The sequence below is a fragment of the Apium graveolens genome, chromosome 3 (genome assembly GCF_009905375.1).
Source record: "Apium graveolens cultivar Ventura chromosome 3, ASM990537v1, whole genome shotgun sequence".
Lineage (NCBI taxonomy): Eukaryota > Viridiplantae > Streptophyta > Magnoliopsida > Apiales > Apiaceae > Apium > Apium graveolens.
The window spans coordinates 107,027,728-107,099,816 of record NC_133649.1 but is presented as its reverse complement, the minus strand read 5'-3'; the positions used below and the strand labels follow the sequence as shown (position 1 = coordinate 107,099,816).

The following is a 72,089-nucleotide window of genomic DNA, read 5'->3' as shown; positions in this document are numbered from 1 at the left end:
AACAAACAAACAAATGCTTATTTGACCGTGCAATGAGTGAGGTTCATAAAAGACTTATGCAATGGCATCCATGTAGCAAGCGTGTAGGTTAGCGATCCCAGACTATAAAAGCCTTAGGTCACTAGGCACAAAGTCCCCTAAGAACTTAATAACTCGAATACCAAATAGCCCACTCGTGATCAATTATGCATTAACTCTCTATTTTTTTCTTTTCTTCTCTTTTTTTTATTTTTTTTCTTCTTCTTTTTTCAATCTATATTTTTTTCAAAATTTCTGAGGAAGTGTGTTTAGCTCCATCTTGCTCAACCCTAGACTACTCGCATAAAAATACGAGCCGACTACTAGCCATTTGACGCCTAGCCACAATTAGCAATGAATTCCACTTTTTACTCTAATTTTTCTTTTCATGTCTTTTATCACTAAGAACCTATTATAAATTCTAAGCATAATCAATAGATTAACCTTGAAAACCATCAAACCATGACAACAATCTAGTCCTTAAGCATTCTCTAAGACTTAGTGAAATTACAAGTGTTTCTAGCATGCACGTCAACCTACAGACTCAACATCCTTTAACGCTATCACTACACTCGCATCAACATCACAAATCAATTGGTAAAGCAACGCAAATGGATCATGGTATATGCATGAGCTACTGACATGATAAATAAAGCTATAAAATAAAATTAAAAAAAACTATATGATAAAAATATGCAACTATATGAACTAAACTATCATGAATATGCAACTATATGACACACACAAAATATTCCTTAACTACCACCCCCAAACTTAAAATCTTCACTGTCCCAGTAAAGGTAGTAGAAAGGAACACAGGGTATACCTACTCGGAGAGATCATCATCATCATCACCCTCAGAGGGTGGAGTATCAGGAGGCGGATATGCAGAGTCCTTACCAAAAACGGGTCACTGGATGTCAGCTCCAAGGCCTCTAAAAGCAGTCCCAAGTGAAAGGGTGAGCTCATGAGCAAACCTGCTCTGCGTCTCGTACATAGCATCCATCCTCCTCGACAGCCTCCTATACTGGGCATCAGCCATCCCAGCACCCTCCTGAACTCTAGAAGAACCTGCCTCATCACGCCCTGGTCTCGCCATGGTAGCACCGCGTGCTGGACGCCCTCCTGGAAGATGATAGCCCAGCCCATGCTCCTCGGGCTCTCCACCAGTCCACTGATGCATCGCATTCAGAGTCCCGGAATCAATAGGAGCGGCCGGCAGCTACAACTGCTCGTGAGACGGCCACTGAACTCCCACTGCTCGGCAAAGTTTTGTAACCGTGGATGCATAAGGGATGTTCATGTGCTTAGCTCCCCTTAAAAACTTCAGAATTCCTTGGTAGATGAACTCACCAAGGTTCATATAGTACTCATCATTCAAATACCCCATAACAACTGTGCTCGCTCAACTGTGACCTCATGTGCATGTGAAGTAGGCAGAATATTAGCATAAATAAGGCATTACATGCAGGGCATACCTATCTCATCGCAATCGCCGGAAAATGATGATACTCGTTAGTCCCAGTCTTGAACGTCCAAACCGTGCCCGGACCTACAGAGAATAACACAAATCAAATCCAAGTCAAATCTTCAGCAATCTTCTCGTTCCAATTCTCCTCCGTGGGCTTCCTCTGTCGCTGCCCAATCACACGGATGAATCTCCTCATGGGTGATAATCCACCGTCATCCCCCAGCACAACAGAAAACCCATTCTTTTCAACCTTCGCATTCGCATAGAACTCGCGAACCACGCTCATCGGAACTGCCTCTGGTGACTCACAAAAAGCAATCCAACCCTTCTCAGCAATTATTGGCAACAACTCACCATCCCTTCCCGATGGTAAGAATCCCTCTCCTTCAAAATCGGCTTACCCAGAAGCCTAGTATACTCCTCCTCAGCAGCCCTATCAAACAAACGAGGCCTCGCAGCAGTATCCCTTGAAGAATCAGCAGTAGGAACAGTGCTGCTGCTATCAATAGTCCTGGATCTCTTGGGTGCCATTGAAACTGAGAAAAAGTGCTTAAGGTTTGTGTTTTTGAATATGAGAGAGAGTTTAAGGTTTGAAAGTGTATGGGGAGTATATGGAATAGTGTTATGTATATATAGGGTAGAGAAGTAGGTTTAAAATTTGATTAGGAGTGGGTTTGAGGGTTAAAAATGTGGGTAATGGGAAGATAATTCGTGGGTAGTGGGGCTGTGTTTGTATTTTTATGTTTTCTGTTTTTTGGTTTTTTTTAAGGCTTAAAAAAATTCTGCCAGTCGGGCCCTGAGCGGTCGCTCAGCAAAGCTGAGCGGGCGCTCAGCGCTGAGCGGGCTCAGGGGTCTCGGAAAAATAATTTTCTTGCCCTGTTTTTCTGATTTTTTTGTGGTTTTGGATAGGTTACTAACTTCTAAGGGTTCCTATACAACAAATCATGGTGTTGCCTCCCAAGAAGCGCTTCTTTTTCGTCATTAGCTTGACGTAGCGTACCTTACTCAAGTTGACAATAAAACGGCACTAACCACTTCCCGGTTTGCCGTGTCCCTATAGTAATGCTTCAAACGCTGACCATTAACCTTGAATGCTTGGCCCGAATCATTCTCAAAAATCTCTACCGCTCCATGTGGAAACACAGTTTTGACAATAAAAGGTCCAGACCACCTTGATTTCAACTTTCCAGGAAAAAGTCGGAGACGAGAGTTGAATAAAAGAACTTGCTGCCCCGGCACAAATGACTTAGGATATAGCTTCATGTCGTGCCACCTTTTCACTTTTTCCTTGTACATTTTGTTGTTCTCGTACGCTTGGAGTCGAAATTCATCAAGTTCATTTACTGAAGCATTCGCTTCTTCCAGCTGCATCTAGATCAAGGTTCAACTTCTTCAACGCCAATAGGCCTTTATGCTCAAGCTCCGCAGGTAAATGACATCCCTTACCATAACAAGTTGAAACGGGGACATCCCAAGTGGAGTCTTGTATAAGCCCAAACAGCTTCATCGAGCTTTAAAGACCAATCCTTCCTTGACACAAACAACTTCTCTAAATGCGCTTGATCTCTCTATTAGACACTTGCTTGACCATTGTTTGCGGATGATAGGCAGTAGCAACACGATGATTCACATTGTAGCGCTGCATCATAGAAGTGAACTTACGGTTGCAGAAATGCGACCCTCATCACTTATGATTACTCGTGGCATTCCAAACCTTGTGAAAATCTGCTTATGAAGAAAATTCAACACTACCTTTGCATCATTCGTCGGTAGAGCTTGACTTCTACCCATTTTGAGACATAATCGACTGCCAGCAAGATGTACTGATTATTGCAGGATGAGACAAATGGCCCATGAAATCGATTCCCCAAACATCAAAGACCTCGACTTCAAGCATCACATTTAACGGCATCTCATCCTTCCTCGTAAGATTCCCCACTCTTTGGCAACGATCACACCTTAAAACGAACTGATGAGCATCCTTAAACAAAGTAGGCCAAAAAAACCTGCTTGCAGAATACGAGCTGCCGTCTTCTCACCACCATAATGTCCACCATAAACTGTGGAGTGGCAGTCTCGTAATATCCCCTCCGTCTCACAGAATGGGATACATCTCCTGATGATCTGGTCAGCTCCCTGTCTAAACAAATACGGTTCATCCCACATATACCACTTCATGCAAAACTTCTTCTTTTGAGCTGTATTCATATTAGGAGGCATTATATTGCTGACAAGATAGTTCACAATATCTGCGAACCATGGCTCTTCCTCCTGAACTGCGAACAACTGCTCATCCGGAAAAGATTCGTTGATCAATGTCTTATCATGTAAAGTAGACTCGGGATTCTCCAATCTAGAGAGATGGTCAGCTACTTGATTCTCAGTACCTTTTCGATCCTTGATCTCTAACTCAAATTCTGTAGCAAGAGCACCCAACGAATGAGTCTAGGCTTCGAATCCTTCTTGGAAACCAAATAGCGAATGGCCGCATGATCAGTGAACACTGTCACCTTTGTCCCAAGCAAATAAGATTGAAATTTTTCGAAACCAAAGACTATAGCCAAGAGCTCCTTCTCAGTAGTGGTGTAGTTCATTTGAGCTCCATTTAAAGTCTTACTAGCATAGTAGACCACATGAAAGAGATTATTCTTGCGCTGCCCAAGAACTGCGCCCACCGCATAATCACTCGCATCACACATCATCTCAAAAGGCTCTGTCCAATCAGGTGCGTAATAACTGGTGCAGTTATCAAACTCTTCTTGAGAGTCTCGAATGCCGTCAAGCATTCATCATCAAATTTGAAAGGCACATCCTTCTCAAGCAAGTTGCACAACGGCTTAGATATCTTCGAAAAGTCCTTGATGAAACGCCGATAAAAACCCGCATGACCAAGAAAACTACGGATTCCTTTCACAGAAATAGGTGGTGGAAGATTTTCAATGACTCCCACCTTGGCTTTGTCCACCTCAAGACCCTTGGTAGAGACCTTATGCCCAAGAATAATGCCTTCACGCACCATAAAGTGACATTTTTCCCAATTGAGCACCAAATTAGTTTCCACACCTTTTGAGCACCGCACGAAGATTATTCAAACATTCATCATACGAATGTCCAAAGACGGAGAAGTCGTCCATGAACACCTCGACATTATTTCCAATCATATCAGAGAATATAGCCATCATACATCTCTGAAAAGTGGCGGTGCGCCACATAAGCCAAACGAAACTCTGCGAAAAGCAAACGTGCCAAATGGACAAGTGAAGGTAGTCTTTTCTTGATCCTCTGGTGCAATACATATCTGATTATACCCGAATAGCCATCCAGAAGACAATAATACTCATGACCGGCCAACCTGTCAAGCATCTGATCAATAAATGGAAGAGGGAAGTGATCCTTCCTGTGGCCTTGTTCAACTTTCTGTAGTCCATGCATACCCTCCATCCCGTGACTGTTCGAGTGGGGATGAGCTCGTTCTTCTCATTTGCTACCACAGTAATACCTCCTTTCTTAGGTACACATTGCACGGGGCTCACCCAAGAACTGTCAGAAATAGGGTAAATGATTCCTGCATCCATCCACTTCAGAATTTCTTTCTTCACCACTTTTTTCATGATAGGATTAAGTCTTCGCTGTTGCTCAACAGTCGGCTTACTACCCTCCTCTAGCAGAATTTTATGCATGCAGTACGAAGGGCTGATTCCCTTGATGTTTGCTATAGTCCATCCGATAGCCGATTTGAATTCTCTTAAGATCCTCAAGAGCTTGTCCTCCTCACTACCTGAAAGGTCAGATGCAATAATAACAGGTAAAGTAGATGCATCACCTAAAAAAGCATACCTCAAGTGTTCAGGCAATGGTTTAAGCTCCAAGGTAGGTGCTTCCTCAATAGATGGTTTGAGCTTTCCTTCAGCATTTTGAGGTCAGAAGTACCAAGAGATTCAAATGGCATGTCTAGCTTTCGCCTCCAAGGAGAATCCTTTAGATATTGTAGTTGCTCATTGCCATCCTCATCATCACTGTCAAAGTCCCCCACTAAGGCTTTCTCTAATGCATCAGACATTAGCATATGATTAAGTTCTGAAGTAACCGCAGAATCAATCAAATCCACCTTTAAGCACTCCTCATCTTCTGTAGGGAATTTCATCGCTTTGAATACATTGAATGTCACATCCTGATCCTGCACCCTCATAGTAAGTTCACCTTTCTGCACATCTATCAAGGTACGGCCTGTAGCCAAGAAAGGTCTCCCCAAGATTATGGGAATCTTCTTATCTTCCTCGAAATCCAGAATAACAAAGTCTGCAGGAAATAAGAGCTTATTCACCTTTACTAGCACATCCTCTAATATGCCTCGTGGGTATGTAATAGAACGATCAGCCAATTGTAGAGACATGTAGGTGGGCTTTGGATCAGGCAAATTCAACTTTTTGAAGATAGACAACGGCATCAGATTGATGCTTGCTCCCAAATCACACAGGCACTTGTCAAAAGACAACTTGCCAATGGTGCAAGGAATGGTGAAGCTACCTGGATCTTTAAGCTTTGGAGGTAATTTTTGTTGCAGCACAGCACTGCACTCTTCCGTTAGAGCAACGGTCTCAAGGTCATCCAGTTTCACCTTCCTTGAAAGAATACTCTTCATAAATTTGCATAACTAGGCATTTGCTCCAGAGCCTCAGCGAAAGGTATATTGATGTGAAGTTTCTTGAACACCTCCAGAAACTTACCAAACTGCTTATCCAGCTTTTGTTGTTGCAATCTCTTAGGGAAAGGTGGTGGAGGATAGAGCTGTTTCTCCCCTGTATTACCCTCAGGCAGAGTGTGTTCAACAGTAGTCTTCCTTGGTTCCGCCGCTTTTCCTTTTGCTTAGCTTCTTCATCACCAACTTCAGCTTCTCCGACTTTTGCTTTTTCAGCATCAGCAACTTTTCCAGACCTTAAGGTAATAGCCTTGACTTGCTCTTTAGCTACCTCTCTGCCTGACACTTCAGTATCACTGGGAAGTGTGCCAGGTTGACGATTGAGCACTGCATTGGCTATTTGACCGATTTGATTTTCCAAGGTCTTGATAGAAACAGCCTGACTTTTGCACAACAGCTTAAGTTTCTCAAAATCAGCACTAGAAAGTGGAGCAGCACCTCCTTGTTGAGGATATGATTGCCTTTGAGCATAATGTTGTGGTTGCTGGAATCCAGGTGGATTAAACTGTTTACTTACGCCTTGCTGATATGGTTGCTGAATAGCATTCTGATTATTACTCCAGCTGAAATTTGGATGATTTCTGTTGTTAGGATGATAAGTAGCTGGCACAGGCTGCTGCGGTCGCTAATAATTGTTCACATACTGAACAGATTCATTAACAAGAGAATACTGATCCGTAGCATGAGAACCTGCACAAAGCTCACAGACCATAGCTATCTGATTGACTCCATAGGTGGCTAAGAATCGACCTTCATAGACAGCGCTTGGAGCTGCTGTAGCTGCATCAACTTCCAGAATACCTGCTACCTTCCCAGGCATCATCCTTTGAGTTGGGTTTTGATGCTCATTTGCAGCCATAGTCTCAATAAGATTATAAGCCTCAGTATAGCTTTTGGCCCACAAGGCGCCTCCAAGCTGTTGCATCGAGCATGGGCCGAGATTGGGCCCCCAAACCATTACAGAAACTAGTGATCACCATCCAATCGGGCATACCATGATGTGGGACACTTTCTCAAATCTCCTTGTAGCACTCCCAAGCTTCACACATAGATTCTGTAGGTTTCTACGCAAACTGAGTAAGAGCACTCCTCTAAGCCGGGTCTTCGCCATTGGATAGAACTTCACCAGAAAATTCTCGTGCAAGATCTTGCCAAGTAGTGATGGACCCCAGCTGGTTTAGAATGTAACCAGTCCTTAGCTTTATCCCTCCGAGAGAATGGGAAAAGCCTCAGCTTGATAGCCTCATCAGTCACACCATTATATTTGAAAGTACTACAGATCTCGACAAAATTCATGATGTGCATGTTGGGATCTCAGTAGCAACACCTCCAAAAGAAACAGAATTCTGCACCATCTGAATAGTGCCCGGCTTGATTTCAAAAGTGTTAGCCTGAATAGCCGGGTGAAGGATGCTTGACTGAATGTCATCAATTTTAGGCCGAGAAAAGTCCATAAGAGCTGGATCTGCCGGAACTATACGATCACCCATGATTACTGGTTCTTTTTCTCGCTTTCTGTTCGAATCTTCAAAATCTATCTTCAAAGGAATACTAAGAACTTCGTCTGTCTCCTCGCTGTATCTAAAGTACCTGAAACACAACCGGAATAATAAGTAACACGTCTTAATCAATGAGTCCTAATGACCACTGATGGTAAGTATATAAACTAAACAAATACGCCGAGTCCCCTGGCAGCGGCGCCAAAACTTGTTAGGACGGAAACACGCGCTAATAATACACGCAAGTATACGAGTTCGCAAGTAATATAGAATACTTTTCTAGTTCATTCCCACAGAGGCTTAGACTAATTATGTTCAATTAACACTCACTCACCAATGTATAATACTTCTCAATGTCAAGACAATAACACTTAGATTTGATTAACTAATTTTTAACTACAATTACCTACGAGAATTAAGCACTTAATTGACACTTGAATTACAATATTAAACCACATGAGATCACAACTTCATTACTACTTCCTTCAATAGTTGTGTTATTACCCTTAGCATGTAACGGTGATGATATTAATCGAACAACACGAAACTGATAAAAGCCAACTTTTATTATACTAATACCATTCTACCAAGCATCCACAATTAAGATAGAAGTTGAATAGGCATCAATTATGTTGAGACCCTATATGTCTACAGAATTTGACAACATAACGATTTAAGCACAAGTTATTCCTTATGATTACACAGGGCAAGTAAAACGGTTAGAGTTACCCACTAATCATGCACACACATACATGAACCTATGCTAGCATGGCAAGTTCTAAACCTCAAGATCCACCGTTACTTCACAAGAGATTAACACCCTATCTTATATGTTCGTGACGCACATAAGACGAATAAGCACAACCAATACTAGATATCATACAATCATCACACACTAAGGTATTAAACAACTAACTAAAGAATTCCATAGTAAATCCGTTACGACCCCATGATCACGATTAGCCCATGATTGAATTCATCGTCACCATGGGTTCATATGAAAACATGATAATAACACACGAGAATAATTAAATAAACTACTAATATTAAACCAGAGTACGTCACAAGAGTAAATAGGTTCAAAGCAAAGAAAACTAGCATCCAACGTTATAACGAAATAAAGAATCACAAGAAAATATGCTTCCTCTTCGTTGCGATGTGCTAAAATGGTCTTCTTCCTTATCTCCTTGCTCCTCGGTTAATACTACGATTCAACACACGTGAAACGTCTCTGAAAACTACTTATATAGGAGTCCCACAAAACCCAGCTATCTCAGAAATTGGAAGCTTAACAGAATCAGGAGTCTAAAAATAATAATTCCTGAGTGGGCGCTCAACTTCCTGAGCGGTAGCTCAGCAGAGCTGAGCGGGCGCTCAGACCCCTTCTGGAAAAAACTCTGTTTTTGCTTATCATTGTTGCTGCATTCTGCTCCTATCTTCCCACTTGCAATGCCCAACACATGCCAAGGTTATTCTTGATGAAATATCTCCACAAACGCATGTAATACCCTGAAATGCACAAACACTAGAAAAACGCATCAAATACACAAAATACTTGATTTCAAGACATCAATTCAAGCCATTATAAGACGTTCGAAGTGGTATAAAATGCCACTTATCACCATTCACCCTCCCACACCTCACCCAAGGATACTGAGCCCCTTTCCCTCCGCTGATGAGGACGAGGATGACGAGATGGAGGCACAAACTTATGAGATTCATGACATATCTGTAATATCCGGGATATATCGTGTAATTATTTTTGCTATTATACAATTATTATGTGTGTACAGTATCTATTATGTGACTTAATTGTTAAATGTTATCTGTACTTGGATATTCAAAAATAATATTAATTGAGTATTTTAATTTTTATATGTCCAAAATAAAATATAGATAATTGTCATATCTTCCTAATTATTTTTATGTTGGGTTATGGATTTATAAGAATCATCTGAAATTTCTAAAACTTTTTTTCGAGTATTTAAAATCTATTTTATAAAAACGGGAACCAACCGACGTCATCCGTTGTTACGTTTTTAGAACCCGGAACTTTTCCGAGAACTCCTTCCTAACCTAATTGTAATATTCCGAGCATATTCCATGTTTCGACTTTTTCGATCCAGCGTACGGTTTGTCCTGTGCGGGTCCCGGCGCAACATTTTCGATACAATATTCATTTCGGTAAATCAATAAAACTCGTATTTTCGAGAAACAGGAGCTTTTTATTAAACTATCACAATTATCACCTCGTAATACGTGTAACCAGGTGCTGAGACCAAGACCGCAGTACAAATTGTACTGATTTGGATAATTATCTCGAAAACCGATACCGTTTGGATCAGTTTTTACAAATAAACGTACCATTTTATATCCGGAATGATCCAACGGGATACTAATTTTCCGTAATTATAAATAGTTTTTTACCGTATTTTATTTCATATCAAAATCATATCAAAATCATTTGCAGATAGTTAATTCTATAATTTTCAGAGAAAAACCCTAATTATATAAACTGTTCTAAGAATCAAACAGCAAAACGAAGGCGTTACCGATCTCCGTTTTCAAAGCTTGAGTAACCAAAACGAAGGATTTGAAGTGTTTTATCAGATTCTGAGCTTTGTTTCACTGCAGAACCAAAGGTTTATTTTCTGAAAATTTATTTATTTTCGAATTAAAATTATTAAAAATATGAATTTTTGTTCGGATGATTGTTTGTATGATTTGATGATTGCATGTTGTAGAGCTTGTTTTCCTGATGATTTTCATATGTCATACGTCTGATTTGGAGTTCAATAACATGTTCAAATTTGAGTTTGATTTTCGAATTTTAAAATTAGGGTTTATAACCCGTATGAATGTTCTTAATTGAAATTTGGGGGTTTCTTATTCTGTGATAGATTGATATTGTGTTATAGTGGGTTGTGTTCTCTGTGAAATTTGCAATCTAGTCGTATAAGTTTCATGAATCAACGAGGTCTGTAAAAGAGGGAGTTAGGTTTTAAAGTTTTCGTCGAACTCGCCGGAAACCGGCGAGATTCTTGATCATTTTCCGGCTAATTCCGGGATGATTAGAATGAATTGATGGCATGGTTGTGTTCCTTGTGAAGTATAGGTTAAATCTGGAGTTTGTGGTGGTGGGAGGAGGCCGGAGTTGAGTTCTCCGGCGAACCCGACTGTTTTCCGGCGAAGGGCTGGAAAATTGCAGTTTAGTACCCCAACTTTTGAAAACAATGAAGTTCAGTCCCTGAACTTTCCAGAGTTTGCAAAAGTTGGATTCCTGTTATAAAAATGTTTAAAAATCATATTTCCTATTTATTTTTATTATAAAAATTCATTTTTTAATTTCTGAAAATTCTAAAAATTAGTATTTTAATTCCGAAAATTATTTTTAATTCAAAAATAAATCTGAATTAATTAGTTAATTAATTTCAGTTAATTTTTAATTGATTAATTGGTCAATTAATTCGAAAATTAATTGATTAATTGATTTAATTAATTATTAATTGATTTTAATTACTTATTTAATTAGATTTAATTATTTAGAAATGATTTAAAAATTCCGAAAAATAGTTTCGAGCTTTAAAATATTATTCTAAATTATTTTCAAGGCTCGATAATTATTCTAAAATTATTTCGGAGCCAGAATTGGCCAACTGCACCCTATTTATTACTCCAAAATTGATCCAACAACCCGTTTTAATTTTGAAAAATGTTTTAAAAATCATTTTAAGTAACTGAAAGCCTGTTTATGACCCGAGACTTCTTTATAAATGGGATGGCATTGATTATTTAACGTGTTATGTGTTATATGTGACTTGTTGGTTGACTGTCGGTCTATATGTTCGGTGATTACTTGTTTATAGCGTAACTTTCAATCAGTTAATCGGATTTGAGTAAACGAAGGGTAGATAGAAGTGTATGTCAAATAGAATGGTATGAGTTAAATATTAATAGATACTTATGATGGCCCTAGCAGAGTAAGCAAGGCGTAAGAAAGAGAAGCAGGTGATCAGAAAATAGAATTGACATGTAGAAAATACCGCAAGTGATCAGAGGATAGAAGCGATGCATAAGAGAAACAGACGAGTGATTGTTGAATGGGGTCATTAGACAAGTACAAGTGAAGTTGAAATCGATTATGATAAGGCAAGTATTTCTAAACCTTTCTCAAAATACAATATAAATATTTCTAAATTCTCTTGTGACATATTGTTAATACCCAAAATAGTTCTGTTTTATACTGTACACATTTTGAATCATTCAGCCTTAAACCTGAGCAACAGCATTTGATCTTTGAGCCGTAAGCCTTATTCTTAGTAAACCATTTCTTGTTGATTTACCAGATACTAAACCACACAAATAAGATACTACTCCACAAATATATATCCATCATATATACCAAACACTGGAACAGAATTGTTTACACATACAGAAACTTTTATACTCAACCATACCTTGCGATATCAAAGTACTAAAACCTTGTAAAAATACTATTCATCTAATATCCGATTATCCTACCGGCTGGAGGCCACTTCTTTTATGTATTTTGACATACCCTTTTTGGTAACTATGAATTTTTACCATGCTCTTTTACAAATGTTTTATGGTTATTGATTATGATCTGGTTTTATTGAACTCTATTGTTTATCATATTAAAATGCTTTAGAATTGGATAGTTTTCTTTGTGTGAACTAGATTCGTGGTCGGACCATATCGATGGTCAAGTTAGGCCAATGTGTGCCTTGGATCCAGTAGTTAGAGCAGTGCTGTGTGCTTTGCTCGGGGTTAGTGCGTGACTGATCAGCAGCCTAACCTTGGTTTTAAAAACTTAAAATGAATATCCAATTCTATTGACTGTTTAACAGGAAACTTAATTCTTTTGAATCACCTCGTTTATTATTGTTTAACCTCAGTTTTTGATAATATGACTTGCTGAGCTAGTTAGCTCACTCCTGCGAATCTTTTTATGTATTCTACAATTAAGAAGGATACGGTTGATAGCGAGGTTTCCCAGTTCAATGTTCGAGCTAGGATTCCAGATTATGATTGATCGAGCTAGAAAAACTTATGGCAGTAGTGAGATAGCAAGGTTGAAGAATAACTTTTTTTTACCAGTTGTAAATTAAATTAGTTGGGATATGGTACGTTGTAATAAAAGTTAAGGTGGTGGCTTATTTTCATACTTTAACCTGTTGCGATCCGTGGTTATGTAAAGCAGGGTCATTACAAATAATATTTTATATATACAGGTTTATATATTGATTATGTGTTGTGGACCCCAAACTTCTGACCCGGGTTTGGAGGACGCCACAGGTTGGTATCAGAGCTACAGGTTATAAGTCACTGAAACAAGCCTAGATTGTCGGGATTGGGTAGAGGGTTAGGATTAGGAATAGGAAATAGAAAGATAGGTCATTGTGAGGTTGAGTGCGACTGTATAGTAGGTCTCCGGCATGGTTCGTGTTGCGATTCGGGATTCTTGACTAGCGACGTGATATCCAGGCAACGGCAATGGCAGATCCTGATTTCCCTGCATCAACTGATCTTTTGGAACCTTCCGTTTAAGGATCGTCATCTTCTCTCAGATTCGATTTGCGCCTTGATCTTCCATCGTTATTAGCGGTATTACCTTTTGTTATGATAGTTGCGCCTCTCCAAGTTATTCAACGCTATTCTATCATCTCTCGATATGAGACTACCTATTCAAGAACCTTCATTTGCTTATTCTTGTTCTTTTGAACATTCAACTATGAATGTATCTTTTCTGTCTATTATACACCATATTCTACATCCTTAGTTTAAAAACCTTTCCAACGAAACAACAGCGTTTGCGAGAAGGGACGCGATAGCGGCAGTAAACGGTGAGTATTGAGATATAAATTAAGGTGAGAAGGAGTTTAGAAAGAAGATTCAAGTGTTCTGGAGGATGGCTGTATCCGGTTAAAAGAAGCTATTAGTAATTAGGCCACTCATGACTAGCTTGTGAAATGAAGTAGAAAAGTGTTGAAAAGAGAGAATTAGAGGAGATTAGGGATCTGAAGATTTCTTGAGATTAGAAAATGGTGTTGTAATGATGTGATAAACATTTTAACAAGATGATGTGACATTAGCTGACTTGTTGACTATTGGATAATCTGTTCCACTCAATGATTGCAAAGTGGTTAACGGGAGTACTACCAGTATGGGAGCCTTAATGTGAAGCTACGAATAAGATAACGTGCAACGACAGCGGAAGTTTTCATTGATTACGGAAAGTAATAGACCTAATGAAGGAAAGGAGATAAATGAAAGTGAATGGATCTTTGGGTGATCATTTCTTTAACTTGGTATCTGGTCATAAGAAGGAAAACAACCAACTCATACAGTAAGGACAACCGGAGGTGTGATTTTCAAAATTTTCAAAATTTTTTTTTAAGTTTTCGAAAAAGATTTTTCCTCACAAAATTTCTAAAAGCCTTTTTGAATAAAATAAGTTTTAAACCTTGGTTGTCAAGTTACTACTTGAGTTTCTTATTTGTTAAAAGACCCGGATTTTCTGGAAGGATGTTGTTTCAGACTCAGTATTGTTAATTCGGAGAACGAGGTAACCTGTGATTATGAAGAAGTGAGTGCAAGTATTGTCTGATAGGATTAACAACAGAACCAGCGTACGGAATAACTATTCATCCAATTACTGGGATTATCAGAGTTCGAAAAATTCATTGATTAAACGGAAGCCTGAGCATGACCGAAGAAGATTGGGAAAATTTCCAGACTTTTCTAAAGGAAGAATATTATTAATAAAATGATCGTTATGTTGAATGATTTACGGTTATTCCAAATTAAAAAGAGGAAACTCAAGGTTATCTGATAAGAACGCCATTATGATCAAATTGTTAAGTATTATACGTGTAGGTGCGACGTTATAGACGCGAGACTTAACGAGTAAGAATCTACCATAATGCTTAGTTGCGAAGGCATTTTAGCATACTTCTAAAGTTGTTATGTGATACAATTGGGAAATGATTGAGCAATCTCGAAAGATGATTACAAGTGAAATGTGGATGGTGACCAATGGTACCATCCTCGTCCTCAACATTACAATGTATATTCCTTTTTAATTCCTAAAATGTCTGAACTCCTTTTCTTAATAAATTCTTTCTGATAATATCAAAAAGAAGGATTTTGCATTCCTTTCAAATTTAATTGTTCCCCTCGGGTTTTGTTTTCTGATTGGGACAAACAGTGTTATGATGAGACACTTTGTCGAAATGACGAAAAGTCGGGTGGGACGCCACCTAATCATGTGCCGTATGCCATACGGTATGAAAGACTGGCCATCTTAAGTACCAATGTGGTTGTCTCATTCATATTCAAATCATTACTTCTTCTTTCTTTTCAACTCTAAGTTTATTAAAATTGTGAATCCTTCTAGTTGTTTCGTTGTACCGTTGTTCTTTGCGAGAGCCTTTTAAACAAAAGTCAACATATTATACACCCAGCGGGCAAAGTCTCATCTATCTCTCATGCATGAAAAGGAAATAAGGGCATATGGTGAGAATTGCAAATCACTGGCCTTAGCCAGGGATGCATTACGAGTCAAAGGAATCTACTTCAATAAGGGATACATCTCCAAGAACGAGAATTTGCGATATGTTATTTAGAATATGGATGTGATGACGTGGAAGATTATTGCGGATACCTTATGTGTTAAAGTATTGAAAGATGTGGGAGCAATTGGATCGTATATCTCTTAAGGTTTTATTGATAAAATGAATTATCCTGTCGAATCAATAAGTTTATGACTAAAGGAATAGCAAGTTAAGAACGTGCAGTTATTAAATAAGTAAGTACCAATGGCGGAATCGATATTTCTGGCAATAAGCTGTGAAGAATTGATATCATTTGAGATAAGAGGATTTGACATTATTCTAAGAAGTGGATTAACTATTCAAGTGTGATGCCCAGGTAGACCGTCGTGATGGAAGATAGTTCTGAAGACGCCAAATGAGAACATGAAGAAGTTTAAAGGATAAAGGAAAGTGAAGAACTTGTTAAGAACGATTTAAGATTACAGCGACCAGAATATAAGTGCTATGGCGATTATAAATAAGAGTCAGGAGCAAACCGAACTTGAAGATTTTACAGTCTCAAGATATGTTTCCAGATGAGTTACCAATATTTCTTGTAGATAAAGAAAATGCATTTATGATTGATGTGGCACATGAAATGAAGCCAGTGTCCAAAGCCCCGCACAGAATGGCACCAGATAAAATAAAGAAGTTACTAGAGGAAACGTAGGAGATAAATAGAAGAAAAAGCAACTGGACCTAGCGTACCCCTTAAAGTGCCCTAGCACGATGTGTTAATAAGAAAGATGAAAGTGTGAGAATATATGTTAGCGAAAGCTCAACAAGGTTACTCTCAAGAGCAGATATCTATTATCTCGAACCAATGATTTGTTTAATTAAATGAACGAAGCAAGGTATTTTTATAAGATTGATTTGAGACTGCGTATATTACCAAGTGAAAATTTAACTTATGGACGTATCAAAGATAATTTTCAGAACTCAGTACTGTTGTTATAAAATTCTAGAAATGTTAGTGGGATGAACTGATATACCAGTGATATTTAATTTGATGAGTAGAATTTTGAAGGAAGAATTTGGATAAGATATACTTGTGTTAATTAAGAAGAACCATGCAACCTATACAATGATAGCTGAGGAGTCAAAGAAGAAAGAAGCGGTATAAAAAGAGTTTACCAGGTGAAAACTTTAATGGCAGGAGGTATAATTCTTAGTATAGACAGTCAGTAAGGAGGAGACAAAAGGGGATTCAGCAGAAAATTTAAAGATAGTATGAATAAAGAAAGACCAGACGCACCAACAAAAGTAAGAAGTTTTATCATGGGCCGGTTATTATTGGAAATTTGTGCAAGATTTCTTGAAAGTTGTAATATTCGAGATGAAGTTAACCAGGAAAAGCAAGAAGGTTATATGAAATGGAGAAGGGTGAAGAAAGTTTTGCGGAGTTAAATGAAAGAATGGTTACAACACCTATTTTATCACTTTGAAAGCATCAGGGAGATTTGGTAGTTTATAGTGATACTTCTCGTAAGGGAATAGGATGTTGTTGACGCAAAACAATAAAGTTATTGCATATGCATCCAACAACCGAAACCTTATGAGCAGAAGTACCCTACTCATAACTGGGGATTATAAGCAACAATAATATTCATTTTGAAAGATTGGAAATATTATAAGTATAGAGAAAGATGTGAGATATATACGGACCACAAGAGTTGAAGTATGAACTCTCGAGGAAAAGCAAATAGTAGTGGCAAGAGATGAGCAAGAAGGAGAAAGAATGAACATAGAGACTGTACGAGAAGAATTATCTATGGAATTCTAGAAGTTGGAATTGGAAGTCAGAGTGCATAATCCAAAAAGGAGTAAGAATGTATAAGTATAACTTTTCAATCAGAATTGTTAGAAAAGATAAAGAAGTGTCAGGAAGAGGTAATGAATCAGGATATAAATCATTTAGTATGGGAAGAATAGTGCACGCAAAAAGGACGATCAAGGTATTCTTAGGTTTTCTTCTAGAACTTGGATTCCACCAGTGATGGAATTGAAGGATGAAATTTTATAGGCAGCTCATAATTCGAGGTATTCAATCCATTCAGGGAGTACCAAGATGTATAGAGATTTAAAGGAAATTATAGGTGGTTAGATATGAAGCGGGGAATTACAGAATGAATTAGCAGATGTTATATATGTCAACAGAGTTAAAGTAGAGCATCAGAGATCAAGTGGATTGTTACAGTCATTGGAAGTTCTAGAGTGGAAGTGGGAGCATATCACCATGCATTTCATAGTTGGGGTTACCAAGCACAAAAACTAATCATGATGCCATTTGGCTTTATAGTGGATAGATTTACCAAGCCAGCTCATTTTCTGCTTATAAACGAAAGATTTTCGCTCGATAAGTTGATCCATAGGTGCCTGAAGGAAATTGTAGTTCGTCATAAAATTCTTGTGTCTATCGTATCTGATCGAGATCCAAGATTTAATTCGAGATTTTGGAAGAGTTTTCAAGAATGTTAGGAACAAGATTGAATATGAGTACAGATTATCACCCAGAGACGGATGGCCAAAGTGAAAGAATAATCCAGACAATAGAAGACTTATTACGTATTTGTGCTATTGAATTTCAAAGGAAATTGGGGCGAGCATTTACCTCTGATAGAATTGCTTGCAACAACAGTTATCACGCTAGTATCGGGATGTCACCCTAAGAAGCCCTTTATGGACGCAAATACAGATCTCTAGTGTATTAAGACGGAGCAGTAGAGCGTAAAATACTTGGACCTGAATTAGTACAGCAGACAAAGGAAGTTATTGAAGTTATCCAGAAGAGATTGATAGCCGTACCAGACCGTCAAAGGAAATAAACAGATCAATCAAGGAAAGACATGGAATTCGAAGAAGGAAGCTTAGTACTACTGAAAGTAGCGCCGTGGAAGGGATTAACGAGGTTTGGAAAGAAAGAAAAACCGAGCCTAAGATATGTCGGACCTTTTGAAATCTTAAAGCACGTTGGCAAAATAGCTTTCGAGATAACGTTACCTCCGCACATGGAGCACATTCATAATATTTTTCACATATCAATGCTTAAGAAATATAATCCAGACTCCAGGCATGTAATAGAATATGAGCCAATAGAGCTTCAGGCAGATTTGTCATATGTAGAGAATCCGGTAGAGATTCTAGAGAATAGAGAGAAAATATTGAGGAATAAAGTGGTAAAGTTAGTAAGAGTATTGTAGAGAAACCCAAAGGTTGAAGAGTCAACCTGGGAGTTAAGTGATATGAGAGAAAAGTACCCTCATTTGTTTTCTTAGGAGATTTTGAGGACAGAATCCTTTTAAGGGGGGAAGGATGTAATATCCGGGATATATCGTGTAATTATTTTGCTATTATACAATTATTATGTGTGTACAGTATCTATTCTGTGAGTTAATTGTTAAATGTTATCTGTACTTGGATATTCAAAAATAATATTAATTGAGTATTTTAATTTTTATATGTCCAAAATAAAATATAGATAATTGTCATATCTTCCTAATTATTTTTATGTTGGGTTATGGATTTATAAGAATCATCTGAAATTTCTAAAATCTTTTTTCGAGTATTTAAAATCTATTTTATAAAAACGGGAACCAACCGACGTCATCCGTTGTTACGTTTTTAGAACCCGAAACTTTTCCGAGAACTCCTTCCTAACCTAATTGTAATATTCCGAGCATATTCCATGTTTCGACTTTTTCGATCCAGGCGTACGGTTTGTCCTGCGCGGGTCCCGGCGCAACATTTTCGATACAGTATTCGTTTCGGTAAATCAATAAAACTTGTATTTTCGAGAAACGGGAGCTTTTTATTAAACTATCACAATTATCACCTCGTAATACGTGTAACCAGGCGCTGAGACCAAGACCGCAGTACAAATTGTACTGATTTGGATAATTATCTCGAAAACCGATACCGTTTGGATCAGTATTTACAAATAAACGTACCATTTTATATCCGGAATGATCCAACGGGATACTAATTTTCCGTAATTATAAATAGCCTTTTACCGTATTTTATTTCGTATCAAAATCATTTGCAGATAGTTAATTCTATAATTTTCAGAGAAAAACCCTAATTACATAAACTGTTCTAAGAATCAAACAGCAAAACGAAGGCGTTACCGATCTCTGTTTTCAAAGCTTGAGTAACCAAAACGAAGGATTTGAAGTGTTCTATCAGATTCTGAGCTTTGTTTCACTGCAGAACCAAAGGTTTATTTTCTGAAAATTTATTTATTTTCGAATTAAAATTATTAAAAATATGAATTTTTGTTCGGATGATTGTTTGTATGATTTGATGATTGCATGTTGTAGAGCTTGTTTTCCTGATAATTTTCATATGTCATACGTCTGATTTGGAGTTCAATAACATGTTCAAATTTGAGTTTGATTTTCGAATTTTTAAAATTAGGGTTTATAACCAGTATGAATGTTTTTAATTGAAATTTGGGGGTTTCTTATTCTGTGATAGATTGATGTTGTGTTATAGTGGGTTGTGTTCTCTGTGAAATTTGCAATCTAGTCGTATAAGTTTCATGAATCAACGAGGTCTGTAAAAGAGGGAGTTAGGTTTTAAAGTTTTCGTCGAACTCGCCTGAAACCGGCGAGATTCTTGATCATTTTCCGGCTAATTCCGGGATGATTGGAATGAATTGATGGCATGGTTGTGTTCCTTGTAAGTATAGATTAAATCTGGAGTTTGTGGTGGTGGGAGGAGGCCGGAGTTGAGTTCTCCGGCGAACCCGACTGTTTTCCGGCGAAGGGCTGGAAAATTGCAGTTTAATACCCCAACTTTTGAAAACGATGAAGTTCAGTCCCTGAACTTTCCAGAGTTTGCAAAAGTTGGATTCCTGTTTTAAAAATGTTTAAAAAATCATATTTCCTATTTATTTTTATTATAAAATTCGTTTTTAATTTCTGAAAATTCTAAAAATTAGTATTTTAATTCCGAAAATTATTTTTAATTCAAAAATAAATCTGAATTAATTAGTTAATTAATTTCAATTAATTTTTAATTGATTAATTGGTCAATTAATTCGAAAATTAATTGATTAATTGATTTAATTAATTATTAATTGATTTTAATTACTTATTTAATTAGATTTAATTATTTAGAAATGATTTAAAAATTCCGAAAAATAGTTTCGAGCTTTAAAATATTATTCTAAATTATTTTCAAGGCTCGATAATTATTCTAAAATTATTTCGGAGCTAGAATTGGCCAACCGAACCCTGTTTATTACTCCAAAATTGATCCAACGACCCGTTTTAATTCCGAAAAATGTTTTAAAAATCATTTTAAGTAACCGAAAGCATGTTTATGACCCGAGACTTCTTTATAAATGGGATGACATTGATTATTTAACGTGTTATGTGTTATATGTGACTTGTTGGTTGACTGTCGGTCTATATGTTCGGTGATTACTTGTTTATAGCGTAACTTTCAATCCGTTAATCGGATTTGAGTAAAACGAAGGGTAGATAGAAGTGTATGTCGAATAGAATGGTATGAGTTAAATATTAATAGATACTTATGATGCCTAGCAGAGTAAGCAAGGCGTAAGAAAGAGAAGCAGGTGTCAGAAATAGAATTGACATGTAGAAAATACCGCAAGTGATCAGAGGATAGAAGCGAGGCATAAGAGAAACAAACGAGTGATTGTTGAATGGGGTCATTAGACAAGTACAAGTGAAGTTGAAATCGATTATGATAAGGCAAGTATTTCTAAACCTTTCTCAAAATACAATGCAAATATTTCTAAATTCTCTTGTGACATATTGTTAATACCCAAAATAGTTCTGTTTTATACTGTACACATTTGAATCCTTCAGCCTTGAACCTGAGCCACAACATTTGATCTTTGAGCCGTAAGCCTTATTCTTTGTAAACCATTTCTTGTTGGTTTACCAGATACTAAACCACACAAATAAGATACTACTCCACAAATATATATCCATCATATATACAAAACACTAGAACAGAATTGTTTACACATACAGAAACTTTTATACTCAACCATACCTTGCGATATCAAAGTACTAAAACCTTGTAAAAACACTATTCATCTAATATCCGATTATCCTACCGGCTGTAGGCCACTTCTTTTATGTATTTTGACATACCCTTTTTGGTAACTATGAATTTTTACCATGCTCTTTTACAAATGTTTTATGGTTATTGATTATGATCTGGTTTTATTGAACTCTATTGTTTATCATATTGAAAGCTTTTAGAATTGGATAGTTTTCTTTGTGTGGACCAGATTCGTGGTCAGACCATATCGATGGTTAAGTTAGGCCAATGTGTGCCTTGGATCCAGTAGTTAGAGCAGTGCTGTGTGCTTTGCTCGAGGTTAGTGCGTGACTGATCAGCAGCCTAACCTTGGTTTTAAAAACTTAAAATGAATATCCAATTCTATTGACTGTTTAACAGGAAACTTGATTCTTTTGAATCACCTCGTTTATTATTGTTTAACCTCAGTTATTGATAATATGACTTGCTGAGCTAGTTAGCTCACTCTTGCGAATCTTTTTATGTATTCTACAGTTAAGAAGGATACGGTTGATAGCGAGGTTTCCCAGTTCAATGTTCGAGCTAGGATTCCAGATTATGATTGATCGAGCTAGCAAAAGCTTATGGCAGTAGTGAGATAGCAAGGTTGAAGAATAATTTTTTTTACCAGTTGTAAATTAAATTAGTTGGGATATGGTAAGTTGTAATAAAAGTTAAGGTGGTGGCTTATTGTCATACTTTAACCTGTTGCGATCCGTGGTTATGTAAAGCAGGGTCATTACAAATAATATTTTATATATACAGGTTTATATATTGATTATGTGTTGTGGACCCCAAACTTCTGACCCGGGTTTGGAGGACGCCACAAATTCGGTATGGGATCGAGATATTATGTATTTGGTTGAGTCCCGGAATGAATGTCTTTAATTTAAAATATTTTAAGTTAATAATTTTAATTTAATTAAATATATAATTTTATTATTATTTTAATATATTTTTGGTTTATATATTTATTTTGATATTAAAAAATTACATTTAAATGCTTAAATAAAAATTAAAATAGTAGTTATGAAATTGATTCTCGTACCGCTCTCTCGTAACCACCTCCCCACTTGGGTACCAAAAGGATTTGAGGAATGAGTATTAAACTTCTTTTTAACCACGCAGCACGAATTGACCGACCTGATTTCAGAATTTGGCCTGATTCCAGATTTTGACGAACCAAACAACCCATTACTAATATTTTAGCTTTTTAAGAGAGTTAATTATAGAGTGGTGACTAGTTGTCAATCCTGCTAAATTTCACCATTAACTAATCTATTTATACTAAACTTACTAAACTATAATAGCTAAAACAGGGTTTGGTTATCCTTTTTAAAATTATTATATAATAATTAAATAAGTGTAAATAATTTCTTTTAGAGAATGCACACGCCACGGCACGGACGCCTCTGCAGTTCATTCCCTCAGCAATTCATTCTACACACTCTCTCTGCAGTTCATTCTCTGAGCAACTCATTCTGCACACGGCCTTTTGCACCGCTACCGCTTCATATGCGTCACTCTATACATACAGGTCTTCCACTTTGTTTGGATTTTATCATTACAATTAGTTCAAATTCTCAGGATTCCACATGAACTAAATTCTGCTTTGAATTAGTTTAAATTGATTTCTTTTGTTATCTACTGTTGTTTTCTTGCTTCTTCGAATTAGTTATGATTCTTTAAAATATTTTTATTTCTTTTATATTGTTTGATAAAATGCCAAAGTCAAGTATATTTGAGGGTAAGAGATTAAAAAACGTGGTAAGAGTTGTTGCCCCTCAACCATAATCTTGGTTCCACCCTGGTTGCGTTATTACCTCCGCAATAACCAATAAACATATAAACAGACACAAAATGGGAGACAAAGTACCTAATAATATGATGATGATGATGATATAAATTAAAGAGTATGTACCCACAAACATAATTTCATCAGTACCCCAACCCGTTCTTATAAAAAGAGCAAGGTTTGAAGTCCGAAAAGAAACTTATGTGTTAGTTCAATCTAGCAGGAAAAAAAAACTAATTTCTAAGTTTCCAAGCAAAGATATTGTTGATAGCTTAGATATTGGTTTGTCTTTGATATTGGGTTGTTAGGTTATCAGCTCTTCCGGAATATAAGATGGTGGACATTGAACAAAAAGGAGGTTGTATATGATGATATTAAGTCCTATTACCTTGAATTTGTGATAGAGCCATTAATCTAGCATAAGTAGTATAATATATGATCTAATTAAGTTTTTTTACTATTTTGAGGTCATTAGTTCGTAAACACTTTCACAGTGTCAATTGTGACCACACTAACTGATTATTGATAGAGTATATATTTATATATATTTTAAAGGATTTTATTCTCATATTTAAAATATTACATTATTAATTGGATATTATTAATTAGATTTTATTATTTTATGACAGGAAATAAAGAATTCCCAACTTTATATGGAATTGGGCTTATTTGGACTTAAATCATAAGGAAATTCGGATTTATTGGGCTCCACGCGCATACATCACTATTTGGGCCGTAACTTGAGTTCTAGACATCAGAATTGGGCGATCTTATAGTCCACGCGAAGCTAACATAATTATCTACAGTTTAAAAGAGTCCATCATCAAGAATCCAACTGGAGAAGCCCAGAATCAGGCCTGGAAGACAGCCTACGAATTTTACATCAAAGTCCAATTTATTTTGGGAAAGAAAAAAAAACTCTTTATTATATATTAGATTTTATATATTGTATAGAGAACAAGAACAGAACGTATTAGAGAATAGTTAGATAATTGCAACTCTTGAGAGAAGGGATAGAAGCATCTTGAGAGGGAGATTGGAAGGAGTGAAGGGATTCGTCCGGATTTCAAAGAAACTCTTCAAGTTGTATTCTCTCTATTCAAATTCTTAACTCATGATTTATGGTTTTAATATATAATTGTTTTCTTCATATATCATGAGTAGCTAATCCCTTAATCCAAGAGTTGGGTAGAATTCTTTGGCTTGTTGTGTTTATTTAGTTGTATTGTGATTTTCTTGTGATTTATAATCTGTCATTGAGGGCTTAACACAATTGAGGGAGTCGCGAACCTTTGATTGTATCTATAGGAATTATAACGAATCGGGAGAGGAGTTTTAATTCTAGTACATGATATGATATACACAATTTAAGTATTGGATCGGGAGATTAATATACAAATTATGAAACATGTCATCCTTGGTTTTTAATAGTCTATAATTGTACTTTGTAGGACCATGAGAGTGAATTTCAAGGGATAATTGTAAACACTATTATCTACCTTGGGAGAGGATTTTATAAATATTAGAAGGATTGTTTTTAACAAAACAAGAGACACAAACTAGACATTCATGATAACCATTGAAGAACCCTTATTCTTGGATTGTTTCTCTCATATATCTTATATAACTTTATTTGTTTATTAGGTTAAATTAGTGGATAGTTAAAACACCCATAAAATTATTCTCCACACTTCTGAACTGTAAGAGATAAAAGACTTGAAATTGGTGTTGATATTAGTCCTTCCCTGAGAACGAACTTCTAAAAATACACTTCAACAAATTGAAGGCGTCGTTGTAGTATAGTGGTAAGTATTCCCGCCTGTCACGTGGGTGACCCGGGTTCGATCCCCGGCAGCGGCGCCAATTTGTTGAATTAATTTTCAGTGTTTCGTTCACAGGGAAGGACTAAATTTAATACTAGTTCATGTTGTAATTCTTTTACAGTTCAGAAGTGTGGAGAATAATTTTATGAGTGCTTTAACTATCCACTAATTTAACCTAATAAACAAATAAAGTTATATAAGATATATGAGAGAAACAATCCAAGAATAAGGGTTCTTCAATGACTATCATGAATGTCTAGTTTGTGTCTCTTGTTTTGTTAAAAACAATCCTTGTAATGTTTATAAAATCCTCTCCCAAGGTAGATTATAGTGTCCACAATTATCCCTTGAAAGCCACTCCCATGATCCTACAAAGTACAATTATAGCCTATTAAAAACCAAGGATGACATGTTTCACAATTTGCATATTAATCTCCCGATCCAATACTTAAATTATGTCTATCATATCATGTACTAGAATTAAAACTCCTCTCCCGATTCGTTATAATTCCTATAGATACAATCAAAGGTTCGCGACTCCCTCAATTGTGTTAAGCCCTCAATGAAAGATTACCAATCACAAGAAAATCACAATACAACTAAATAAACACAACAAGCCAAAGAATACTATCCAACTCTTGGATTAAGGGATTAGCTACTCATGATATATGAAGAAAACAATTATATATTAAAACCACAAATCATGAGTTAAGAATTTGAATACAGAGAATACAACTTGAAGAGTTTCTTTGAAATCCGGACGAATCCCTTCACTCCTTCTTCCAATCTCCTTCTCAAGATGCTTCTATCCCTTCTCTCAAGAGTTACAATTATCTAACTATTCTCTAATACATTCTGTTATTGTTCTTTATACAATATATAAAATCTAATATATAATAAAGAGTTTTTTTTTTCTTTTCCCAAAATAAATTGGACTTTGATGTAAAATTCGTAGGCTGTCTTACATGCCTGATTCTGGGCTTCTCTAGTTGGATTCTTGATGATGGACTACTTCTAAACTGTATTTAAACTTTGATAACTGTGTTTCTTCAGAGAGAGATCATCACCAGCGCTTGAGTTTATTAAACGGACAATATGAGCAGGATAATTTCAGCATGAGCGTGCCAAGTTGTAAAAATATCACAGTGGTTAGAGCGTGTTCAGACATGAACATGCAATAAAGTTGCATGGGCATGCTAAAATGATGAATAATGCCAGAAGTCTGAGAGCAGAAGTGTGCTCAAGGAGCCTGATCATGCCTGAAGTTTGCGTGAACATGCCATCTGCTTCACTGTATCCGCATCGACATGTTTGCAGAAACTACTTAAGTAACTATCGATGTCTGGTCTAGCATTCAGAACATCAGACCTTTATTAAAATCTTCCATCAAACTGAGAACATATATTGAGCCTCCTACAGGGTGCTATGTTGGTGCATGAACACGCTGATTAACTGGCATGAACATGCCAAATCCTAGAAAAATAGCAGTCTTCTTGACACCCTGAGAAGCGTGAGCACGCTGGTAGGTGGCATGAGATTATTGCACTGTTGCGTGATCATGCAGATATTCGCATGTACATGCCAAGTCCTTAAAAACTTCCAGTCACTGCAATCGGTCAGGAGCTTGAGCTGTGTGTATTGCATGCGGGTGCTATAGTGGTGCGTGATCATGCAGGGATCGACATGAACATGCCAGATTCTAAAAAAATTAGCAGTCGTTGAGAGCCAGTGTTGTATGAGCATACCAAACTGTCAAATTTCTGCCATGAGTTTTAATGTCCATCTGCATGACTATGCTGATGAAGTGCGTGAGCATGCTAAATCCTTAAAAATCAGCCGTGAATTTCTTTTTCAACCGCGTGACCACGACAAAATGCTGCATGATTGTGCCAAACTCCAAATATTTTTCTGAGGGTGTTGATTCTGTTGCATGATCATGATGGACATCCTCCGTGATCATGCTATTTCTTTATTCTTATCAACATCATTTCAAACACCTGAATCACTTCAAACAAATAAATCAAGGCAACACGTGGGAGTAAAAAAAAATCTAACTAATATTATAATCTTGGGTTGCCTCCCAAGTAGCGCTTCTTTAATGTCATTAGCTTGACGTGTACATACAACTAGCATTATCAATATGGTGAAAAAGCAAACAAACGCACATATCTACGAATCAGTATTAACATTATGACGTGCAAATATATCTTAGATCCATAAAAACATAAGAGACTTTTTATGATCCACACTTTCTCAAGAGACTCATAATAATCAAAGTAGCTAGAAAAGTCATCAGAATAATCATCATAAGTACGACTCATATACTCCACCCAAATTGGATCCCTATATTCCAAAGCAAGACTTTAAATTTCATCAATCTTAAATCCCTCCTCAAATTTAATTGGACACTCATCAATTTTGTCTCGTCTACCAATTTATTAAGCTTAACAACATTCTCTAAATTTGGTAGAATTTCAATTGCATCCAAATTATTGTTATCACACATGGGAATATCATTAACTAAATAAGTAGACTCATCAGACACAAAATTATCATCAATTGCTAAACAAGAATCATGAATCGTTGGAAAATTGACACAAGGAGGAACTTGAAGACAACCATCATGCATCACAAGTTGAACTTCCTTAATAAAACTATTCCTTTTAGCATTCTCCTCGTACCAACCTATTGATTCAACTTCACATGTAATATCATCTTTATTAGCAATCTCAAAATTCGAGTCATCAAAGTGTTTAAGAAGTCCCAAAGAAAGTAAAGAAGGATTAGAATGACTCAAACTCTCATCAACACCATTGCATACATATGAATCTTCACGACATTGATTATCAAAAGAATATAAAAAATCTGTGTTAGGAGGGTATGGAGCATAATATGAGTTATAACAATCGAACGAGTTCACCTGATACGCATTAAAATCCTGAAAAAAATTAAAATCTTGATATCGTTCTTGATTGCTGATGAAATCTTGAGCGTTATCCCAACAAAAATTGTTGTCCATGTCGTCTCCTCAACTCAAATATTTACGTTGTCTACCTCAAAGAAACCTGTAGACAGATAAAAGAAAAACAAAAAGAAGGAAAAAAAACTATACAAAGATAAAATCCAAACTACAAGAAATAATTAACTCAAAATCGATATTGCTGCCTTCCCCGGCAGCGGCGCCAATTTGTTGAAGTGTAATTTTAGAAGTTCGTTCTCAGGGAAGGACTAATATCAATACCAATTTCAAGTCTTTTATCTCTTACAGTTCAGAAGTGTGGAGAATAATTTTATGGGTGTTTTAACTATCCACTAATTTAACCTAATAAACAAATAAAGTTATATAAGATATATGAGAGAAACAATCCAAGAATAAGGGTTCTTCAATGGCTATCATGAATGTCTAGTTTGTGTCTCTTGTTTTGTTAAAAACAATCCTTGTAATGTTTATAAAATCCTCTCCCAAGGTAGATTATAGTGTCTACAATTATCCCTTGAAAGCCACTCCCATGGTCCTACAAAGTACAATTATAGACTATTAAAAACCAAGGATGACATGTTTCACAATTTGCATATTAATCTCCCGATCCAATACTTAAATTGTGTCTATCATATCATGTACTAGAATTAAAACTCCTCTCCCGATTCGTTATAATTCCTATAGATACAATCAATGGTTCGCGACTCCCTCAATTGTGTTAAGCCCTCAATGACAGATTATCAATCACAAGAAAATCACAATATAACTAAATAAACACAACAAGCCAAAGAATACTACCCAACTCTTGGATTAAGGAATTAGCTACTCATGATATATGAAGAAAACAATTATATATTAAAACCATAAATCATGAGTTAAGAATTTGAATACAGAGAATACAACTTGAAGAGTTTCTTTGAAATCCGGACGAATCCCTTCACTCCTTCCAATCTCCCTCTCAAGATGCTTCTATTCCTTCTCTCAAGAGTTACAATTATCTAACTATTCTCTAATACGTTCTGTTATTGTTCTCTATACAATATATATAATCTAATATATAATAAAGAATTTTTTTTTCTTTTCCCAAAATAAATTGGCCTTTGATGTAAAATTCGTAGGCTGTCTTCCAGGCCTGATTCTGGGTTTCTCCAGTTGGATTCTTGATGATGGACCACTTCTAAACTGTAGATAATTCTGTTAGCTTCGTGTGGACTATAAGATCGCCCAATTCTGATGTCTAGAAGTCAAATTACGGCCCAAACAGTGATGTATGCGCGTGCAGCCCAATAAATCCGAATTTCCTTATGATTTAAGTCCAAATAACCCCAATTCCATAAAAAGTTGGGAATTCTTTATTTCCTGTCATAAAATAATAAAATCTAATTAATAATATCCAATTAATAATATAATATTTTAAATATGAGAATAAAATCCTTTAAAATATATATAAATATATACTCTATCAATTATACATAGACCAACACGAGAAATCATTGACAAGTCTAATAAACCTTGCACTAGCTATAAATTGATAACTGATATTGGATTCAGGAATAATACTTTCCTGGAAAATCTGAGGTATTTCATTAATCATTTTCTTATTATTGAAGTAATAAATTACATGTGATTTAGATTAAGAAATGTGATATCATGTTTATTTGTGTGTTTACTCTTGGTTAATTGTTCATTATGTTTACATTGTTTCGTTCTATATCCTGGTCTAATATATATATGTTCTCATATCAAGGTTTTATATAATGCTCAGCTTGATTTACGTAAGGACTACTTTATTGAACTACTTAGTCAAATGATATCTCATATATTATCTGATATAACCAATCAAACCAAACCGAAGACACACATTATATACCAATCATAGAGCAATGTTTGACTACTTGAGGGTAAGATGAAAGCATCCTGAATCTTCCGGGGAAAGAAGAAATAATGAATAAATACATGAAACAGAGGACTTGGCTCCAATAGTGCTGCATCCTGTTCTTTGAAGTAATGAGGTTTGACGCAGACAAATAAAGTAAGTAATATTAATCATCTACATACATCAATAATGTGTAAAATTAGTTCAATTTATATAGAGTAGTGCTACGTGTACAGAATTTTGTACAAAAAAATTGTACAGAATGACATGACACTTGATGTGTGGTGTTTTAATTGGTGTTGTTGATGTAAATGCAGGAGCCATTCTAATTAAAATTCACCACATGTCATTATGTACAAAATTTTGTACACAATTCTGTACACCAAACATTTTCCGTTTTGTTATTGTAATATAATTGCTAGGATCATTTCTCTGTCCGGGGTATGCCCCGTATGATGTATCTCTTTTTCTTTTTAATACACTTAACTTAGCAAAAAGAAAAGGAATTTTAATTTTCCTTTCGGAATTTCGATTAAGTTAATTTATTGATTTTGTCAGTTAAAAGTTGCTCTTTAATAATCAAATCAGATAAGCTTGTTTATAGATTTTTCAGTAACAATCTTTGAACTGAAACTGTAAGGACAATATTTGTCTCACTTGTATGTTTTCTTCCCTGTAAACAAATGCTACAACTTAATTATATAAACAGGCGTATATATCGAAGAAATTTCACAATGCTGAGGACATGACAGCTGTGCTATACTCAACTACACTAGTTTGGAATGTGGATCCTGTAATAAGAATGTATAGAAGGTTGAAGTTATTTTGTATATCTGGAATGTTTACACCAATTAGGGAACCATTGTTTTATGTTAACAAAGTAATGCTTAAGTTTTATATCATTGTTGGTTGCATGTGAATTGCATAGGGAGTAAAATAAGTGCCAAAACTGCAACCAGGACTGTGGAGGAAGACAGCCCAACCGTATGGGATATACCGTCATGATATTGTATAAATAAAGCAGAGGTGGCCTATGAAAGGTGTAACTAGTGCCCTACAAAACTTCGGAAAAACATTTAGCTGACGTTCATTACCAATTTATCAGACTAATGGAGTTCACAATCGGAGTTGCTATGTTGCCAAGAGAATATGGTTTTGTGATTATACTTGTTGCAATCTCCGGCTTTCTTAATTTCTGGATGGCTGCTCAAGTTGGCAAAGCCCGCAAAAAGTAAGTACTGCTGCTGTACTGCAGATTTCTATTTGAGGTTTTGGTTTATATTTTTAGTCGACAATGTATAAATGTGACATTGTGAACAAAATTCAGGTATAAGGTCGCTCTACCCGCTATGTATGCTTTAGAATCTGAAAATGAGAATGCTAATCTCTTCAACTGTGTTCAGGTATATCTTGTATACTTGCTGCTTTTCAACATTAATATTCTACTTCTTGGATTTTCTCATAGGGTCGTTATATTGTGTTAAATGATGCAGAGAGGTCACCAGAACTCCCTGGAGTGGATGCCTATGTTCTTAACATTCATGACTCTGGGAGGGATTAAGCACCCTATTATCTCCTCAGTTCTTGGTGTTGTTTATATTGTTGGTCGTTTTTTCTATTTCAAAGGATACTCCACTGGCGATCCTAAGAAGCGTCTCTCGGTTGGGTATGTCTTAATAACATCTGTCTGTGTAATTAAAAATGTATCCTCTTGTTTCTGATGACTCCATATTTCGATATATGTTGGATGATGGATAGTGTTCCTAATCCTAACAGGCTATTTCTTTTACTTAAGTGAATGCACTGCTTAGCTAGTGTTACACATAGTAATCGATTAGCCTTTGACAATTGTTATAGAGATGAGGACAAACATCTATATGATATGGATGTCCAGCCTGTTTAGTTTAGTGTTGCAATATCAATTCAAAATACGAAAACACCAAAATAAGGGTACCTCGATTAAGTTTTTATTTAAACTGGAAATTATGATGTGGCCCTGAAATATCACAAAGAATGAGGTTTAGCTACTAGCTATTTAGTAACCCGCGCAATATTGGATGAGTTATTAGTTGACTCAAAAACTACTTTGCCTGCCTCGTCAAAACAGAGACCAAGCTTAGTTAAAGTTGATTCTCATTGTCTACCATTAAATAAGTTGTGAAGTTCAGAAAACAGTAGGAATGTGTTTTGCAATTGTAATAAATGGTCTTATATTTTATATTCGATATGTGATTCCTGCATCTCTCCGGGGTAAGAATTTTGCAAGACTTGCGGTGTGTTCTACTTAGACTTCAACTTTGATCACCATCTATGGTATAGTGCAAAAACCTCAACATTATAAGTTCTGTTTCTGATTAGACTTGTTAGTACTCCCTCATATGTGTTCTGAAATCTGAAGTGCCATTTAGGTTGTCCAGAACACGTGTTCTGTTGTTGCTAGAGCTTAGAGGTTCTTAGTTAAATAAATTGATCTGTGCTTAGACTAGTGAGTCTCTGATTGGTTTTGGTAATGGAATTGTTGCTAGAATTTTGTGTATATCTTTTTCCACACTATTCTGTAGAACTATAACTTAATCCGTTGAATGTTGCACTATGCTAATTCTAAACACTGAATGATTATCAGTAATCTTCTGATTTAGTAAATATTTAAGGGAATCTAGTAGGAGTAGGGCTTCTTCGTGTGTAATGCATTTCTATGATAAGCCAAATTTAATCGGATGGGGAATTCTGATGTGCAGGATGTACAGTTTCGGGGCACTGATTGGACTAATCCTGTGTGCATTTTCTTGCGGAATCAAATTTCTCATTGCATGAAACAAACTTATCTCAACATTGACAAATCTGAATTGTGCCATACCACTGGTATCCATGATCAGTGCAACCCACAGTTTATTTCTCAAATTCCTGTGTTATATATACATTTCAGATGTTACTGCTACTTGGATGTGTACTAGTTTTAGCAAGCCTTCAAAAGGATGCTACTTTTGATTAATGAATGTAATCGACAATACTTGACAAGGGTGAAGTTTGTTATGTATTAGTCTTACATATGAGAGCATTTGTTTATTTTTGTTGCATCACTTTACATGGGGAAAAAAGGGGGATCAGTCATCAGTTTCATCCTTAAAATTCCTAAGTAGTATTAGCAACAGTAACCAAACCAGTACAAACACCGATAAAAATTGGTCTAATTGTTTTAAGTGTAATCTGGATCAAGAGATTTCAAATCAGGATAAATTTTTTATACAAGAATGTAAATAGAATCATATTGTGATTCCCCGGATCATATCATGATCAATATTGACACAATGACACAAGTACCACAAAAGAGAGCAGTTGTTTATTCTTAGAATGGAATCCTACCGTTACATGTTTGAGTGCAAGACATCTCATTCTGTCCGAACTCCGAACCATTTCAAACAAATAATGAACAGTGATTAGTAGCTAACCACAAGATTCCAAACAAGCCCAGAAACCACATGGATCTATCTATCTTGTACTCTATTTTCAATTAACGAAGGTCCAGATTCACATCAATCTTCTCCTAATTTCTCACAATAAATTTGGCAAAAAAAAACTTACAATTAAGTACAATTTGTGTGATTTAGCAAAAAAAGTACTAATACAGGATTTTTTTTTTTGCAAAACATCCGAGTTCAAACAAATTTGCAAAAATAAAAAACATTTTTAAATTTTTTCTTGCAAAAAGACGATTTTTTTTATTTTTTTATAAAAAAAAACGGTTTTTCTGCTATAACCGGATATAACCTCGAATGCATCTAAAAAATTCGATGCAACTATTTACATATGTGTTTGATTTTGGTTACACCATAGTTTTATAAATATTTTCATAAAATAGTAAAATCGGTAAAAAAGACTTATAAAAAATCACATTGGTCTATGTGCAGAAATTTTAAAAACTCAAATTCCCCTGCATGTCTTTCTGTCTTCTGTCATATAATAATTAAATTTTCAAATTTATAGAAAAAACACTATCAATCTGGCAATGCCCCACCCCAGTCCCCACCACCCACTCACTGACTTAAACGGCTACATTTACCACCCCCTCCCCTCCCGACAGTTAAAAATTTGAATTTCTACTTTCCCCTTTTTCTCAAACTATCCGTTTTATTTTACTAGTACTAGTAATACTTTAATCTCAAACCCCCCCCCCCCTTTGAGTTTTCTTGGTTCTTGAAACCACAATAACCTACCCTTTTCAAATCTTCATTCTATCTCACACCCCCATTTCAGATCTACAATAAAAATCAAATCTTTCTTGTTTTTCTTTTCAAAAAAATGGGATCTTGTTTTAGCAAGAAGAGTGTTGCTTCTTCTCCACTTCCTTTACCTGACCCCCCAATTCAAATCCAACAAGAACAAAAGAAACCCCAAGATGAGTCGTCGTCTTTTAAGAAAGAAATCTTTATTATTAAACATCGAATCAGCCACGAGATAGATCGAGACACCTCACATTCTGAGGAAGACAAGAATGTTATTGGAACTCCCTCGGTTTCGGAGAACGGGAACAATGTGGTTATGTCTACTCCACTTAGGACTTCTAGTTGTACTAAAGAAGAGGTGGATGCTATTTTGATTCAATGTGGCAGGCTTAGTCGTAGCTCCACTGGAAAGGCTGGGGTTTCGACTGATGGCAGTGGAATTCAAAGGGGGAGAAAGTACTCGGGCTCCAAAAGGAGTTTTGATTTTGATGTTGAAGGTGGGGAGAGGGTTGGAGGGAATGATATTGTTGGTGATGGTGATGGTGAGGAGGAGGCGATTGCTGATCGGATTCATAGGCATAGACAACGACATCGTGATGGTAGTGCGTCTCCTCATGGGAGGAGGAGACGGACTTTGAGTAGAGAAAGAGGTGGGGGTAATGGTGAGAGGAGGGTGAGTAGATCTCCCGGGAGGAGATCTGAGTCACCAATTACTAATGGTAAGACTGTGTCGGGGAATGGCGCTGGTGGTAGTACTAATGGTAGGCCGGGGAAATTGGTTTCTGTGCCTGCTACTGTGTCTAATGATAAGGTTAAGAGTGGTGGTGGTGTGGTGGAGGCGACAAGTTCAGCTGCTGGTGTTAAGAGGGTTCAGGTGAAGAGGACTGTTGCATCGCCTCGTGCAAGATCTCCTGCTAGGACTAATGTTAAGGCTTCTTCGAATGAAGTTCAGGTTTCGCTTAGTAGGAGCAATTCTAGGAAGAATGAGCAGTCGCCTTACAAAAGAAACCCTTTGAGTGAGATTGATAACAATGTCAGTAATCAGGTACTTAATATTTTTTTGTATTCCTCTTCAATATAAAAAGTGTACACATTTGTCTGCAATGTAATCTTATAATGTTACATAAGTTGTGTATAAATTTTCTATGCTACAGAAACCAAGCGCTGTTGTGCAAGGAAATGAAGGCAAAGGTTATACCAATAGAGGTACAAAGGAGCAACAGAAGCAGCAACTTGAAGAGGCTAAAGGAATGAGTGGAAATGTGGCAGTGAATTTGATATCTTCAAGCAATGAAGGCCTTAAGCCCCAAACACTGACAAAAAGCCGATCATCAAGGCTTTCTCGAGACCTTGATATTAATCCTGAAATCCTATTGAATTCGAACCCCTCCTACACCTCAATGTTGCTTGAAGACATCCAAAACTTCCACCAAAAGACTGCCCCCACCCCTGCTCAAGCATTTTCTCTACCAGCTTGTGTCACCAAGGCCCGCTCAATTCTTGATGCAGTTGCTGACCTCAACTCAGGAACTAGCTCTAATACATCCAATGCCTATGTAGAAGAGAGAACAAGAGTTCCAACAGCTGATAAATTTAAAAGGCATGAAAGAAGCTCTTCTCTTGGAGCCAACTTTGTGGAATCGAAGGTAGTTGTCAGCAATGACTTAATGGAACCAAGCCTTCACAAGTATGTGACTATAACACGAGGTGTGCCTAGAGAAGGAGATGATTTGGAAGAACAAGAATCATCTGGTAGCAATAGCTTTGTAGGAAGTCAAAACCACTGGCTCTCGTCATCCACATGGGAACCTAATTCAGCTGACTCAACTGATTGCTATACGTCTTCAAGAACGTATGGCAGAGACGCTGACTTAAGTCCTTTAGGATTACAAAAGCATGAATTTTCAGACGAACCTCGGACAAGGGTGAGCGAGACTAAGAGAACTTTTGATAACCAAAGGACTGGAATAGGTCGCGGAAGACTTGGTGGTTCTGCTAAAGGCCTTCCCTCATTTCCTGCAACTGCAGCTGCCTCAACTTAAGTATTATCAGTAAATTGCTTCATTGTTGTCATTTGTTTTCCTTTGGTTGCAAACTTGCAAACTTTGCTTGTAACTTTCATTCTGATTGCTGATATGATATTTGTCTGGTTGTACTTTCACCAAATGTAATATTTCATTAATTTTTAGCACTTGGACGTCGTTAAGTTAAAAAATTATTTGCTTAATACAGTAGAAGTTCAAAATCTACATTAAACTGAACTTGTATTCTACAAGGTATACAAAGAAAGTATAAAGGTATATATAATCACAAAGGAATAAGACACAAGCATAGAAAGAATCACTATAACCCTCCACTTATTCTACTAAAATGCCAGGGAGGAAAATATATATGTGAACTGTGAAGTAACCAAAAATCTAAACAAATACAGAACAAAAAAGGAGCCCAAGAAGTCGATAAGACATCAAATCTATAACCTAAACCTAAACTTACAGCTCCTCTCTGTAATCCTGATAGAGTTACCAGCACTTAGAGTATCCACCACCAGCCTACACTTGACCAAGAACTTCCATTTCATCAACTTCAACTTCCCAAGCTTAATCCTCACTGGCACTCTAACCCGAACATTGAGAGGAATCCTTCCTGTGGATTGTTCCTGCTGAATTGACCTCAACAGATCAGCCGCGTTCACAGCTCTCCCTGTCAATGGCAAGTTCAACACAGTGGTGTTACGATGACCTTGGTAAAACTTTGGCCATGACCCTTCACATAGTTTTGTCCCGGTATACCACACACTAATAGGACTCCCTCCTTCATAGTATATTCCAATCTTCTTATTAGGATTTCTAGCTGTGACATTCACATTGAATGAAGCTGACAAGCTCAAGTCACTATTGAGATTGAATTGAGTAATTTGAATGCTGTCCACGGAGTAGCTTGGTGCTTTCGGTCGAAACACCAAGAAAATAACTGCAGCCAGTATGCCTAAGATGGTTAGAATCACAAGAAGTACACATAAAGACCAACATAAGCACCTTGTGAAACAACTTCTTCTTTTCTTTCTTGGTACTTTTAAGTTTGGTATAGGGGCTAATGGAGGAGGGTAGTGCACCACCGGATCACCTCGTTCGGATCGCGAAGCGTCTCTGGAGACTAACGGTGCAGTGGGCTGCTGTAACGCGGCCTCAGGGTCTTGAACAGGGTGGATTTTCTGATTTTCTGACATAGTTTCAGCTAAGTGGATTAGTTGCAATTCTTAAACTTGTTGAATACAAGTAAATTTCTTTGTATAAGATTGTAGTATAGCTTGGAACTATATAGAGAATTAAGTAAACATTGTGAAAAAGTAAAGGGTAGATGGAGTCATAAGTCATACAATGCAGACGTTAAATTGAAGCTTCCTATCATTGACTTTAAATGGCGCCTGTGGAGTACAGGTTTTATACTTCTAGTAGTATTTGTATTCACATGCATCTACAAAGGTTACACAAAGCGCTCCGAGTATTAGTTACGATTAAAACTTATGCTTGGTACCGACAGGTGACCAAGTCATGCTACCTACTATATATATTTTTTCAATGTACTTTGAGGACGTCTACATTACGTTTTTCATTTAAATATATTGATCCATTTGGGGATATTTTATCTTTCACAAAACAATAATTTTATCTTCGATCATTTCTGATATTTCTTGTAAATGTGTGAAAAGTCATTTAATGATGGTCATCTATAATGTCATTTTCATGTAAAACTGATTAGGTTAATTTATTGTATTTCTTGGAAGAAAAGTCATTTTAATAATTTGAAATGAAGATAGTATGTTAATTATACATAATTATAAATCATTAATATTATTAGAAAGTTTAAGCAACAATATATAGCTAAGGGGCCATTTGTTAAATCTGAACACTATTTTCTGAACGGTTAAAATTATAAATGAGTAATAAATCTGAATACTGATAAATAATTTCGTTTGTTAAATAAAATGTAAAATAACCCGAACGATATGAAACTTGTTTAATATTTATTATTACGGTTGAACATAGTTTTTTTGACCGGTAGGTGCACATGATTATATATTGACAAATTATATGAGAAATAATTTTTTTAATATATTTGCATGTAAAATTAATTGGATTTTTTTTATGTTTCAAAATAATCCAAACTTACTACTTGAAGACTTTACTCATTTTCATTTTTTTTTATAATTTTTTGTGATTCTAATTTGTTTCATTGTCCAAATTTTAAATTTCTCTATAACAAACCAAACCTTCCCTTTACGGAATATTAATAGTAATTTTGATTTATATTAATTGTATTGTTGTTGACAAAAGATATTGTAAAATATATAATAAAAAATAATAATATAATAACATATTAATTAATAAATTATTTGTCAAAGAATGAAAGAAATGGTGTGATCAAGCTATTGTCACAAGCTGAACCACACATGCTACATATTTTGGAGTGACTGGTTCACGACATTTTGATTTAGTCAAGATGCAAAAATAATCTTAATGATGAAATAATGAGTCGTTCAGTTCATTTTGTTTCATTAACAAACGGGCCCTAAGTTACTAAAAGAAAAGATACTTATGAAGTTATGATGATGTAAAAATTGGAAAAAAAATACAACTCAAAGCATAAACATTTTTAACTATAATAATAATAATAAATATTTTTAATATAACAAACGAGTGAAGAATTAACTTAAAATATTACTCTGATAGCATCTCCAACAACTCCACATTTCAAACTCCTAAATTAAATTTTGAGGACAAGTTTTGAAAAACAAGCTCCAAAAACCTCTCAAGGGCATCTCCGACGTTAACGATGGTCATCTATAATGTCTAGGTGGCAGTCTAATATACCTAATATATTTTGATCACTACAACTGAGCTCCTAACATGTTAGGTATATTTTTAGATCACGGGAAAGAGCACACTATATTTATTGAATCTACTTGTTGGTGCCTGATTTTCGGGTGAGAAGAAGATTATAGACATCAAGATTAAGTCCAATGGAAATCATAAAAATAGGGGTTGTTAACCTAATCACCTATTCTACAGCAATGTGTGGAGGTAGTGGCAGAAAAATAGGATCAGGTGTGGATGATTGAGTAAAATATAACAAGACCTGTAGAATATCATTAACTACACTACACACATTACATACACGTACTTCTACTTTGATTAGGATTCTAATTCATCTTCTATACTCAATCTCTCTATTACACCCATCTTCATTCATCTTTTCAATGATCACGTATATTTATCTACATATACAGAAAACACACACTTCTACTTAGGTTAGATTTCTACTACTTCATCTTCTACATCCACTCTATTCACTAGCCATTGTATTTTCTATATTATTATGCATAACTCATACACTATCCAAAACACCACACAAATATATATCACATACACAAGCTACAACCCTACAAGTACTCAATCTCTACACTTATACACAAAATATTACATACTTCTACTAATTCATTTATATACTCTCTATTTCTATCTAGTCTTTGTTAGGGGGAACACACACAAGTATAGAACCAAATAAACAATGCAAAACACACACTCAATATATGACGTGGAAAAACCCACGTTCCAACTTGTATTATTAATCAAAATAATTATCAATAATACAAGCAATCTCACCAAACGGTATTTACTAAAGCGATACTTAAGTCAAACAATACTCAAGCATAAATCAAAACAATAACATGACTATGTATATATAGCCATCACAAACTTAGCCAACAAGACATACCTAATAATAATTGTTTACCCATACAATTATTACCCATTCCCATTATAATAATAATTGTCAACACATACAATTATTACCCAACTCAATTATGATAATAATTGTCTACCCATAGGTCCCATACAATTATTACCCAATCCAATTATATTGTCTATCACCAAGCCCATACTACCTATTGGGTTTAACCCCAACAATCCTCCCCTTCAACCCAATATGATTTCATGCACAACCGAATTAACGGTCACCATCAAGCCATCGACGTCGATCCGCCAATACCTCCCCTCGAACAATAACCCCTCATTCTAGTATAAAAAGATTTCTCTTATCTTTTCGACCTTTTAATATTTCTAAATCTCCTTTAATGACTTTCAACATACTGTTCTTCATCATAACAATATATCCTAAATCAACTAATTTACCCAACGAAATTAGATTTCGATTTAACTCCGGTATGTATCTTACTTGAGTTAACTTCTGAACACGACCGTTGTGACGTTTCATTGTTACCTCACCAATGCCAGCAACCTTTACCAATTTACAGTTCGGTAAAGTTACAATCTTTCCTTCACACTTTTTTGTAGGACGAGAACCACTCCCTCCTACCACATATGTGATGAGAACATCCCGAGTCAAGCACCCATTCTTCTTTTGATCCCTTCTCTTCTTGAACCAAAAGAAGATCTTCATCAGCTTCTACAAGCGAAACACTATCCTCTCGATTTTTCTTCAACTCTCTCAAGTCTTCTCTTGCCTTTGGACACATAAATTGTATATGACCCAATTCCTCACAATAAAAACACATGATACTAGGGTTATGTTTCTTAACATACTTCTTTTTCGTGTCACGCGCACGTACCACGAATGTACCATCAGATATGTCACACGATTCTTGTTTCATCAATCTTTCGGCCTCCTGAAGAACAACAATAGTCTCATCCAAATTTAACTTCGTTTTCCCAACCAATAAAGAATTCATCACAGTATTATACTTCTTCGGTAGAGACACTAGTAGTAGAACAGCTTTGTCCTCATCCTTCAATTTTTTATCCAAATTATTTAGCTAGTTGATTAAGCCATTAAAATGATTCAGATGATCTCTTAAATCTCCGTCTTCTTCCATCTTGAGCCCGGACAAATCTTTCTTGAGAAATAGCTTGTTGGCCAAAGACTTTGAGTGATAAGTCTTCGTTAACTTCTCCCACAAATTTTTGGGATTGTCCTCTTCAAGAACATCATACTTGATTTCCGATGCAAGGGCCAACCGGATCGTTGATGCCGCACGTAACTTCATGTCTCCCCACTTTGTATCATCAACTTCAGTAGGCTTCTTCCCTCCGAGAGTCGCATATAACCCTCGTTAAATTATCAGATCTTTTACCGTGCTTTGCCACAAGGTAAAATTGTTTCTTCCATTAAATAATTCAATCTTAAATCCCCCAACCTTCTCCATCATGAAACCTGGCTCTGATACCAATTATTAGGGGAAACCCACACAAGTATAGAACCAAATAAACAATGCAAAACACACACTCAATATATGACGCGGAAAAACCCACGTCCCAACTTGTATTATTAATCAAAATAATTATCAATAATATAATCAATCTCACCAAACAGTATTCACTCAAGCGATACTTAAGTCAAACAATACTCAAGGATACATCAAAACAATAGCATGACTATGTATATATAGCCATCACAAACTTAGCCAACAAGACATACCTAATCTGATTACAATAATAATTGTCTACCCATACAATTATTACCCATTCCCATTATAATAATAATTGTCAACACATACAATTATTACCCAACTCAATTATGATAATAATTGTCTACCCATACAATTATTACCAAATCCAATTATGTTTTCTAACGCCAAGCCCATTATACCTATTGGGTTTAACCCCAACAGTCTTTCACCATGAGTTCAATATACACACTATTATTTATATCATAATCAACATTTACACCTACACAAATTAATTCGTTACATACATAAACTATTACTCATCTTTAAATTATATATACACATAAACATACATACAAGCCTATTATTTCATATTTTACCTTTCATGTACTTCATTGATCATGTGGACACGATACTTTATATGTTATTCATCATAATACACACTTTACACGTGCAAACTACACGCTCAACACGTCCAGACTACTGGACTGCTTCTTGACACGTCCAGTCTGTTGCTCGACACGTCTAGATTAGATACTCGAAGAATTAGCTATCCGCCATATTTTCTTATTATTTCATTGATTGTAATTACTTGTAATCGTCTTGACATCATTATAGTGAAATTATTTCAGCCGATTATCGTCCCACCCACGATTTTTTCCCTTTAACGGGATTTTCCGCATCACCAATTGTTCGTATCCATTTAATTTTTGCACATGTTGATCACATTTCATTTTATAATTTTTTCATAATTAAATCTATTAGACTTAACTTTTAACCCACAAATTTTGATAAAATAATTGGATTCGTCTGTGGAAAATTAGCTGAGAGTCTTTATGATTTTCAACATGGGTGACAATTCTATACATTAAGGCACGACGACAAATCAACGTGTTGACGTGGATCTAAATTGGGATATGGTTTTATATGTTGAATTGATTCAATATGACATGGAAGTTAATTATTCATAAAAAGAGGCACTCAAGACGAAGTTTGGCTCCATAAAATCATCAAAAATGAAAATGTTGATAATGCAAAGTGTGGTACGACGATTAGACGTGGACGGCATATACGATGACGAAAAATAAATCATAAGGAGGAAACTTTTATCATTGACCTTGAGGTTCCTAAGTTACAAAAAATGAGATTACAAAAAGGGAATTACAACAATGAAAGATATGCAAGCCAATGTTATTGTACAAATCAGATTTGAAGAAGACGGACATGAAGATTCTGAAAATTACTATCATTTTAGCAAGAAGTCGACGACACACAAGTCGAAAGGCTGTTGTCTTTCGTGAGTATTGGTGTGAGGCTACTTTAGCGACAAATGATAAGAGGAAAACATCAATTTTATATAAAGACATACATATTTCGATGACATGTGCACATACCATCATGATGTACACCCAATGATGGTATCCGACTTCATCAGCTTGACATAATTACATATTGACATGAAAATCAGTACGACGACTGAGTATAAGTTGGTGACATTTCTGGAGGTGTCCAACAACTCTGACCTCAGTCGAATACAACATTTATATGAAAAATAAAAAATATGATGACAAGAGCTAAAACACCCACTGGTCGTCACGACGATTCTAGAAAACTTAGTGAAATTCAGCTTGATGATAGGGGACATGAATGTCGTTATTGGACATGACACCAAAGGTAAAGTTCAACTTGATTAATTTTCTGACAAAAATAATGGACGCCTTCACTTGGGAACATGACGACACGAAGGGTACCTGTAACACCCTCCAAATCCGGGGTATAGATTTGGGGCATTATTAATAACAACTACAAACTAAACCTGCACAAACGGAATATAAATATGATAACTACCCCGAACTATTACTACTCAGGATCTTTTAAGGTTTGAGTTCAAAACAAGAACCACATACTACACTTTATTACAAACCCAAATAAAACAATCTGTCTCAAGAACTCTCTCTGTTACAAAACTTTATTCTATCTACATTCTTACCACACCACTTTTATTCAAACTACACAAAACTTTTATTCAACCCAACATTACTACTTATCCTTTTACACCTGATCTGGTAATTCAAAGCTCTCTTCGGGAATAGGAAAGAACACTCTTGATATAAGAGGGTCCTGCTGCTTGACTCGCTTCTTGACTACGCGGGTCCTGATGGGTTTTATTCTCTACCTTAACTGTAAAACAATATGAATAACAATAAAAAGGGATGAGCCAAAATTGCTCAACAAGCCTGCAACAATATATATATAATATAGAGAGAAATAAGTGAACCAATAAGCTGCTGGTTTGAACAACCATCTGTATCTGTATAGAATAATAATCTGCCAATACTGGCGGGTGCCAAATGAACAAGACTGGAAACAAGAACCAACATATGCACTATAACCTGCTGATCAGTCAGGATACAGTGCGGATCTATACCCAACTGCATAGACCCAACCAACATAAAGAGTACTCAGGCAACTACGGCCTATTAAATAATGGTCTGGGTAAAACCCAGCCCGTATAGTAACCATCTAGTCCAAGGTATAGCATCCGAAACAATCGGAATGCTTTTGATATATCCCAACACCAGGATATACCAGAGTATATGTAACAAGGATAAAAGTATTGGAATATGAATAGAGGATTCAATAAATTGGGAGAAATCAAGAATCGAAATGAAATAGAAACAAGAATTAATAATTGGGTAACAGTGTATATGAACAATAATTATAAAAGGTAACTGATATGATAAAAGGAAATATAATTCACTATTCTGAATTTAGAATAGGGGAAAAACTTGCCTTGTGCGTACTTAACCTGGTTCAACTCACCGTCTTCTGTCTCTAGCTTGCTCTGCCTTGCTGACACTGAACCAATCATAGAAAGATAGTCGTTTAGATAACTTACTATATACGTGTATCTCGAATTGATACCACGTAGCCTTATCAGTCTACCCTTGTATTTCTATCTGACTCGCATATATATATATATATACATATAATTATATAGCACATAAGATTCACATAGCCACGTAAAGCACATAACACATAAAGCACATAATTAATTTTTAGACTCATAATTATTTTTGGAATCGATTCTAGACTCATACTTATAATAACTAACCCTATCTGATTCTATTACAATTTTTCGGGATTTATTCGACTCGATTCTACCCCTAATAGGGCCCATGAACAATTAATTATCACAAAACCACTCTCTTCCGGAAGAAATTATAACTTACAATTATTTTTATTAGATTCGTTTCATTTTTCTGAGTCTAGGGGTCTTCTTTTCGCTCAAATCGGACTAACGGTTTAATTATTATGAATTAAAGAAGATTTAATTAATTAATAATTAATTATAAATAATTAATTATAATTAAATAATCCTTATTTACATTTTTAAATAATTAACCAATAATTATTATATTTTAAAAATGATTAATCCCTAATTATTAGGATTAATTACTATTTATTACAATTATTTACAGATTATTATTACTTATTCGATTAGATCGATTATTTATAAATAAACAATCGATACAACTAACTGATACGCTATTTATCGAATAAATACTAATTACTCGAATTATAATCTGACTCAACGCTTAACTACTTGTATAAATACGAGCTACTCACTATTCTCGAATACTATCGAACTAATATATTATTACTGTAACTTATACGATTCATTAATCAATTAATTATCTGTATCTAATTATTCGATACGAATAATTATTACGACATTCTTCCAATAATTAACGCTCGAATAATAATTCTCATTATCGAATCAGTACTCGTATGAATACGAGTTACTCGTAATATTAACTAATTATCGAATTATTAATCATATTATTTAATCCTTATTTATTAATTAATTAACTAATTATTAATTAATTACCTAATTATTAATTAATTAGATAACTAATAAATACTTAGATAAATAAATAAATAATTAATTAAATAATTAAATTCAATTTATAAATTAATAAAATAATTCAGGAATTAATTATAATATTTTTCAGAATTTAAAACTGATTTTTAATTGATTTATAGAATTAATTAAAACTAATTTTTAATTTTACAAAATATAAATAAATAATTATTATTTCAGAAACAGGAAACAGAAATTGGTTTTGAGGGATCAAACCCGGGTCAAAACCGGGTTGCAAACCGGGTCGAACCCGGGTCGCGAAGAACACAACCCAGCAGCCCAGAAACTCGACGCCGGCGGCGTTTCCCGGCGAAAATCCGGCGATTAAAAACACGGCCAAATCGTGTGATTCCAGTCCGATTCTTCTGCGTAATCGTTCCTGGCCACCATAGCAACCTTCTCCTACCTTCCTTCTTCTCCAGTCGTCGACAGCGTCACCGGAAAACGAAGAACACCGCCATGGCGGCGGTTCTCCGACGAGGGTGAAATCAACACCAAAACTGACGAAATCGGTGCCGTTCGATTCCTTACTCGACGATCTACTCATTCCAATCAACAGAATCAACCAACAACTAACGATTTGTAAGACCCGAATTCGAAATAAAAACCCGAAATAACGAATTAAAAATCGATTAATCTACACATGATATTGATAACAGAATCAAGTAGAGAATTCAAAGAGCTTCACAACCATTACTTACATGACTGATTTGGTTAACAGAATCACGATCAAAATCGACTTTGATTCTCCTGCCCTGTTCTTCACCCACACAGAATTTCTTGATTTTTCTATTTTTTTCTGATTTTTTATTATTAATTACTAATTAATTAACAGTAAATCAACTATTTATATTTATGAAAATAATATCCCCAACTAAAATTAAGGGGCTAATTACGCTCCTAATAAAAATATTTGGCCCCAATTTTTATAATTTTTGGGTATTAATAATGAATTTTTAAATATCCAATAAATACAAAATTTATGTCCAAAAATTCTCAAAAATTATGAATATTACAAAAACGCAAAGAAAAATGATGTAAGATAATTTCATGATCATATAAAAATAAAAATGTGATTTTTGTGGGGTTTTTGGTACCCGAAGGGGTCCGGAAAAAATCGTTTTTCGCGAAAAAGGTAAATTTGTAAAACGTCTAGGGGTTCAAAATAACGATATGGTATAGGGCATTTTTGGCAAAATAGGGCCAATGATTTTGTTTGAAATACGGGCTTTTAAAACATGGTTTTGAGCTGTACAGGTTTTGATATAAAATATATAAATTACGATAAAACACTCAATAAATATCCAAAACACGTTTGGATCAAAACAGACAACACGTAACACATAACAGTTAGGTTTTAATGACTCAACACATTTAATCACATAATAATACACATAATTTATCTTTATTATGATATAATACAAGCGTAATTTCTCGGTCGTTACATTCTCCCCCTTAACAGGATTCTGTCCTCAGAATCACATTATGCAAATAACTGAGGATACTTTTCTAACATTTCACTCTCGAGCTCCCAGGTTGATTCTTCAATCACTGGGTTTCTCCACAAAACTCTCACTAGTGACACAGACTTATTTCTTAATACCCTCTCTTGCCGATCTAGAATTCTTATCGGCTGTTCTACATAGGACAAATCTGACTGAAGTTCTATTGGTTCATACTCTATTACATGTCTTGTATCAGGGTTGTAACTCTTAAGCATATATACATGAAATACGTTGTGAATATGCTGCATATTAGGTGGTAAAGCTAACTCGTACGCAACTTTCCCAATTTCCTTCAAAATTTGAAATGGTCCGACGTAGCGAGGTTTCAATTTGCCTTTATTGCCAAACCTAGCTAATCCCTTCCATGGTGATACCTTTAGCAATACATGCTCTCCTTCCTGGTAGTCCATATCCTTTCTAGATAAATCTGCATATTTACGCTGTCGATTCTGCGCCGCTTCAAGTCGCTTGCAGATCAGTTCTACTTTTTCCTTGGCTTGTTGAATCAGTTCTGGACCTAAAATTTTATGTTCTCCCACTTCATCCCAACAGGTAGGTGATCTACATTTTCTTCCATATAGAGCTTCATAAGGTGGCATTCCAATACTTGCTTGATAACTGTTATTGTAAGAAAATTCCACTAGCGGTAAGTGCTCGTCCCAATTGCCTTCAAAGTCGATTGCGCATACACGTAGCATATCTTTGATTGTTTGAATTGTCCTTTCGCTTTGCCCGTCCGTTTATGGATGATAAGCTATACTCATGTTCAACTTCGTTCCCAGACATTCTTGGAATTGTCTCCAAAATCTCGAATTGAAACGAGGATCTCGATCAGACACGATAGATGTTGGAACTCCATGTCGCATCACAATTTCCTTGAGATACAAATGCACTAGCTTGTCGAGTGAAAATCTTTCGTTAATTGGTAGAAAATGTGCTGACTTTGTGAGTCTGTCAATGATTACCCATATCGCATCGTGATTTGCCTTTGTCCTTGGTAGTCCCACTACGAAATCCATAGCTAGGTGTTCCCATTTCCATTCTGGAATATTTAGTGGCTGTAGTAGTCCGCTCGGGCGTTGATGTTCAGCTTTCACTCTTTGGCACGTATAACACTTGCTGACCCATTCTGCTATTTCTTTCTTCATGTTCGGCCACCAAAAGTTTTCCTTCAGATCGCGATACTTTGAACTGTGCGCATCTCGCATTATTTCTTCTTTTAATTCCGCCACATTAGGGATCCAGATTCTCGACGCAAAGCGTAAAATTCCTTCATTATCTCTCTGAGTTGTGATCTCTTCTCCCGTCAGGTCGTCATCTTGACTCATCACTCCATCTTGACAGCGGCGAATCTTCTCTAACAACTCCGGTTGGAAAGTCATAGTGTAGATAGCTTCTGCAGATTCATTGGGAATACGAATCTCAATTTCCAATTTATCGAATTCCTTTGTTAATTCTTCACATGAAGTTAACCGATTCAATCTTTCTTTCCTGCTCAGCGCATCTGCTACAACATTTGCTTTCCCTGGATGATAACTGATCGTGACATCGTAATCCTTTATCAATTCCAGCCATCAACGTTGTCGCATGTTCAACTCCTTTTGTGTAAAGATATACTTCAGACTTTTATGATCTGTGTAGATTTCACATTTTCACCGTAGAGATAATGTCTCCAAAGTTTCAACGCAAATACGATCGCTGCCAATTCCAGGTCATGAGTAGGATATTTCTGTTCATGAGGTTTGAGTTGTCTCAAAGCATATGCGATGACGTTACCGTGTTGCATCAATACACATCCTAGCCCGCGATACGAAGCGTCACTGTAAATGACGAAATTTCCTTGCTCGTCTGGCAATACAAGTACTGGTACGGTTACCAACCGATTTTTCAACTCTTGGAAACTTTCTTCATACTTATCATTCCATTCAAACCTTTCACTCTTTCGAGTTAACTGGGTCAGCGGTGTTGCTATATTCACAAAATCTTTGACAAACCTTCGATAATATCCTGCCAATCCCAAGAAACTTTGAACTTCTGTCGGCGTCTTTGGTATTTCCCAATTTAACACAGCTTCAATCTTTGCTGGATCGACTTGGATGCCTTCTCTACTGATGATATGCCCTATAAATTGTACTTCTCTTAACCAAAATTCATATTTCAAAAATTTTGCGTATAGTTGTTCTTTCGTCAGAATTTCCAAAGCTATCCTCAAGTGTTCCGCATGCTCTTCTTCCGTCTTGGAATAAATCAAGATGTCATCAATGAATACAATGATAAACTTATCCAGATACTTCTTGAATACTCGATTCATCAAGTCCATAAACGCTGCAGGTGCATTCGTCAATCCAAAAGCCATTACAAGAAATTCATAGTGTCCGTACCTCGTTCTGAACGCCGTCTTTGGAATATCTTCTGCCTTGATCTTTAGCTGATGATAGCCTGATCGTAAGTCGATTTTCGAAAACCATGCTGCTCCTTTTAGTTGATCAAATAAGTCATCAATGCGAGGTAAAGGATATTTATTCTTGATAGTTAACTTGTTCAGCTCACGATAATCAATACACAGTCGCATACTGCCGTTCTTCTTTTTCACGAACAATACTGGTGCGCCCCATGGGGATACACTTGGCCTTATAATTCCTTTGTCGAGAAGTTCTTGTAACTGCTTTTCTAATTCCTTCATTTCAACAGGTGCCATTCGATATGGAGCTTTCGAAATTGATTCAGTCCCTGGCGTCAAGTCAATAGTGAACTCAATTTCTCGATCCTGTGGAAGTCCTGGAAGTTCATCTTGAAAGACATCAGGAAACTTACAAACTACAGGAATATCTTCAATCTTCGGACTATCCTTGTCGGTATCCAATACATAGGCTAAGTAAGCTTGACATCCTTGGCATAGCAATCATTTCATCTGCATCATTGTTAGGAATTTCTGCTTTTGCTTTTCACCTTTAAATATTATCGTTTTATTTCCTTCAGTTTGCAATTTCACTTTCTTATTTGCAAAATCGATTTGAGCATTATTACTAGCTAGCCAATCCATTCCTAAAATAACATCAAACTCTCCTAACCTGAAAGGTATCAAATCAACTGAGAAATGACATCTCTCTATCTCAATATCACAACTTGGGCATACTCGATCTACCGTAACCTGATCATTATTTGCTAATTTTATGACTAACACTTCATCTAACCACTGAGTCTCACAATCTATCTTAGAGATAAAATCTTCAGAAATAAAAGATCTAGTAGCTTCAGAATCAATCAATACTAGAGCATTTATGAAATTCATAAGGAGTGTACCGGCAATCACATTCGGACTCTGTACTGCTTCCTTTATTGACATGTTGAAAGTCCTTGCCCTGGGCTGATCTTGTGGTGGTAGTGGAGGTGGAGGTAATGCTAAAACCCTTGGAATACTAGAGGCCATTGCAACTCCTCTGTAGTCTTTGGCAATATGTCCTTTTTTTTCCCACACTGGAAACAAGTGACCTCTGCTCTTCCCATTGGACATTCTCCAGAGTAGTGTCCCCTTTGCTTGCACTTGAAACACGTGACATTTGGCTTATTACAGATCCCCGTGTGCTTCTTACCACACGTTCTACAATCAGGTATGGAAGGTTGAATAAGTTTCTGCTGATTCGGAACTGGAAGTCGATTACCCGCTCTCTGATTATTTTGTCCTGGTCTCCTGAAGTTTGCTTTTCCCCGGGCTTGAAATCCCGGCCTTTTGTTGAAACGGTTCTGAGAATTTCCTGGTCCTTTCTCTTTCTGAGCTGCTTCACTTTCACCTTCAATAATCATGGCCTTCTGAACAACAGCCGTATAAGTCATCAGTTCAAACACAACTACTCTGCTACGAATCCATGGTTTCAGTCCCTGCTGGAATCTCTTGGCCCGCTTTTCATCAGTATCCACTTGCTCAGGAACAAATCTAGCCAATTCAGTGAACTTGGTCTCATAATCCGCGACTGATAAGTTATCTTGCTTCAGCTCTAGGAACTTGATCTCCATCTGGTTCTTCATAAAGCGAGGAAAATATTTTTCCAATAAAAGATCAGTGAATCTATCCCAGGTCACCACACCTTCTCCTTCCAAAGCTTTCTTCGATTCTCACCAGTAATTGGCTTCGCCTTTTAGAAAGTAGCTAGAAAAATCCATCTTTTGTTCTTCCTCAACTTTCACCAACGAAAAAGCCTTTTCTATCTCTTTCAGCCAAGCTCTCGCCTTTGTAGGATCTGTGGAACCAGTAAATTCCGGAGGCTTTACCGACTGAAATTGCTTGAAAGTGACTGTAGGTGCTGCTGGTGGTACTTGATGTCCTGGATGAGCAGCTTGCTGTAACATCTGTTGTTGGAACTGCTGCTGTTGCTGCTGCATTTGTTGTTGTTGCTGCATTTGTTGTTGCATCATCGGCATCTGCTGTTGCCTGAGATGAAACATCTGATCCATCTGGTTATTATTGTTTTGGCCCTCGGTATTTCCATTAGATGAGTCGGGTCGTGCTTTTCTTTTAGGTGCCATCTTTCTGGTAATAAAACAATGGGTTCTCTTAACAACAGTATATTAAACAGGTGTTATGGAATGAAAATAGTCTTTATAATATTAAAACAGTGTTAAAACAGTTGATATGGGGAAAGAAAACAATTTATTAAATATCCAAATAAATAAAACAGTACAATGTGTAAATAAATCCCTTTTTAAAACACTTTAATTTTTTTTGAAAACATAAAAGGTACAACATGATCGTAAATAAAGCAACATTTGTAAATATGCAACGATAAAATAATGAAATAAATGTAAATGCTTGAATGACTGGAAATAAAATAAAGAAAACGTGAAAAAGTCCATCTCATATATATATGGGTAGGACACCAGCTGCAGGTGTCAGTGCTTGATACAAAAGCCTATGATATGTCAGTCGTACTGCTACTACTATCAGTCAAAATTTGTAGCTATACTCATACAAACTAGTCATACAATACTATGCTGCCTCTATCTACAAAAATATACATGATACAACACTCCTCCATCTGCTAGTCTCAGAATCCTGGTGGCACGTGACTCAACTCCTCCTGCAATGCCTCTAGCACTGCCTCGGTAAGTCCCATCGCTCTACGATATACGGCCTCTGCACTAGGATCCTGCTGTCTCAAATCAGTAAGCTGCTGAGAACTAACTCGGTGAATCTGACGTAACCTTTCCCTCAGTATGTAATCTGGTCGTAATGCTCGGATGGGACCATCCGCCTGCGTCTCAAACAATCCAAGGATCTCTCTGCACTGGTTCTGCCATCGAATCCTCTCCTCTCTCTCCGCCTGAAAACGCTGATAAGTAACTGTATGATGCTCACGAAGATCCGTGCAAGAACCTCGAGAAGGTAACGACCCATCTACTACTATCTCATCCATGAATTTCGGCTGTGGAAACTAATATACCCTGGGAACAGGGGCATAAATAGCTAACGGGGCCGGAAATAAGACAGGCTGCTCCATAGGTGCATACACTGTGGCTCTGCCTCTGGCTCCATCTGTGGAATATCTGGAATCTTAGGCTGCGGTACTGGAATCTGCGGCTCTAAGTCCTCCTACTGTGGAAGATCAATCATATCAGGAACATCAAACATCGGAAACTCCAAAGGTGGAAAGTCAGGCATCTCCGGCTCAAAATAAGGGAAATAATCAACAAAGTCTGGTACCTCTAGTGGAGGTGGTATCTCTGGTGCTGGTCCAGGTGGCAATGGTGGAGGTGGTGGCAATGGAGGAAACCTCTGCACTGATACTGGGGCTAGTACTGGTGCTGCTACTGGGTCTGACTCAGTCCGCTCTGATGAAGAAGCCATCTAATATACATAACAATAATAACACAAAAACAAATCAAACCACATTCCTAAAACTCATAATTTCTAATCACATAAACAGACAATCTCAACACTCTTACTTCTATTCTATCTAATTTTTCTATCTTATCTTAATCCTAACGTTCTTGTTTTCAAGGGTCAAACCTTAGCTCTGATGCCAACTGTAACACCCTCCAAATCTGAAGAATAGATTTGGGGCATTATTAATAACAACTACAAACTAAACCTGCACAAGCGGAATATAAATATGATAATTACCCCGAACTATTACTACTCAGGATCTTTTAAGGTTTGAGTTGAAAACAAGAACCACATACTACACTTTATTACAAACCCAAATAAAACAATCTGTCTCAAGAACTCTCTCTGTTACAAAACTTTATTCTATCTACATTCTTACCACACCACTTTTATTCAAACTACACAAAACTTTTATTCAACCCAACATTACTACTTATCCTTTTACACCTGATCTGGTAATTCAAAGCTCTCTTCGGGAATAGGAAGGAACACTCTTGGTATAAGAGGGTCCTGCTGCTTGACTCGCTTCTTGACTACGCGGGTCCTGATGGGTTTCATTCTCTACCTTAACTGTAAAACAATAGGAATAACAATAAAAAAGGATGAGCCAAAATTGCTCAACAAGCCTGCAACAATATATATATAATATAGAGAGAGAAATAAGTGAACCAATAAGCTGCTGGTTTGAATAACCATCTGTATCTGTATAGAATAATAATCTGCCAACACTGGCGAGTGCCAAATGAACAAGACTGGAAACAAGAACCAACATATGCACTATAACCTGCTGATCAGTCAGGATACAGTGCGGATCTATACCCAACTACATAGACCCAACCAATATAAAGAGTACTCAGGAAACTACGACCTATTAAATAATGGTCTGGGTAAAACCCAACCCGTATAGTAACCATCCAGTCCAAGGTATAGCATCCGGAACAATCGGAATGCTTTTGATATATCCCAACACCAGGATATACCAGAGTATATGTAACAAGGGTAAAAGTATTGGAATATGAATAGAGGATTCAATAAATTGGGAGAAATCAAGAATCGAAATGAAATAGAAACAAGAATTAATAATTGGGTAACAGTGTATATGAACAATAATTATCAAAGGTAACTGATATGATAAAAGGAAATATAATTCACTATTCTGAATTTAAAATAGGGGAAAAACTTGCCTTGTGCGTACTTAACCTGGTTCAACTCACCGTCTTCTGTCTCTAGCTTGCTCTGCCTTGCTGACACTGAACCAATCATAGAAAGATAGTCGTTTAGATAACTTACTATATACGTGTATCTCGAATTGATACCACGTAACCTTATCAGTCTACCCATGTGTTTCTATCTGACTCGCATATATATACATATAATTATATAGCACATAAGATTCACATAGCCACGTAAAGCACATAGCACATAAAGCACATAATTAATTTTTAGACTCATAATTATTTTTGGAATCGATTTTAGACTCATACTTATAATAACTAGCCCCAATCTGATTCTATTACAATTTTTCGGGATTTATTCGACTCGATTCTACCCCTAATAGGGCCCATGAACAATTAATTATCACAAAACCACTCTCTTCCGGAAGAAATTATAACTTACAATTATTTTTATTGGATTCGTTTCATTGTTCTGAGTCTAGGGGTCTTCGTTTCGCTCAAATCGGACTAACGGTTTAATTATTACGAATTAAACAAGATTTAATTCATTAATAATTAATTATAAATAATTAATTATAATTAAATAATCCTTAATTACATTTTTAAATAATTAACTAATAATTATTGTATTTTAAAAATGATTAATCCCTAATTATTAGGATTAATTACTATTTATTACAATTATTTACAGATTATTATTACTTATTCGATTAGATCGATTATATATAAATAAACAATCAATACAACTAACTGATACGCTATTTATCGAATAAATACTAATTACTCGAATTATAATCTGACTCAACGATTAACTACTCCTATAAATACGAGCTACTCACTATTCTTGAATACTATCGAACTAATATATTATTACTGTAACTTATACGATTCGTTAATCAATTAATTATCTGTATCTGATTATTCGATACGAATAATTATTACGACATTCTTCGAATAATTAACGCTCGAATAATAATTCTCATTATCGAATCACTACTCGTATCAATACGAGTTACTCGTAATATTAACTAATTATCGAATTATTAATCATATTATTTAATCCTTATTTATTAATTAATTACCTAATTATTAATTAATTACCTAATTATAATTAATTAGATAACTAATAAATAATTAGATAAATAATTAAATAATTAATTAAATAATTAAATTCAATTTATAAATTAATAAAATAATTCAGGAATTAATTATAATATTTTTCAGAATTTAAAACTGATTTTTAATTGATTTATAGAATTAATTAAAACTAATTTTTAATTTTACAAAATATAAATAAATAATTAATATTTCAGAAACTGGAAACAAAAATTGGTTTTGGGTTTTGGGGATCAAACCCATGTCGAAACCGGGTTGCAAACCGGGTCGAACCCGGGTCGCGAAGAACACAACCCAGCAGCCCAGAAACTCGACGCCGACGGCGTTTCCCGGCGAAAACCCGGCGATTAAAAACACGGCCAAATCGTGTAATTTCAGTCCGATTCTTCTGCGTAATCGTTCCTGGCCACCATAGGAACCTTCTCCCACCTTCCTTCTTCTCCAGTCGTCGACAGCGTCACCGGAAAATGAACAACACCGCCATGGCGGCGGTTCTAACACGAGGGTGAAATGAACACCAAAACTGACTAAATCGGTGCCGTTCCATTCCTTACTTGACGATCTACTCATTCCAATCAACAGAATCAACCAACAACTAACGATTTGTAAGACCCGAATTCGAAATAAAAACCCGAAATAACGAATTAAAAATCGATTAATCTACACATGATATTGATAACAGAATCAAGTAGAGAATTCAAAGAGCTTCACAACCATTACTTGCATGACTGATTTGGTTAACAGAATCATGATCAAAATCGACTCTGATTCTCCTGCCCTGTTCTTCACCCACACAGAATTTCTTGATTTTTCTATTTTTTTCTATTTTTTTATTATTAATTACTAATTAATTAACAGTAAATCAGCTATTTATATTTATGAAAATAATATCCCCAAATAAAATTAAGGGGCTAATTACACTCCTAATAAAAATATTTGGCCCCAATTTTTATAATTTTTGGGTATTAATAATGAATTTTTAAATATCCAATAAATACAAAATTTATGTCCAAAAATTCCCAAAAATTATGAATATTACAAAAATGCAAAGAAAAATGATGTAAGATAATTGCATGATCATATAAAAATAAAAATGTGATATTTGTGGGGTTTTTGGTACCCGAATGGGTCCGGAAAAAATCGTTTTTCGCGAAAAAGGTAAATTTGTAAAACGTCTAGGGTTCAGAATAGCGATATGGTATAGGGCATTTTTGGCAAAATAGGTCAATGATTTTGTTTGAAATATGGGCTTTTAAAACATGGTTTTGAGCTATACAGGTTTTGATATAAAATATATAACTTACGATAAAACACTCAATAAATATCCAAAACACGTTAGGATCAAAACAGACAACACGTAACACATATCAGTTAGGGTTTAATGACTCAACACATTTAATCACATAATAATACACATAATTTATCTTTATTATGATATAATACAAGCGTAATTTCTCGGTCATTACAGTACCAACCCTTACGTGATCAAACAGAAGTTGAATGACAACCCAAACGATGTACATGTCAAATAAGAACTGAACATAAATTAGTTAATCACCAAATCTATACTATATTATAATAGCCGGAATAGAGATAATTTGGTTCAACGGTTTGGTTCAACGATAATTCCTCAATTTTGATTATTACAAAAATAGATAAATAGTGTTATATATCTAATAAACTACTAAATTATTAAACTACTACTAAATATAGTATACTTATCCTACTAAACTACGAATGCAACTTATCCTATTATTATAACATATAGATAATAGTGTTACATATCTGCTAAACTACTAGAAATAGTCTATTTATTCTACTAAATTACGACCACATGTTATTCTATTATTTTTATTATAAATTTATAATCATTATATATTTATATAAATATTTTAAAAATATAATATAACTTGATAAATAAAAATTTAAAATATTAATGAAAACCCGTGCATCGCACGGGATTTATGCTAGTATATGAGTAAATAGAGATTTGTTTAAATCACACAGACTTGACATTGATCAACATGACAGTTGGACATGAACTCTTGACATGACATGATGATCGACGGACGGGTGTATACAAACTCTTGACATTGGTGGATGCATAAATTGTTATAATCAGATCCATGTTCATTCTCTAGATAAAGAGCAGTCAACTTTCAGAATGGATATGGGCATCTATTGAAAATTGACCATGCCATTTAGCCTAACGAGTTTCGATACGAGATTTTAATGTCTTGTCAACAAGATGCTTAAAACTCAAATTGAAAGTAGGATGGGACAACTCCAAGAGATTTGTAAAGTGGACACATTCAAGAATACTATGACGTCTTACTCATTTTGATCGATGAATGTCAATGGATAAGAGGCCTACAAGTTGTCCAGACTTGACGGCAAACATGTTCCAAAGAATCAGATTTTTTTCCATTTGAAAGCTTACTGCAAGTAATCTCTTTTCATACTTCTATGTCATTACTTTTTTATTCATGGTTACTTTTGAATAAATCATTAGAACATCACGCTAGCTGTCTTCGATTCCCAGACTTACTTTTGATTACTATCTTTTATGTTGAATTCAATATAATACATTTGATGCATGTAATATAATCAAGTTATTTCCTTTAAGAAATTCGTTAGATGTTTGGTTAACGTATTTCCATGATACATTGATTCATGTGTCACTCTTATAGAGTGGGGAATTCGTTACTTTCTTTTGGCATGATATCTTTCACGTACTTATATATTAAAGTCCCTATCTATGGTCCATCTTCCTCCTTTATTCAAGGGCTCAACATTTGTTCCCCGCGAACATTATTGCAATATCTTTAGATTTGCTACTGAAGTTCTTTATTATGACCTGTAAAAAATACAAAATAAAAACAAAAAATAAAAGATAAGCTAAAAGATAAAATATTAGGGTGTTTTTTTTAATGCCTCCTTTTTGTTATTTTGTTGTCACCATTTAGTTTTGTGTTTAGGAGACGTGTAATGATTAACAGTCCAATATGTATTGATTTAAGTATGAGAAGTCTTTTCACCTTCCCTCTCTTTTAACAAACAGGTGCTACAGTATTTTTAAAAGGGCTATCTTTCCTCCGGCGTCTCCATTCCTGTAAGTCTTCTGCAACTTAACATTTTCTTCTGATTCAATCTTTAACGTTTTAGTTTCGAGTTCCTGGTTTGTATCCTTTGTGTTTGAGTCTTGGTTGTCGACGTTAACATCTTGGCAGTTCCCCCTTTTTTCTTGTTCAATTCCATGGCTAACCCAAATTCTGGTTCATCCAATTTCTTTCGCAATCCTGAGAAACGCCCTTTAGATGAGGGCGACGAAGAATCTGCCATCAACTTAGACAATCTTGAGATTCCCAACTTGTATTCGTGTAAATCCTTCGACTTTATGAATGAAGACGAGATCTTCTCTGGAGTCGAGGTAGCTTCGAAAGAGTCTCCCCCGCTCAGCCCTCGTACCTTGGAGTACAGAGAGAGAGTTCTTCGCGAAAGCTTAGAACTCGGGCGTCTTGAGTTTCCCCAGGGTAGCATTCTTGATTATATAAGTCACTTTACTAACCATAGATTAAATATGACCAAACTAGAGTCCTGGGTTGATTTAAAAAATGGGTATAGATTATGTATCCCGACCCCCGAAGAGCGGATGTGGGTTATGCCGAAATTTGGTATGCACGGTATCCCTTTAATTATGTTCGAGTATGGCCTTCAACTCCCGATGCACCCCTTCCACCTAGCTATATACGAGGCTATAGGATGTGGGGTCGCCCAGTTGTTGCCTAACTCGGTAACTCAGATTAGTGGTTTTATAGCTTTGTGTAACGAGAAGGAGAGGATTCCTTCTGTGAAACTGTTTTTTTCGATTTATTGTGTTTGATATTATAACGGTCAGGTCTATTTCGTTACCCAAAGTAAGCAACCCAAGATTGTAATTGTGAAATCCTCTAACTCAGGATATCATCCTAAGTGGGTTTATATTGGAGGTAAGGATTTAGAGTTTGTAACGCCTTGTCGTAAAGTAACTCAATCGACGGTTGAGTATTTGAATAATCTTGATAATTATGATAGTGAATATCTCGATAGGTTTCAAGGGTCAAGACCCGTTTTTACGCATAATGATTTAAAGGACTCTAATTTTCTTGAAGAGCATAATCGTAATCTTTTTGGTACTTTTCCTTTTTAAGTTTCTTCCTCTCCTTTTCTTTTTCTTTATATACACCCGCTAATGTGGTTTTATGTGTGTTTTTATCTTAGTTGCTGGAAGTTCCTTGAGAAAGCTTTTGGATCGTGGAGTTTCGGTGGAAATAGACAAGGCCATGATGATGTTGGTTAAGAAATCCAAGGCTGGAGCTGTCGATGCACCGAGGGTTGATGAAAATACTTCGTCGAGAACAACTTCTATTGAGCTTCTGGATGAGAACGGTAACAAGGTGGTCGGGGGGTCTGAACGTGTCCCTTGTAAGGGGGTCGAGACTCCTTCACGGAAGAGGGCAAGAACTGTAGCTGTTAAGATTCCAGATGTCACAGATAAAGAGACTCGTGAAGATGCTGCGGGATCTGGCGTGAACAGGACTTTGACGATAATTGGGAATCGGAGAATTATACAGCCTACCGTCGACCCTGAGGTGAGCAAGGAAGTTATTCGCGTTGAGATTCGCCCCACAGAGAGATGGGTTGGTGGCTCGACAGTTCCTCTTCGAACTTTCCGTGTTTTTAATCTGCCTCAAGATTCTAGTGCTTATGCTAAGAGATCCATAACGGATCTCGTTGATTGATGTTTAGGGAGAGCTATAAGGGTATGCATTTTTTTTAGATGCTTATTTAACCTATTTCTTAGATACTGTAATTTTAGATCTCGTTGGTCGAAGCCTTTATTTTTGTTTGTGTTTTGACAGTTTTTGTCCGATATGGTGCACCTTCTTGAAAAGTATAGAGCTGATGAAAGTGGAGATTCTTCTTCAAAGCTTGAAGAAGAGAGGGATATTTTGAAGGGTGAGAAGAAGAAGATTGAAAATGATTTGATTGATGCCAGGAGTCGCATTGTCGAGATTTCGAAGGCAAACTCAGCTTTTCGGACTATGGTGTGTGGATCACATACTTCTCTATTTTAAATTACTTTAATTATATGCTCGTTTTATAGCTACATATTTTGTTTAATGTAGATAACTGAATTGGAGTTGACTAATGATTCCTTAAAAAAGGAATCGGAGGGTGTCGGGTCTCGACTGGTGAGCGGTGAAACTTCTCTTGGTGAGGAGACGAAGAAGCGTGAGGCCCTAGAAGTCGAAGTCGCCACTCTTCGTGAGAAGAATGAAGCTTTGGAAACGGACAATTTGAACTTAAAACTGGAGGTAGAGAAGGGTGTGGAGGATATAGCTGGGGCCCTCGGTAACGGGTATGGCCGATGCCTTATCCGTATGAAGATGGATGGCTATGACATCGAGGGCCATGGTTTTGACGATTATATCCAAGATTTTGCTGAGGAGACTAAGGAGAAAGGTGCCGACCCCTGAAGGCGAGGGATGCCTCGTTTGTCGATGTATTTTTTGAACTGTCTTTTTTTTAATTTGAGTACGTTATGGATTTGTGTTGGTCAACTCCTTTGAAGAAGATACTCGATTTATCTTGTTTTTGTATGCACAATTCTGATTTCAGTCTTAATTAGCCTAAAGGCTAACTGTTGATGTTGATTTTTGATGATATTGAAACTTGTTATTTTGTTCTACGAAGGGGTTCTTTAATTGAGTAATGGTCATTATTTTCTTGCAATCGTGTTTGATTTTGTGATAGTATTGTTACGCTTATTTGTCTTTCTTTCCTCTTCTTTTTTTCATTGGTGTATTTGTTTATCGATTTTCCCTTATCTTAATCTTCTAACTTTGCTTAAAAAGTATGTTTGTTGTTTTTTATATAGTCTCAGTAAACGATGTTTTTTCTTATGCAACAAACCTCATTGCTGGATTTGATCTTTTGAACTTGTAGGACTTAGATCTCCTTTCCTAGGCTAAATAAACTTATTTTTATACGAGAGTTTTTATACTTACGAATTATACAACATCTTGAACAAAATATATTGCATTGATAATTTAGAGTGGTGTCTTAGTGGGGATCTCATATCAACCCCTTTTTGCTAAAATTGCTTTTGCATAATTAAAGGTAATTCTGATTCATACATTTCAAACAAACTTACTACTGATAAAACTTCTTCAAGTGAATTGCGTTCCACGCATTCTTGATGGGAGTACCATCGAGTGTCGACAGACGATAGGTTCCTGGTGCAACGACCTCTGTTACTTGATAAGGTCCTTCCCACGGGGCTTTGAGCTTTCCTGTTATGGAGGGCTGAGATGTTGCTAACTCTCGGAGGACTAGATCTCCCACCAAGAATTGTTTAACCTTCACCTTCTTGTTGAAGTAAGATGCTGTACGCGCTTGTTGCTGGAGGACTCTGTTAGATGCTTCATCCCTGATTTCTTCCATAAGAACATTGTGAAGTTGGATTCCTTCCTGTGATGCTTCGGGGTCAAAGTAATCGACCCTCAGGGACTTGAGAGTCACTTCGACTGGTGAGACAACTTCTAAACCAAAGGCCATCTTAAAGGGAGATACTCCTGTTGAGCTCCTGGGGGTCGTTCTATAAGACCATAGTACATTAGGCAGTTCCTCGACCCATGACCTTTCAACCTGTCCGTTGGCTTGGGGGTAGGCAACCAAAGATTTGATGTGCTTTATTTTGAGTTGTGAGAGTGTATCTGTGAACTTATCCCCCACAAATTGAGTTCCATTGTCGGTTACAATGATTCTTGGTACCCCAAATCTGAACACAATGTATTCCATCAAAAACTCGATCATCTCTTTCTGGAGAATCTTAGCTAAAGGTCGGGCTTCGACCCATTTTGTTGCATAAACGACCACGACGATATATTGGGCTTGATTTTTATACTTTGGGAAAGGTCGCATAATGTCTATGCCCCACTGAAAGAAAGGGCATGGGTTGGTTATTGGGATCATTTCTACTGATGGCTGATGGGACACCGACCCGTATAGTTGACATGACTTACACTTCCGCACAAATTTTCACAATCACTTCGCATTGTAGGCCAAAAAAGACCCTGCCTCACTATTTTGAGGGCTAGGTTTTTACCCCCTAAATGATCTCCACAGATACCAATATGGACTTCAACCATCGATAGACGAGAGTCTTCTGGGCCTATGCATAGGAGTAACGGGTCTACAAGTCCCCAACGGTATAGCTTGTTTTCCAGCACGCAATAATTTTTTGCCTTGTATGATATGGATCTAGCTTCATTTTTATCTTGTGGCAGCTTGTTTTGCAAGATATCTTCCAAAAAGGGTTGACGCCAATTCGCCATAGAAGATATCTCATTGACTTTCAACATGTGGGGGAATGGAGAGCCTAAGTCGATGGAGGGGATCTTTCTTTCCTCGACGTAAATTGCCTCAGACGTTGTCACAACGGACGAGGCCAATTTAGACAATGCGTCGGCCCATTGGTTGTCCTCTCTACAAATATTCTTAATTGTCCACGACTGAACATTCTCCAACAAAGACATGGCTAGTTTTAAATATGTCGACATTCGAGCGTCGTGCGCTTTAAACTCACCCTGTAACTGTTTTGCTACAAGCTGTGAATCCCCAAATATCTCTAAAATCTTTACCTCCAGCTCAATTTGCAGTCGCAGACCTGCTAACAAAGCCTTATACTCGGCTACATTGTTTGTTACTAGAAATGAGAATTTAAGGCCTGTTGTATTTTGAAGCCTTCTGGACTGATTAAAATGACACCTGCACCCCCTGATGATGATGTTGATGAGCCATCGATGTAAAAAACCCAAGCCTTTTGTGGAAACGATGTTTCTTTGATTATAGGATTGTCAAATTGGCATTCTACAACAAAGTATGACAAGACTTGAGACTTTACTGCATTCCGAGGTGAATATTCAATGTGGAATTGGCTTAGTTCGACCGTCCAAGCAGTGAGACGCCCTATCATGTCGGGCTTGTGTAAGATACGTTTCAGGGGTTGATCAGTCATGACTTTTATCATACGACCTTGGAAGTAGTGACAGAGTTTTCTGCTTGCTACAACATGGGGGTAACGAGTTTCAGCGTCTTTCAAGGTGTGACTGACGTAGTAGACTGGGGCTTCCCGTTCCTCGACATCTTTAACCAACACAGAAGCTCCTGATCCATCGGAGGCCGAGATGTATACTTTCAAAGTCTCACGAGGTAATGCTCTTGCTAAGACTGGGGGACTTGTTAAAAATGCTTTTATAGCTTCAAAGCTTTCTTTACATTGATCGCCCCATATCAACTTTTTGTTTCTTGATGCTTCTTTGATGACCTTAAAGAAAGAACTGCATTTTTTGGAGGCTTGTGGTATGAAACGTCGAAGAGCCACTATGCAACCCTAAAGACGTTGAACCTCTTTGATGGTCGATGGATCTTTCATTTCAGATATTGCTCTGATCTGTGAGGGGTTGGCTTCGATCCCTCGTTGGGAAACAAGAAAACCTAGGAATTTTCCAGATGTTAAGCTAAAAGAGCACTTTAACGGATTCAATCTCATGTTATTGCGCCTGAAGTTCTCAAAAGTCTTTCGAAGGTCACTGCAATGATTATTTAAAGATATTGATTTGGCTATCATATCATCGACATACACCTCAAGGTTTCGACCCAATTGTTTTTTAAATATTTCTTTTATCATGCGCTGAAATGTTGCACTGACATTGATTAACTCAAAAGGCATGTTTCGATATGCAAAGACTCCTCGGTGTGTGATAAACGCTGTTTGCTCCCAATCTTGATCATCCATCCTGATTTGGTTATATCCCGAGAACGCGTCCATGAAAGACAATAATTCGTGGCCGGTTGTGGCGTTGATAAGTTGATCTATATTCGGAAAAGGGTAATAATCCTTCGGATATGCTCTGTTAAGGTCTGAATAATCAACACACATTCGCCATTTCCCATTACTTTTCTTCACCAGGACAACATTAGCAATCCATGTTGGAAACTTCACCGGCTCGATGAAATATGCCACTAAGAGCCGATCAAGCTCCTCCTCTATTGCTCATCATTTTTCTTCCGAGAACGTATGCCTCTTTTGCTTGACTAGGTTTTTCTGGCGGTCGACATGTAGGGAGTGTCTTGCTACGTCGAGGGGTATTCCTGGCATGTCGGAAGGTGACCATGCGAAAATATCTGAAAATTCTCGAAGTAACCTTGTTAGTTCATCTTTATCTCGATGTCTAGACCTTTTCCCACTTTAACTATTTTATCCGGCGAATTTTCTATTATCGACACCTCGACAGTCTCACCGACGGGAGAGAACGAGGGCTCCCTCGGGATATCGATGATGTTATCAGGGTCTATCTGGACAACCTTGTTGATCATTTGAGAATCACAATCTTGCTTTTTGGGTACAACGGTAGTAAGGTAGCATTGTCTCGAGACCGCTTGGTCACCGCACATCTCCCCCACTCCAAACTCAGTTGGGAATTTCATCTTCAAATGGGGTATTGACGTGATGGCTTCCAGTGCCGATATAGTAGTTCGGCCTAGAATGGCATTGTGACTTGAGTTTGCACTAATTACATGAAATTTAACTATCTTCCATACTTGACAAGGCATTGTGCCGAAAAGAACCGGGAGATCAATTGTTCCAACAACCTTTACCTCATTACCCGTGAAGCCATAGAGAGGCGAATGGGTATTTTCTAGTTTTCGTTCCCCTATATCTATTCACGCTAAGGCGTGATGATATAGAATGTCGACAGAACTGCCATTATCGACAAGGATTTTGTTTACTGTATTGGTGCCAATTTTTGTTGTGATAACTAGCGCATCTTGATGTCCTCTTATGATATTTGGAGAGTAAACTTCGTCTGAGAAGGATATGACAAGAGATGGAGATGGTTTGCATCTCTTGGGATATGAAGGGTTAATACTACACACCTCTCGGGCGTAGGATTTACGAGAATTGTTTGATATACCCCCAGCGGCGTAACCGCCGAAGATCACGTCGACTATTCTGTCATCTTGTCTTTGTTGATTTTGGCCTTATCCTTCGATGTAATGGACGAAATGGCCTCTTCTGATTTTGGACTCGATGAGATTGCTTAGCTGATAGCATTGTTCTGTAGTGTGTCCCGTATCTTCGTGGTAGTCACAATACCGAGAGCTTGGAGGACGACCCGACTTCATCGGCCTCGGGGGTCGAAAGTCAGGTTCTGTCTTTAGAATTGCCAAGATTGTTGCTTTGTCGACTGTAAGCTTAGTAAACTCTTTGTCTTTTCTGTCACGGGGCTGCCATTTTCTATCTGAGACGGACTGTCTCGGGTATTCTCGACCCCTCGGGCTTTGATATTTCTCTTTTCCAGTATCCCTTCTCGGCGATGAACGTCGAGGAGATTTGGAGTCGTATCTTCGAGACCTCGGAGTCTGAGGGCTATGAGTTCTCGTCCTGTCGTACTTGTAGCTAGAGCGTCGAGGAGATCTTATGCTTCCCACCGCTTCTTGGAGCGTCATCCGATGCTCGACAATCTAGAAAGCCGCGTGGATATGTTGAGGATGTTTTTCTATGAGCTCTTCTTACAGAATGCCATGTCTGCTTCCATCAATGCCTGTTGCTAAATAGTTTACTGCCAAAGGTTCCTCCAGGTCTGTTATTTTAGATATATCTTGACGAAAGCATCCTAAATAGCTTCTCAAGAATTCGCTAGGTCTTTGACGCATTATAATCAAAGATGCTGTGATCTTGCCCCCTTTGTAGTTGCTTGAAAACCTCGTCTGAAATTTAGTTTTTAATGTAGTCCAGGAGTCGATCGACCTAGATGGGAGATTGTTATACCAACGTAAGGCTGTTCCCTGTAGACATGTGTTAGGGCGAAATCACGCACTAATATTCACGCAAGTATACGCGTTCGTAAGTAATATAGAATACTTTCTAGTTCGTTCCCTCAGAGACTCAGACTAAGTTATTGTCTAATTTAACTCACTCACCAATGTATGATTACTTCTCAATGTTAAGATAATAATACTTAAAATTGTTGATTAAATATTAACTATAATTAACTACTTAATTAACCACTTAACTAACACTGCAATTTATCAATAATAAAACACTCATGAGATCACAACTTCATTATTACTTCCTTCTATAGCCATAGTTATTACCTTTAGCATGTGACAGTGATGATATTAATCGAATAACACAAAACTGATAAAAGCCAACTTTCATTGTACTAATACCATTCTACCAAACATCCACAATTAAGATAGAAATTGAATAGTCATCAATTATGTTGAGTTCCTATATGTCTACAGAAATTGACAACACAACGATTTAAGCACAAGTTATTCCTTTTGATTACATAGGGCAAATAAAACTGTTAGAGTTACCCACTAATCATGCACAACGTACATGAACCTATGCTAGCATGGCAAGTTCTAAATCTCAAGATCCATTGTCGCTTCACAAGAGATTAACACCCTATCTTATATGTTCGCGACGCACATAAGACGAATACGCACAACCAATACTAGATATCATGCAATCATCACACACTAAAGTATTAAACAATTAACTAAAGAATTCCATAATAAATCCGTTGCAACCCCATGATCACGATTAGCCCATAATAGAACTTATCGCCATCATGGGTTCATATGAAATCATGATAAACGAACACAAGAAAATAACAACTAAACTAATTATACTAAAACAGAGTACGTCACAAGAGTAAATAAGTCAAAGCAAGAAAACTAGCATCCAACGTTACAACGAAACAAGAATCACAAGAATATATGCTTCCTCTTCGTTGCTGTGTGCTAAATCGGTCTTCTTCCTTATCTCCTTCGCTTCTTGCAAAACACAATCTAAAACATAATCCCCTCTTAATACTCTGTGAAAAACGTCTCAAATCTACTTATATAATAGTCCCATAAAACTCAGATTACATAGAAGTTGGAAACCAAACAGAAGTAGAAGTCTAAAACAATATATTATTTTCCCCGACCCTGCGCGGCCGCTCAGCATTTCTGCGCGGGCGCGCAAGGCTGCTGCGCAGCCGCTCAGCATTGCTGCGCGGGCGCGCAGGACCCTACTGGAAAATTTCCAGGTTTGCTCCGTTTCTTCGCCGTAATCTGCCCGTTCTTTTCCTCTCGCAATGGTGAACACATGCCAAGGCTTATTCTTGATGATTCCTCCTCCGAAATGCAACTAATACCCTGAAATGCATAAACACTAGAAAAACGCATCAAATACACAAAATACTTGATTTCAAGACACCAATTTAAGCCATTTTAAGACGTTCTAAGTGGTATAAAATGCCACTTATCAACATGTGGAGAAGAATTGGCAATGGGCGACTTCTGAGTGTCCGTAGAATGCCATTCGACCATCGAAAGTATTGAGAAAGCCTGATGGGTCTGTTGATCCATCAAATTGGTCAAGCGCCAGGGCTTTTAAAGTCCTGTCTATCTTAGCCTTTTCGATACTTCGAGATAGGGGGCTTTCCATCGGGGCTTCAAATCTCGATTGTGTTTTAACTAGGTCGCGAAGTTGAGCCATATCTTCCTGCATCTTAAGAAACTCCTCTTGTGATATCGAGTCTGTTGACATCAACCCTTGCGGGGTACCGCCTGAAGAAACTGTCCTTGGGCGTCGAATCCTGGAATATATAGATTCCGTGGATACTTCCTCCTCATCATAGTAGTAATATTCATCATCCTCTGACAGCTCTACATATCCCATCTCTTCATCACCCCCTTCTTTAATTGATGCCTGCTTTAACTCCTGTTGTAAACGATGGATTTCTTTTATCTTCTCTAGCTTTGCTTCTAGTCTTTTAGTTTCAGCTTCTAACAACTTAAGATCTTCATCTGAACCTTCCGTGCCCTCTATTTCCTGCTCCCGTATAAGTTTTTTCTGTCTCAATTTCTGCAAATGCAACCTAGCATCACTGGAGAGGACTTGCTTTCCTTTCTGTGTTAAAACACGAGAACGTGTGTCTTTAATGATCCTCCTTTTACGCTTAACAGGTGGTTTCTGCATCTGAGAGCCTTCAGGTGGGGGATTATCCTCCACTGGAAACAACCTTCTTGGCCTGAGGGTCGATTGTTCCTTTTCTTTCCCTGCTGGATTGATTTGCTCTGATTTTTGGACAGTTTGAATTTCTGCCGTGTTTTCACACTTCTCTGGATCTTCTTCCTCAATTATCATGTTGGAGTATCAAATTTTAGAGCTCCTTCTAGCGCCAAATGATGATCCTAATATTGAATCATATTTAAGTGACGAACAACACTCTTTTATTGATACTATTTTTCCAACCCCCTTCATGTAGGGCAACTAGTCTCTATTTATAGGGGACCCTCATGGGCTTTTCCTTTTACCATTGGGCCCTTATTACAAGATTATATATTAAAGTCCCTATCTATGGTCCATCTTCCTCCTTCTTTATTCTAGGGCCCAACAGAAATGAAGATAGTATGTTAATTATACATAACTATAAATCATTAATATTATTAGAAAGTTTAAGCAACAATATATAACTAAGGGGCCATTTGTTAAATTTGAACACTATTTTCTGAACGGTTAAAATTATAAATGAGTAATAAATCTGAATCCGGATAAATAATGTCGTTTGTTAAATAAAATGTAAAATAACCCTAATGATATGAAACTTGTTTAATATTTATTATTACGGTTGAACATAGTTTTTTTGACCGGTAGGTGCACATGATTATATATTGACAAATTATATGAGAAATAATTTTTTTAATATATTTGCATGTAAAATTAATTGGATTTTTTTTATGTTTCAAAATAATCCAAACTTACTACTTGAAGACTTTACTCATTTTCATTTTTTTTTATAATTTTTTGTGATTCTAATTTGTTTCATTGTCCAAATTTTAAATTTCTCTATAACAAACCAAACCTTCCCTTTACGGAATATTAATAGTAATTTTGATTTATATTAATTGTATTGTTGTTGACAAAAGATATTGTAAAATATATAATAAAAAATAATAATATAATAACATATTAATTAATAAAGTATTTGTCAAATAATGAAAGAAATGGTGTGATCAAGCTATTGTCACAAGCTGAACGACACATGCTACATATTTTGGAGTGACTGGTTCATGACATTTTGATATCGTCCAGATGCAAATTGTCAAACAATCTTAATGATGAAATAATGAATCGTTCAGTTCATTTTGTTTCATTCTCCTGTTAACAAATGGGCCCTAAGTTACTAAAAGAAAAGATACTTATGAAGTTATGATGATGTAAAAATTGGAAAAAAAATACAACTCAAAGCATAAACATTTTTAACTACAATAATAATAATAATAAATATTTTTAATATAACAAACGAGTGAAGAATTAACTTAAAATATTACTCTGATAGCATCTCCAACAACTCCTCATTTCAAACTCCTAAATTAAATTTTGAGGACAAGTTTTCAAAAACAAGCTCCAAAAACCTCTTAAGGGCATCTCCAACGTTAACGATGGTCATCTATAATGTCTAGGTGGCAGTCTAATATACCTAATATATATTGATCACTACAACTAAGATCCTAACCTGTTAGGTATATTTTTAGATCACGGGAAAGAGCACGCTATATTTATTGAATCTACTTGTTGGTGCCTGATTTTTGGGTGAGAAGAAGGTTATAGACATCAAGATTAAGTCCAATGGAAATCATAAAAATAGGGGTTGTTAACCTAATCACCTATTCTACAGTAATGCATGGAGGTAGTGGCTGAAAAATAGGATCAGGTGTGGATCATTGAGTAAAATATAACAAGACCTGGAGAATATCATTAACTACAATACACACATTACATACATGCACTTCTACTTTGATTAGGATTCTAATTCATCTCTATACTCAATCTCTCTATTACACCCATCTTCATTCATCTTTTCTATGATCACGTATATTTATCTACATATACACAAAGCACACACTTCTACTTAGGTTAGAATTCTACTACTTCATCTTCTACATCCACTCTATTCACTAGCCATTGTATTTTCTATATTATTATGCATAACTCATACACTATCCAAAACACCACACAAATATATATCACATACACAAGCTACAACCCTACAAGTACTCAATCTCTACACTTATACACAAAATACTACATACTTCTACTAATTCATTTATATACTCTCTATTTCTATCTAGTCTTTGTTAGGGGGAACACACACAAGTATATAACCAAATAAACAATGCAAAACACACACTCAATATATGACGCGGAAAAACCCACGTCCCAACTTGTATTATTAATCAAAACAATTATCAATAATACAAGTAATCTCACCAAACAGTATTCACTAAAGCGATACTTAAGTCAAACAATACTCAAGCATACATCAAAACAATAACATGACTATGTATATATAGCCATCACAAACTTAGCCAACAAGACATACCTAATCTGATTACAATAATAATTGTCTACCCATACAATTATTACCCATTCCCATTATAATAATAATTATCAATACATACAATTATTACCCAACTCAATAATGATAATAATTGTCTACCCATAGGTCCCATACAATTATTACCCAATCCAATTACATTTTCTATCACCAAGCCCATACTACCTATTGGGTTTAACCCCAACAATCCTCCCCTTCAACCCAATATGATTTCATGCACAACCGAATTAACGGTCACCATCAAGCCATCGACGTCGATCCACCAATACTTCCCCTCGAACAATAACCCCTCATTCTAGTACAAAAAGATTTCTCTTATCTTTTTGACCTTTTAGTATTTTTAAATCTCCTTTAATGACTTTTAACATACTGTTCTTCATCATAACAGTATATCCTAAATCAACTAATTTACCGAATGAAATTAGATTTCGATTTAACTCCGGTATGTATCTTACTTGAGTTAACCTCTGAACACGATCGTTGTGACGTTTCATTGTTACCTCACCAATGCCAGCAATCTTTACCAATTTACAATTCGGTAAAGTTACAATCTTTCCCTCACACTTTTTTGCAGGACGAGAACCACTCCCTCCTACCACATATATGATGAGAACATCCCGAGTCAAGCACCCATTCTTCTTTTGATCCCTTCTCTTCTTGAACCAAAAGAAGATCTTCATCAGCTTCTACAAGCGAAACACTATCCCCTCGATTTTTCTTCAACTCTCTCAAGTCTTTTCTTGCCTTTGGACACATAAATTGTATATGACCCAATTCCTCATAATAAAAACACCTGATATTAGGGTTATGTTTCTTAATATACTTCTTTTTTGTGTCACGCGCACGTACCACGAATGCACTTCCATCAGATGTGTCACTCGATTCTTGTTTCATCAATCTTTCGGCCACCAGAAGAACAACAATAGTCTCATCCAAATTTAACTTCGTTTCCCCAACCAATAAAGAATTCATCACAGTATTATACTTCTTCGGTAGAGACACTAGTAGTAGAACAGCTTTGTCCTCATCCTTCAATTTTTTATCCAAATTATTCAGCTGGTTGATTAAGCCATTAAAATGATTCAGATGATCTCTTAAATCTCCGTCTTCTTCCATCTTGAGCCCGAACAAATCTTTCTTGAGAAATAGCTTGTTGGCCAAAGACTTTGAGTGATAAGTCTTCGTTAACTTCTCCCACAAATGTTTGGGATTGTCCTCTTCAAGAACATCATACTTGATTTCTGGTGCAAGGGCCAACCGGATCGCTGATGTCGCACGTAACTTCATGTCTCCCCACTTTATATCATCAACTTCAGTAGGCTTCTTCCCTCCGAGAGTCGCATATAACCCTCGTTGAATTAACAGATCTTTTACCGTGCTTTGCCACAAGGTAAAATTGTTTCTTCCATTAAATAATTCAATCTTAAATCCCCCAACCTTCTCCATCATGAAACCAGGCTCTGATACC

The 72,089-nt window shown here is 36.3% G+C and overlaps 3 protein-coding genes and 1 non-coding gene across 8 annotated transcripts; 3 read left to right on the top strand and 1 right to left on the bottom strand.

The window, feature by feature from the left end:
• The first annotated feature begins 24,937 nt into the window (after window positions 1-24,937).
• TRNAD-GUC (transfer RNA aspartic acid (anticodon GUC)) lies at window positions 24,938-25,009 on the top strand. The gene has a single exon. It is a non-coding gene; the product is annotated as a tRNA-Asp (tRNA).
• Window positions 25,010-29,446: 4,437 nt separating this feature from the next.
• On the top strand, window positions 29,447-32,868 carry LOC141710847 (uncharacterized). 4 transcript variants are annotated; one of them, XM_074513358.1, is made up of 6 exons: window positions 29,580-29,984; window positions 30,538-30,641; window positions 30,757-31,059; window positions 31,156-31,231; window positions 31,322-31,494; window positions 32,567-32,868. In XM_074513358.1, exons 3-6 carry the CDS (start codon window positions 30,938-30,940, stop codon window positions 32,640-32,642), a joined length of 447 nt encoding a protein of 148 aa, XP_074369459.1. In that variant the 5' UTR covers window positions 29,580-29,984; window positions 30,538-30,641; window positions 30,757-30,937; the 3' UTR covers window positions 32,643-32,868. The 4 variants fall into 4 exon arrangements, with proteins under 4 accessions (XP_074369462.1, XP_074369459.1, XP_074369461.1 ...); XM_074513361.1 differs by lacking the exons at window positions 29,580-29,984; window positions 30,538-30,641 and adding an exon at window positions 29,447-29,530; XM_074513360.1 differs by lacking the exon at window positions 30,538-30,641.
• A 1,136-nt stretch (window positions 32,869-34,004) lies between these two features.
• Window positions 34,005-36,239, top strand: LOC141712680 (uncharacterized protein At1g65710-like). Of its 2 annotated transcripts, none has more exons than XM_074515713.1 (2): window positions 34,005-35,084; window positions 35,206-36,239. In XM_074515713.1, the coding sequence occupies exons 1-2, from the start codon at window positions 34,128-34,130 to the stop codon at window positions 36,091-36,093; spliced, it is 1,845 nt and encodes a 614-aa protein (XP_074371814.1). In that variant the 5' UTR covers window positions 34,005-34,127; the 3' UTR covers window positions 36,094-36,239. The 2 variants fall into 2 exon arrangements, with proteins under 2 accessions (XP_074371814.1, XP_074371813.1); XM_074515712.1 differs by having other exon boundaries at window positions 34,005-35,096.
• A 44-nt stretch (window positions 36,240-36,283) lies between these two features.
• On the bottom strand, window positions 36,284-37,416 carry LOC141712681 (NDR1/HIN1-like protein 6). The gene has a single exon (XM_074515714.1). It carries the CDS (start codon window positions 37,275-37,277, stop codon window positions 36,522-36,524), a length of 756 nt encoding a protein of 251 aa, XP_074371815.1. The 5' UTR covers window positions 37,278-37,416; the 3' UTR covers window positions 36,284-36,521.
• Between the last annotated feature and the right edge of the window lie 34,673 nt (window positions 37,417-72,089).

Bases quoted from the DNA above. Each gene is read 5' to 3' on its own strand.
- LOC141712680 (XM_074515712.1), top strand. From the start codon at position 34,128: ATGGGATCTTGTTTTAGCAAGAAGAGTGTTGCTTCTTCTCCACTTCCT. The intron at 35,097-35,205 runs GTACTTAATATT...TCTATGCTACAG, and splicing joins ATAACAATGTCAGTAATCAG to AAACCAAGCGCTGTTGTGCA.
- LOC141710847 (XM_074513361.1), top strand. From the start codon at position 30,938: ATGGAGTTCACAATCGGAGTTGCTATGTTGCCAAGAGAATATGGTTTT. The intron at 31,060-31,155 runs GTAAGTACTGCT...AACAAAATTCAG, and splicing joins GTTGGCAAAGCCCGCAAAAA to GTATAAGGTCGCTCTACCCG. The intron at 31,232-31,321 runs GTATATCTTGTA...TAAATGATGCAG, and splicing joins ATCTCTTCAACTGTGTTCAG to AGAGGTCACCAGAACTCCCT.
- LOC141712681 (XM_074515714.1), bottom strand. From the start codon at position 37,277: ATGTCAGAAAATCAGAAAATCCACCCTGTTCAAGACCCTGAGGCCGCG.